This window comes from Eleutherodactylus coqui, chromosome 2 (genome assembly GCF_035609145.1).
Source record: "Eleutherodactylus coqui strain aEleCoq1 chromosome 2, aEleCoq1.hap1, whole genome shotgun sequence".
Lineage (NCBI taxonomy): Eukaryota > Metazoa > Chordata > Amphibia > Anura > Eleutherodactylidae > Eleutherodactylus > Eleutherodactylus coqui.
Window position 1 is genome coordinate 18,449,863 of NC_089838.1, and position 60,948 is coordinate 18,510,810.

The 60,948-nt window shown below is 46.9% G+C and overlaps 2 protein-coding genes across 5 annotated transcripts; one reads left to right on the forward strand and one right to left on the reverse strand.

Moving 5' to 3' along the window:
• Positions 1 to 7,680: 7,680 nt before the first annotated feature.
• ATOX1 (antioxidant 1 copper chaperone) lies at positions 7,681 to 31,700 on the reverse strand. Of its 3 annotated transcripts, none has more exons than XM_066590436.1 (5): positions 31,573 to 31,700; positions 20,862 to 21,434; positions 14,609 to 14,684; positions 9,645 to 9,790; positions 7,681 to 7,963 (listed from the first exon to the last, which is right to left on the reverse strand). In XM_066590436.1, exons 2-4 carry the CDS (start codon positions 21,252 to 21,254, stop codon positions 9,663 to 9,665), a joined length of 597 nt encoding a protein of 198 aa, XP_066446533.1. In that variant the 5' UTR covers positions 21,255 to 21,434; positions 31,573 to 31,700; the 3' UTR covers positions 7,681 to 7,963; positions 9,645 to 9,662. The 3 variants fall into 3 exon arrangements, with proteins under 3 accessions (XP_066446533.1, XP_066446532.1, XP_066446534.1); XM_066590435.1 differs by having other exon boundaries at positions 9,637 to 9,790; positions 31,573 to 31,699; XM_066590437.1 differs by lacking the exon at positions 20,862 to 21,434 and having other exon boundaries at positions 9,637 to 9,790; positions 31,573 to 31,674.
• On the forward strand, positions 31,654 to 60,502 carry G3BP1 (G3BP stress granule assembly factor 1). 2 transcript variants are annotated; one of them, XM_066590433.1, is made up of 12 exons: positions 31,654 to 31,800; positions 53,570 to 53,683; positions 53,788 to 53,869; positions 53,955 to 54,128; positions 54,326 to 54,416; positions 55,587 to 55,680; positions 55,766 to 55,976; positions 56,070 to 56,168; positions 58,108 to 58,222; positions 58,697 to 58,825; positions 58,935 to 59,044; positions 59,358 to 60,502. In XM_066590433.1, the coding sequence occupies exons 1-12, from the start codon at positions 31,721 to 31,723 to the stop codon at positions 59,565 to 59,567; spliced, it is 1,509 nt and encodes a 502-aa protein (XP_066446530.1). In that variant the 5' UTR covers positions 31,654 to 31,720; the 3' UTR covers positions 59,568 to 60,502. The 2 variants fall into 2 exon arrangements, with proteins under 2 accessions (XP_066446530.1, XP_066446531.1); XM_066590434.1 differs by lacking the exon at positions 31,654 to 31,800 and adding an exon at positions 37,933 to 38,088.
• The last annotated feature ends 446 nt before the right edge of the window (positions 60,503 to 60,948 follow it).

Consider the following 60,948-nt stretch of genomic DNA (forward strand, 5'->3'; position numbering starts at 1 on the left):
AGGCTAAATTCGCCACATAACATAATCGCATCGGGAAGAATATCACCTCTGCGACCGTTTTTGGTTGCCGGTTTTATATGCCATGTGAAAAGATACCATTTATACAATTAATGTCTGCTGGGGGGACAGTTGAGTTATCATTACCATTTATAACCACCTAAATAAGCTGCAGGCCATAAGTATACAGTCAGGAGGATGAGCTGTGATCTCCTCTATTATACCTGTGTGACAGGAGCTGTATAATCATCAGCAATAGCTGTGATAGAAGTGTCTGTGTCCCCCTCTAGGCAGTTTCTGTGGTAGATCCATGTAATAGCATTACACAGACTGAGAATCTGACTGGAAAATGAATCCATAACTTCAAGTAAATCTGAGCTGGTCAGAACTGAGATCACATGGCCATCTGAGAAAAAGAGGCTGGAAGGTTCAGACAAAAAGAAACAACTAACCAAGGTACCAGAAGCTGACATATATACTGCGGGATAGCTACATAATGAATGAATAAAAAAAAAATATCACCGTACTGGCCCTTTAATAGATTTGTCGCATCTGGCAGCACCTGAACACGTCAAACTGAGATCTGTTGTAGGGGTCAGCTATAACTTACATCAGTTTCTGGTGTCAATACCAGGCTCAAACGGGTGTAATTTGCGCTTTGCGGCATACGCGCATTTCATACCTGCATGCTGCCAACCGCCATGCACTATCTTGGTATGTATGTATGCATAATATGTGCCAGGATAGAATAATTTTTTTCGGTGTGTAGTTGTGCAATTAATGTGAGCAGCAACCTATCAGAGATTGGTACAGCATATTGCGCGGCAAAACCTGCGCATAATACGCTGTGACCATGTGAGCCTGGCCTTAATCCAAGGGGCATGCAAGGCCGCACTCTTTTTAGAAAAGTGCCAGAATCAGGCGTAAAAAAGGGCCAAAGTAGCAAATTATGGAATGTGTCATAATTTGCAAATTTTGTACTCCAGGAAGCATATATTGTATTTTAGCTGCACTTCAGTAGCGGTGAGCGATTCCAGCAACCTCGTTGGTTGTTGGGTATACACACCCCCTTTGGAGATCTGCACGAGTAATAGTTCATGGGGGGTTAGGGTTTAGGGTTAGGGTTTACGGTTGGGGTTGGGGTTTAGGGTTGGAGTTAGGGGTAAGGGTTAATTGCCGACCTTCCTATGGCCGTGCTGCTGTTTAATTAACGGGCCGACCACTCGTGCACATCTCCAAGGGGGGGGGGGGGGTTTGTGTGTACCCAACAACCAATCAGGTCGCTGGAACCGCTCACCGCTACTGAAGTGCGGCTGAAATACAATATATACCTCCAGGAACTTAGCATACAAGAGTTCACGAATATGCCCGTATCTCCATAAAGTACCATGATCCTCCAATCTCTATGGGAATACAGCAGCTATAGAGGTCTACGGCCCCTTCTGTACCTTCGTGTGGCTCAGATTTCAGACATGTTACATGACTGAGGTCGAAATCAATATTGGGTCTCATTTACTAAAACTGTCTAACAGTAAGACTGTCCTTGCTCCCCATAGCAGCCAATCACGGCGCAGCTTTCATTTCTTAAACTGCTCTAGAAAAATGAAATCTGCTCTGTGATTGGTTGTTATAAGGACACTCCTGTTAGATAAATGAGACCTATTATATAATTACTGGCGGATTTCAAAGTATATTCCATACATAGGAGGTGTTACTGGCCTTATTTGTTGGCCACATTAGATATTTATTCCATGTCTGCTCATATGTAGCATAAGATTTTCCAAGGAGCGGTGTACCGGAGATGTATCTAGACTGAGCTCAAGACAGCGTGTTGATTGACAACATGAGGACTATGGCAGGCTGCAAGGTTTACCTTTGGACATACGGTTATGGAACTTATATACCTTATATATGAGCGCCATCTGGTGGCCATTCGTGAAGATATAAGCATGAAGGAGTACTTGACTTTTCCAGTGTCGTAAAGGAGTTGTACTAGAATTACAAGTTATCTTCTATACACAGGAGACGGCATAACTTGTTGACCGGTGGTGGTCCCACCGATCTCGAGAATGGGGGTCCTTTGTCTCCCATCCTTGTCACTGCGGGTTTGCAGCACCCCCCGTAGTGATGAGACCACCGAATGGACCACTGGCCGTGACACTCCATCCACTTTCAATGGGACTGTGGAGACAGCCGAGCGGTTTGGGTATTTCAGCCCAACTGAATGGAGCGCTGGTTGAGGATGCGCGGCACCACTCCATTATTTTGACGTCACTGGGGAAAAAGCGACCTCCACAGAGACAGGAGAGCAGAACACAAGAAAGTCCCATTCTCAAGATTGGTGGGAGTCTTAGTGGTAAGACCCCCACCAATCCGCAAGATATCCCCTATCCTGTGGATAGAGGAAAACTTGTAATTCCACTACAACCCCTTTAAGAATAAGCTGCCATATGTGTAGATGAGGAACAACTCTACAGCATCGGGATTCCTGCTGGTCTCTACTTTCCGCTGCAGCGATGACATCACCAACACCAGGGGCATGTGACCGATGCAGCCAATCACCAACTCACTTTGACCAGCAATGAACTGCAGCAACTGCATGTCCTGTAGCTCGGGACATCATTGCTGTGCAACCACAAGTGGAGAGCAGAGGGGGACGCATATATCTATATTACACTTCGGCACTATGGGGGCAATTCCAGCAACCTCATTGGTTCTGATTCACAATTCCAGCAAGCTTATTGGTTGTTTGGGTTCCCCGATTCAACCTGATTGGTTGTTTGGGTTCCACGATTCAAGCTGATTAGTTGTTTGGGTTCCCCGATTCAACCTGATTGGTTGTTTGGGTTCCCCGATTCAACCTGATTGGTTGTTTGGGTTCCCCGATTCAACCTGATTGGTTGTTTGGGTTCCCCGATTCAACCTGATTGGTTGTTAGTGCCGAACTAGAGTGTAATATTGATATATGCGTGGGGCACTGTGCACTGGCGGTACAGGAGCTGTTGCATACCAGATGTGGAGAGTATGCCTTTTTTGTTTTGCCACCAGTATGAGATACTTTGCCATTTTTAACCCCTTTACAAGAATACTCGAGGTATTAAGGCGGTTGCCAGTTTGGGAACCCAATGCCATCTGATAATTACCCTGGCGATGAGCTAGCTAGTTTTCATGTACTGTTCAGCTATACCCATTGAATACAACCCTCTGCTCTGGCCCAGCCCAAACTGACCATCTTGCAACTATGGCAAGTGCGCCAATGTCCACAGTGATAGTAGAAGGTGGAGTAGCGCCACAGAGGGAAAATGTCAGATATAGGAAAAAAAAAGGAATTACCTGGCATGGACATCTGGAACCCCAACAAAATGGGGCCAGACCTCCGCACCTGCAGTCCTAGCTCGACAAGTAACCAGTCGTCCTATGCCATCAGAGGCATCCGCACCAAGAGAGCCGCAGAGGAATCCAATCAACTCGCAAAGAGTTTTCAGAACATAGGAAAAAAAGGTTTGCAAAATGTTAAAGAACTCCTAGGAACTCCGCGCTCATAGGAGTACTGACAAGTCCAAATAGCCGATCGGCAAAAAAAAGGATCTGAAGACACTTACTTTGAAGGAGTGGGGTGTGGTGTACAGAAGCCCCCTCCTAAAAGTAGCAACCAAGTCCATATACTTATTCTTGCAACAGACAGACAGAGATCACAGGCAACGCGTTTCGGCTCTGTTAAGAGTGTTGTGCCCCACTGAAAAGTAGCCTGGCACCACACTCTTATGAAGGCGGTCTAAAAGAAAATCTGTCTGTTGCCCATTGCAACCAATCACAGCGCAGCTTTCATTTCTTATACCGCTGACGTAAAATGAAACACCCAAATAGAAGGATAGTGGTTGGGCAGACAATGATCTGAGTTTGTATACAAGCTACAGGGAAAGAGGGAAACCTGTTGGGCCATGTCACCAACATGACGGCCATTATGAATGCCGCCACCTTCCATTCAACTCCAGTGGAAAGGTAGGTGTGATATACGAGGTTGGTGGAGAAGCCTTGGCGTGCTTCGTTTTAATATAACTTTGTTCTCATGGTAACAGTGATTTTTCTTCCTTACAGGCAATACGAATGATGGAGTTAGGTCATGCAGAAGGTGTTGTGCTTTATGTTGATATAAATGATAAAAATGGGCGTCTACCTGAATCTAAAGAAGACAAAACGATGACAACTGCAAAAAAAATGGCCAAATTCAATTGAAACTCGACAACGAGGTCGTAGAATGCGAGCGAGACTTCATCTTCATTGGCTCAAGAATGGAGAATCTATGTCAGAGATAAAACGTAGGATCGCATTGGGGCGAAGCGCGATGCTAAACATGGCCAAAATCTGGAAAAGTAGGGATATCGGTATAGCAACTAAAAGCAGGATAGTGCAAACCACCGGTTTCCCCTGAGCCATGTATGGATGTGAAAGCTGGACTGCGAGGGAAGCTGATAGAAGGAGGATTGATGTCTTTGAGCTGTGGTGCTGGCGAAAGCTGCTGCGTATACCCTGGACGGCGTGAGGAACAAAAAGAGAAGTCCTGAATCGTATAAGACCCGATAGATCACTGGAGGGCAAGATAGCCGGGCTCAGACTCGCAGAAGACAAGGCGACCGGGCTCAGGCTCACAGAAGACATGGCGACCGGGCTCAGGCTCACAGAAGACAAGGCGACCGGGCTCAGGCTCACAGAAGACAAGGCGACCGGGCTCAGGCTCACAGAAGACAAGGCGACCGGGCTCAGGCTCACAGAAGACAAGGCGACCGGGCTCAGGCTCACAGAAGACAAGGCGACCGGGCTCAGGCTCACAGAAGACAAGGCGACCGGACTCAGGCTCACGGATTTTGGCCATGTGATGTGAGCAGAGTTGCTAGAAAAATCTATAATGCTTGGGCACATCAGTGGCAAAAGAAGACCTGGAGCCAAAGGACACGATGGCTGATACTGTCATGGATATCACACACCTGAAAGAAGCAGTGCAAGACCGAAAAACATGGAGGGAGTTCGCCTTTAGGGTCCTGACCAGCTAACAACAACAGATGACCAAAACCAGATAGTTATGAAGCATCAGCATCCGCTGTTCGGGCCTCATACAGCACTCATTGGCCATCTCCAGACTGTGGGGTTCGCCGTGCCTCCATACAGTGGAACGTGTCTATGCATATACGGCATCCTTACTAATTGCAAATGCTGCAACACCTGATGGAGGACGACCCAGAATGTACAGAACGAGGCGGGTCTGACACAGGCCTATGTGCATTTACACACTTTTTTTTCTCACCAAATTGGGCGCATTTGCGCACACGCAGAGAACACAACCGCTCCCATTCACTGAAATGGGCAATTAGTGTAAATAGTTCAATGTGTTCTTTCCCAAAACGTGCGTACAGAATGCTCCTATGTGAATGAAGCCATTGAGATCAGTGGGTTCTATTCACCGCGTATTTTTGTCCATAATACGCTTGGCAAACACATCCATGTGCGCCCATGATAACGCCTCGTTTTCCCCATTAGGTGATGTCCAGTGATGAAGCCACTTTCATTGTAAATGGTGAAGTCCACAACCAGAATCCCCAATCCAGGGTCAGACACAAACCCTCACTGGGCTGGTCCACCTAGCATGGTGGCCTCACCCAAGTGATGGTATGGTGTGGTGTACCCAAATTGTGTGCCCTTTCTCCATTGAGGGCACATTAAGAGCAGATAGTTGCACAAGCTTGTTAGATGAAGACGTTTTTCCTTCAAAGGACTTGGCATTTCCAGAATTCTTCTAATAGGATGGCGCCCCACCTCATTATGGATGCGTCGTCAGACACTATCTTGATGCACCGTTTCTCCAAAAGTGGATTAGTCATAGGGGTCCAGTTGAGTGGCCACCACATTCTCCTGATTCGACGCCTTTGGGTTTCTGTGGGGTCACTTGTTTCTTCTGAGAAGCTATGGAATGTTGCTGAACAGAAACACAATTGTTGATGCTTGTGCCAGCAGTCGGCTGGTGAGAGCTCACCAGGAATGGGTTAGAAGGCTGAGTTAAAGGGGTTGTCCCGCGCCGAAACGTTTTTTTTTTTTTTTTTTCAACCCCCCCCTTCCGTTCGGCGCGAGACAACCCCGATGCAGGGGTTAAAAAAGAACACCAGACAGCGCTTACCTGAATCCCCGCGCTCCGGTGACTTCTTACTTACCCGGTGAAGATGGCCGCCGGCATCTTCTCCCTCCGTGGACCGCAGGGCTTCTGTGCGGTCCATTGCCGATTCCAGCCTCCTGATTGGCTGGAATCGGCACGTGACGGGGCGGAGCTACACGGAGCCCCATTGAGAAAAGCAGAAGACCCGGACTGCGCAAGCGCGTCTAATTTGGCCATTAGACGGCGAAAATTAGACGGCAACCATGGAGACGAGGACGCTAGCAACGGAGCAGGTAAGTGAAAAACTTTTTATAACTTCTGTATGGCTCATAATTAATGCACAATGTACATTACAAAGTGCATTAATATGGCCATACAGAAGTGTATAAACCCACTGGCTGCTGCGGGACAACCCCTTTAACACTTGAACATGGCAATCAGTAGATCACACACATTCTGTAGAGTTTATGGGCACTTTTTGGATTTCACGTGAAATCACTGCATTAACAGGAGGACAAAAAGTTGTGTTAAAATGAGGCATTTAGTGAAAGTCGTAAGATTTTCTCGCGCTGCTACAAATCGCATGTATGTGAAGCCCATGCTTTCCTATGGGTTCCTTCACACATGCAATGTTTTGTAGCATGCTAAAACCCGACACAAAAACCTCACGGGTCCCGCGATACACCCACGACTTGTGAGGTTTTGTAGCCCATGTTTCCCTATGAAGTCTCTCGCATGAAAACGTGATTTTCGTGCGGTGCAACTTTAACAGTAAGAAATCCTACTGTCAAAGCTATAATCTAACCCTGGCTGCAGAGGAAAAAGAAATAAGAAGGTATACATCACCTTAGAAGCGCTGTCATCTCCCGCCACTACTCTCCTTCATGTCTTCTGGCCAGGGATTGAAAAATCCCCGCCTCCTGGAAGCGCTGCCTCTGATTGGCTGACGCTTAGCCAATCACAGCCAGAGCTTCTAGGAGGCGGGGATTTTTCAATCCCCGTCCAGAAGAGATGAAAAACAGTGCCGGGACTTATTTTCGGGGTAGGGCTTTTATTTCAACGCCTCACCGCCCAAAAATCCTGGCATGCAGCACCACATGCGCCTTTGTAGCACTATAAAATCGCGGTATGACCGCGAGAAACCGCAACGATATGGCACGCACCAGCGATGAGATATGGCTGTGATGCCGTGTCGCTCGTGTGAAAGAGGCCTTAAGGTGTGTTAAGACATAATGATTATTAAAATGACTGATAATCTGTTTAAACCGCAAGCAAACAACGAACGAGAATCATTCGCTTCGTGTTTACCTTTAGTTACAGCCGGCATAAAAATGATCATTGGCTCCATCACTTATCATTGCGATTAGACACTCCCCGCTCGGTGTTGTACATAGGAATGTAAGGGATGACCGAGGAGTGAGCGATTCTCAGCGATGGTCTAAACATGCGGCACGAGCGCGAATGAGTTAGTCGTGACGTCACTCGCTCGTTCAAACGAGTCTCGGCTCGTCTAAAGGGGGAAATTAGACAGAAGTGAAGTCGTTCTGTATTGTTTTATTAGCACAAACTACATCAAGCTTCGTATGCATTTATACATTTTAGTCATCGGGAAACTAATATCAAAGACGGAAAACAGAGGCACTTAAGATAGCGAATCCATTCCCACTGCACGACCCGCTGCCTGTTATATAGCTGGGTTATCTAACATCTTGTAGTGTACAACTAATTCTGATACAGACAGGTGCCCCGACTCCACAGGCTCTTCTTTAGGGTTGGGATGCAACGGGCAAATCTCTACCAGAGCGCAGGTCATTCTCTCATCTGAAAGAAAAAAAAAAAAAAATCACCAAATTTAATTGGCCTGGAGGGAAAATATGGTGGAATGGCAAAAAATCTGAAATTATATATGCAGTTCTAACATGCAGTGTTAATAACATATAAAACAGAGCTGCTGGAGCACAAAACAGCAGTATCAGCGCCATCTGGTGGTTACTTGTAAACACTGCAAGCCAGAATATTAGCTGCACCGAATGGTAACCTTCTTAGAGACATCTACCCTGTTTCCCTGAAAATAAGACATACCCTGAAAATAAGACATAGCATGATTTTCCAGAAATTGTGAGGATGCAAAATGATTTTTCAGGCTTTTTGAGGATGTTTGAAATATAAGCCCTACTCCAAAATTAAGCCCTGCTAACAGTTAATTAAAAAAGTCAATTTAAATAGTGTCCAGGCAGCTATACATGTAAAAAAGGTAAACCTTTTTGAACAAAAATTAATATAAGACGCTGTCTTATTTTCTGGGAAACACGGTAGTAGCGTCATGCTGTAGATTCCAGTAGGTTCTGCAGAAATTATTAGAGTTGCCGCCGATCAAACAAAAGGTCCTGACATGGTCTAAACAAGAAGGGGTCACTGATTCATGCTGCTTGCACCAAACCTCCCATCAGCATGGTGCAACAGAAATCTGGATTCATTTGCCAGACGATGCTCGGTGATACAATGGTTACTCTCTATTGCCCCCTGGAGGGTTTTTTTCTGCTTCCCTTAGCAATGATTGGCAGTGAAATCCTGGCCCAGCTCGCCTAGCGCCGATGACCGGGTCTTATTGCAAGTCGCTCAGATCGCTCGATTCCCCCATAGAATGTGGATTTACCCTTAAATTGAACCATGGAAAACATGGAAGTTCCAATCATTAAAGCCCCGATGTCTCTAAAAAAAAGTGGCCATTCAGTATAATATATCTCAGAATGGCACGACTGCTTTGTCAGGTCCATTAGTGGTAGGAGTTGGGTAGGGGAGCACACAGAACTATCTGAAACTGCCCGAAAAAGTGCTATGTGTGGAATTTTGTGCCCATAGTATGGACAAGTGTTCCGTAGGATCCCTATGATGGATCCCTATGATGCTGGGAGTTTGGGTCAGTAGACCTGCAGGCAGGCAGGGACATGTAATACACTCATCTGATGCTGAATCACATTAGATACATAGTTGCTCAGACACTGCCATGTGCCTTCTTTGACCTTGGAGGGATCCTGAACATGTCTTTAGAGGTCACAGCACATTTGTATTACATTTTATCAGAGATCGCAATGTTCTCATTCTATTAACGGGGTTGTACCATCATTACAAGTTATCTGGTATCCATAGGATAAGGTATAACCTGCTAATCACTGGGGGTCTCACTGTGAGATTACTGCACCCCAGAGTGAGGAGGAGACTGAATGAAGAGCCGCTCCTGCAAGCAGCGGGTATGGCAGAGAAATGAATGGAGCATCGACCGCGCATGTTTGGCCAGCGCTCCATTCACAGTGATGTCACTGCGGATGGTACAGTTAGTCTATAGTGAGGATGATGAGGGACACGGGACCCCAATTCTCCGAATCAGTGAGGTCTCAGCTGTGAGACCCCCACTGATTAGCAAGTTATTCCCTGTCCTATGGGTAGGAGATAAGTTGAAGTACCACCGCCGCGAGTTCTTGTAAAGGACTTACCATCTTACCGTTCCTCCTATGCCTTGCTATTTGGTACATAAGTGTCTGGCTTCTTTTCCGGTCTTCTTCAGGGTCTCCAGTAATTGGTCCGCAGTATGATTCTCAGACTGGATCACCACTTTTTTGTTCGGCAAATCAATTTCATACTGAACACCTGAAGGAGAAACAACTAGATCAATCTAAAATGGACTACAATAGCCGTACAATGACTAGTAGTAGGGGTGTATATAGTATATGGTCATTTATAGGAGGCCTTACAGGCTAGGGGTGTATATAGTATATGGTCATTTATAGGATGCCTTACAGGCTAGGGGTGTACATAGTATATGGTCATTTATAGGATGCCTTACAGGCTAGGGGTGTATATAGTATATGGTCATTTATAAGATGCCTTACAGGCTAGGGGTGTATATAGTATATGGTCATTTATAGGATGCCTTACAGGCTAGGGGTGTACATAGTATATGGTCATTTATAGGATGCCTTACAGGCTAGGGGTGTATATAGTATATGGTCATTTATAGGAGGCCTTACAGTCTAGGGGTGTATATAGTATATGGTCATTTATAGGATGCCTTACAGTCTCTACATAGATATACAATCTACAAATTCTCTGCAGATTAGTTTTTTTCACGCATTTTTGTAACTTTTTTTTTTATACAGAGCTCCAAACCCCCTGATAAGATAGAAATTTAAAGGGGTTGTCCGAGTTAATTTTTTTATATAGTTTTGAGCTTCCTGTGCCCAAAACTATATAAAAGCAATATACTTACCATTGCGCCAGATTAGTGTATCAGCGCCCCAGGTCTTCAGGCCTGGTGATATCCCGTGAATCTGTCACATGGGCTTCTAACATAAGGATGTCCCATATTGGGGCTCCTATTGGCTGCAGTTGTTATATGGATAAATAAGCTGCGGCCGAAGTAAACAGAAGGCCGGAGGTGTTGGGGGGAAAGCAGCGCAGCAGCAAGGATTGGTGTTTTTTTAAATGATATTCATCGCTCCACAGTGTTAAGTACTCGGAAAAAGCCATTAAAACATAACATCCTAGATGCCTGCAGTCACCACTAGGGGAAGCCCTCTGCATACTGGTTGTACATTGGACTCAGTTACAACACAGTATGCAGTGGGCTCCCTCTAGTGGTGGTTGCAAGCAGACAGAATTTACAACCCAATGCCGATGATTTGCACGATAGCTTAAGTAAAGACTGAACGGGAGTGAAAAAGGTAACAAAGGGATTAAGCAGCACAAGTCTCTTCATACACTTGCCGCATCTTCTAGGCATCCGTGCAGCACAATATGAAATATATGCCGGCTACAAGCTGGGTTAGATTTGCGCTAAAATGTACATCACTCTCTGGACACGAGATCCCTCAATGGCCAGCCACACAGGATAGTCACTGGCTATGGGAAAGGTTTTATCTGACCTTACACAATCATGCGTTATAGGGCTTTTCAAGCAATGGCTGATTAGTCAGAACGCTATTGACGGTCATCTTCCCAAGCTGCAATGGGGTTATCATCCCAAGATACTATGGCTTATCAATAGGATACGGGTAAGTGTCTGCTCGGTGGGGCTTCTGTGAATGGAGTAATGGTCAAGCATGCATACACGGAATTGTCGGAGATAAGCCATCATATAGTTATGTTGAAAGTTATGACCTTTGAAAAAAGTGGAGACGAAAACCCCCCCAAATCATCATGTCCTTAACTCCCAAACTAGGCCGAGTCCTTAAGAGTTAAAGTGGTCAAACACACGAAGTAACGGTTGGCAATCAGCTACCAACTACTACTTTCAGTCGAACTTGTGTTGATATCAATAGGGAGAGAGGAATAAGCCCCACTTTCCCATGGGAACAAAGGATCAGGCATGTTGAAGTCCAACATGCTCAATCCTCCATCTGCCATCAAGAGGCGTCCATCCAGTCCGAACCTGCCACCAAACTCAAAAGATTTGTCCAAGTTTTGTCTAATCCGTATGGGCACCTTTACTACATCCCACCATACAAATGCTGGGCTTCATTTATCAAAATTGCCATTAAGACTGTTCTTGTTGTCCGTAACAACCAATCAGAGACCAGCTTTCATTTCTCAAACTTCCTTGGAAAAATGGAAGCAGCACTAGGATGGGTTGCTATGGGCAACAAGAATAGGCTTCCTGTTTAGGCAGGTTTGGTAAATGAGGGCCATTGAGTCCCAAGTGGCGTGTTCGGCTCCGGACACCTTTGCCATTTGTGTGAATTAGTTAGAACAGAACCTTCTTGTTTCCCGGAAATAGTCTTCACAGTCCAAATGCTTCAAAGCAAAAAAACAAAGATGCAAAGACAAAGTGAGCTTCACATCAGGAGTTCAGAGTGACTATGAGGGCAGGAGGGAGCTTCCTCTCAAGTTCCTTAACAGTTTCTAAACTAAATGTTCTTTAACCCTTCAGGGCCAGGCATGTGTCATTTTTTATTTTCATTTTCTCATACTCGCCTTCCAAGAGCCATAGCTTTTTTATTTTCCCATTATCATAGCTGTAGGAGGACGTCGGAGTGGGGGGGGGGGGGGGGGGGGGGGGGGGAAGAGGGCAGAAAATGGTATTTTTTTCCCCAACAAAATGGTTAATTGTCAGAAAGTAGTAAAACACAAATAAAAATATATCTGCACATTGTATTGTTGCAATTGCACTAACCTGCGGTAAACATGAGCGCCGTGAAAGCAACTCCCCCCCCCTTAAATGGTGCAATTGTGTTAGTCTTCTATTTCACCCAAAAAAAAAACCCTTTAAAAAGTTTTCCAATACATTGTAAGGCACCATCTATAAATACAACTCGTCTTGCAAAAAACAAGTCCTAGAGTGGGTAGAATTGCCAATTTAAAAAAAAACAAAAAACAAAAAAAAACAAACCAACTTACGGCTCTTGAAAAGAGATGAAAAAAAAGTGAAAATCCAGATAAATGGGTGGTAGTTAACCCTTTCCAATCCAATTTGTATCCTGGTTTTCCTAGGGGGGCTTACTCTTTTTCTGCCGTTATACAACAGCGCTATATGCTGGCTAAAGCCAGTACTGCATGAGGTGACACGTAGGATAGGCTCCGACAGCAGAGAGGCTGGCAATGTACAGTAAGAGAACCCCGACGGACGTCTTCCAACATCGGAGCTGTACAGCCTTAAATCATAATGTCTTCAGACGTCAGACAGTGGATTGGAAAGGGTCAAAGGAATAATCCAATCTTCTGTGTAATGAAATGTTATGCAGCTTTCTAAGAAGTGTTTCAATTCTCAACCAGCCAATCACATCAGCCTGTTGTGTGCTCAGGGTTTTTCCATAGTGAAGTCTATAGGGAAAAAACATATGAAAAAACTCCATAGAAGCCGTAGTGGAAACACTAAAACTGCGACCGTGGCGAAGCTGCAATGTGAAGTGCGAACCTGATCTTTGGCTCCCGGAGGGCTGCGTCTACTCATGTCCGATACAGAAGAGATGAAGGAGGGTGACAAATATAACTATAGTAGCAATAAATAGGAGGTGAACTCATTGGAATTCATTGGATTTCTGTTGTACACTTCATGCAGGGAGAAAGTGAACCTTTGTGTTAAAAGGGGTCGTGCCCAGAGCACTATTAGAGTATATGATCATCATAGGGAGGGGTTCTCCTCGAGACCTCCCTCTACGACCCAGGATGGAGTGCGGCTCACGTTCTGGGGGCCTTCTGCTGTCCTGGTATGGGCCATTAATGTGAGTGGCTGTACTGTATTACTACATTTTCCCGGTAGTGGTTGGTATAGGACAAATGCTTCCCAACCATGGCTTTCCCTGCCAAAAATCAGGTGACTGACTGGGGTGCCAAGAGCAAAACTTGGGGTGATCAGCTGCTTGCTTGGACAACCCCCTTTAATGACTTCTTCAAGAGCTAACTGGCAAAAGGTGTTTCAGTTAAAGGGAACCTATCACATCACATAAACTATGTTCGCTGCTTATAGGACAGGAGCTGAATAGTCTAGGGGTGTATGTATTATACTTACCAGGCTCCCAATTCTCACGCTATCACCCCTTGTCAGTGTGACTCTTAAGTCAATGCATGCACATTCCCACAGAGAACAGTGGGAGTGCACACACACTAACTGAAGAAAGCAGTCATGTTGACAGATCAGGGGCCAAATAGTGCAGGAATGGGGGGCCCAGGAAGTATAAAAAGGTACAAGCCTAGACTCCTCGGCCCCTGTTCAATAAGTACTATAAGTTAGATTATGGTATTTATATGACCAGTTTCATTTAAGGAGATGAGATTAGAAGTGTGGGTTTCACAGGTGTACTGCCCATTAAATAAAGACACACAAAGCCTGGTTACTGACAAGCCTATTCTTAAAGTGACCTTCCAGTTACTTCTGTCCCAGGACAAAAGTGGAGAGAGTCTATTACCTGCTGGTGTTCTTTTCTGCTAATGTCCCGCAGATCCACCAGTGATAGAAGTCCAATTGGTGGGGTTCTTACACGGAGATCCTCACCGATCCAGAAAACGGAGGACCCGTTCCCACCTCTTCTTGCCTCTGTGGGCTTATTGTACCCCCCAGCTGTGACATCAGAATGGATAGAGCAATAGCTGAGAATGTGTGGCCGCAGTACTATTCATTCTGATGGGGCTGACGGAAGTAGCTAAGTACAAAGGCTTGGGTATCTCTGGCAGTCCCATTGAAGCGGCATGGCGCATGCGCAGCTGCCATTCCATTCACTCTCTTCTTCACTGTGGAGGGGTGCAGTGACCCTGCAGTGAGGATGACTTAGGACCCCTGTTCTCGAGATCGGTAGGGGTCCCAGCAACGAGACTCCCATCGATCAGACTTATCACCTATAGATAGGTGATAAGATTCAGTTCTGGTAAACCCCTTTAGTGCGGTTCTGTAATAGGATGCTACATGATACAATGGTGGACAGCTTTCCATGCAGCAAAATCAAGCCTGTACATGTAAGCGATAAGCATCCTCACCTTCCAGCCGAGAGAGCACGCGGTTCACAGCCCCGGAACAACCCTCACAGGTCATGTCCACGAAAAACTCTTCTTTCTGAAAGAAAAATGAGAAATAATCAGTTACGACAAATCATACGACTGCCGTGACCAGTAGTGCACATACTACATCTTATACAAGACACTTCTGTACATGAACAACGGACGTCATGTCTCTGAGCCCGAGCAACGGCCCGCCATGGAAGCTGGTAAATGTATAATACACTGCAATACTCAAGCAAACTGTATAGGCAATTGTTTGCTCAAATCCCCTAGTGGGACTAAAGAAAAAAAAAGGAATAAACAAGATTAATAAAGATTTACTGTGAGTAAACGTAAAAAATTATTAAATATAAATAAGTCTACAGAAAAAAAAAAAACCCTTTCCCAGTCATCGCATAAGAAAAAACCCAAACCCCTCTATTGGTATTGCGGTGCCTGTAAAAGTCCGATTTACAGAGGTAGCGAAGTTTAATTAGAGTGTGATCATTTTCTATGACAAAGTTATCTTAAAGGAGTTGTACCAAAATTGACTTATCAGAAAGGTGATAGTGGGGGGTCTCATCGACCAACAGAAAGGGGGACCCATGTCCCCATTTCCTACTCGCTACAGGCTCTATGCACCCCCACAGCAAGGTGGAGATTGAATGGAGTGACGGTCGAGCGTGTGTGGTGCCATGACGCTCATCTTCAATGGGATTGCTGGAGACTAGTGACGAGCGAGCATTGCCCTTAGTGAGTACCTGCCTGCTCAAGAAAAAAGGTTCGGGTGCCGGCGGCGGGCAGGAAGCTGCGGGGCAGAGCGGGGAGATCTCTCTCTACCTCTCTCCCCCCCGCTGACTGCCGCAACTCACCGCTCACCCACGCTGGCACCCGAACCTTTTCTCTCGAGCGGGCAGGTACTCGCTAAGGGCAATGCTCGCTTGAGCAATTGCCCTTTCGAGTATGCTCGCTCATCTCTACTGGAGACAGCCAAATGCTTGTACTTGTCAATGTCTACAATGAGGCATCACATTTATGTACGGGATGTCACAGGCTGCTGCGGCGAGGAAACAATAGGTCACGACGGAGACTTAGAGCTGCGGGCATGGAGCTTGTGGGGAGCTGGGAGGACCCGTTTTTACAAAAAAAAAAAAAAACAGCCAAACTGTAATAACTTTATTATTGCCTTTCATTGAATGGCTGTGATTGGCTCATCAAGCGCCAGCGGTGATTGGCTGAGGCAACGATCCTGAGCCAATCACAGCATTCTCTTGCTGGAGGCGGAGTATTCAACCGACGTTACCAGGAAGAGAATACTCTTTCAGAGCTAAGGACGACTGCCGAAGCGCCTCGAGAGCAGCAGGAGGGACAGGGGCGGCGCCTGCGAGGAGAGTATTAAGATAATCCCCAAAAATAAGACTCTGTGCCTTTTTTTAGGACAAAAAAATAATATAAGACAGGGTCTTATTTTGGGGGGAAATAACAATAGAGAACTACAATGCACACGATGAAAAAATGTGACTTGAAATTTCTGGGTACACAAGTGCGGTAGAGGCAATAGTACCCGGCTCCTGAGAAGGCCTAATGTCAACTCTGATACTTAGAGAGGTTGTACCAGAATAGACTTTTACTCACCTATGCACAGGATAGGTGATAAAAGACTGACTGGTGGGGGTCTCGCTGCTGAAACTCTATTAATCCCGAGAATGGGGGTCCCGTGTCCCTCCTTCTCAACACTGCAAGCTCGCTGCACCCACCCCCAATGATGTCAGCTTGAATGGAGTGGCGGTTGCACATACCATGCGAGCTCCATTCATTTCAATGGCGCTGACAGAAACAACCGTGTACTAGTGCTCGGCTATCTCCGGCAGACCCCATCTGCAGGGGCCTCTACAGTGACATCCAAGAACCAGACTTTTCACCTATCCTATGGGTAAGATGATAAAGGTTTATTTTGGTACAACCCTTTGAAGACAACAGCAGTACTTTAAATGGTCAACGATTGGTGGGGGAACCAATATGCATTTTGCCGAGTGGCCCAGGAGCCTCAAGTTACACGTTGGGCGAAGGCAAAAAATACAAAATCTAAAAAAACAAGTCCCCCCATATTGTAACATATAATACAGGGTTTTTCAAAAAGGAGCAGATTTGGGGATTTAAATCACTGAAAAGAGGAAGATTCAAAAAGTCTATGACATATCAGCAAGTTTCATTTTCTGCCACAACGCTTGCTTGTGACGAGGCGGCCGTTCTTAGGATCAATGCCAGAATTCATGTTGCACTTGAACAATGGGCGTATATGTAGCCAACTCAAGCACACAAAAATGATTTCTCCTGGTGGGGGGGAGGGAGGTCGCCATTTTCCTATAAACTGTAAACAAGAAACAGCTTTTCAGTGGGGTCGAAAATAGAATTAGTTCTGATCAATAACTTGGTTTCTAGATAGTCCCATGACAGCACCATAGGGGTTAACTCCATTGGCCCTATAGGTACAGAAAACAAAGTTTAAATAGCTCCTCCCCAACCCCTCAGTATTTTATAAAGGACCACACCATCAAAAATGCTTTAATACTTTATTTACACCAAGACAGGGTTGGAAATAAGTGTGCCGTCATGGAAGGCCTTCCTAGAACCCGAATTACTAGTAAGAACATTCTATTTTCTCCATCGCTTTCTATGATAGCACCATAGAAGACATGCCGAATGAACATAAAGCCGGGGGGGTAAAGGGAGACGGATCACTACTGCCTGGAGAACTTTTCTCCCAAACGAAAAGTCTATTAGACGGTAGGTCAAATTTATGATGTTTCGAAAAAGGTATGTGTAGAAAACCAGGCTGCCGCCTTACAAATTTGCTCCATCGATGTGCTAGCCCTTTCCACCCAAGTGACAGATACCAATGGGGTAGGATGGGCTCTCAACTTTTGTTAAATCTTGTAGGCTTTACACATACATCGTTTTATCCAATTGAATAATGTTCTTTTTGAAATATTTTTCCCCTTATTGGGTCCACAGTATGGTAAAAACAGAGAGTGATCAATCCGCTGATCAAAGCCTCAAATGGATGTTTGGATAAGCCATTGTACTAAATTTAAGTCCAAAAGGAGGAATGACATTAGATACCTTTGGCCCAATTCTGGAAGCAGCCTTTAAGACTCCTTTAAACCAGTGATGTTCTGCCGAGTCCTGATAAGGGACAAAAACCATGAACCTTCAAATGTACTGGGTTTCAGACCTTCCTCTAATCTGATCAAGGACTTTGCCGATACCGGGTAGTAATGGGTCTGGAGCACTTTCTGCAGCCCAAATTCCAAAAGGTTTTCCATATTTTGTTATAAATGGCGTTAGTAACCTCTTCTCAGCTATGCTGCTGTCTTGATCACAGATTCATAAAGTCCTCTAGCTTTCAAGATTGACCCCTCAAAAGTCAGGCCTTCAGACAAAGCCTCCGAGGGTTTGGGTGTAAAATAGGCCTTTGAAATAATAAATTCAGCATCTTTAGTAACATTAGAGGTTCCGATATTTGCAGGTTAACAGGCCCAACCAGCTCCTCTTTGGCTACCGAGTCGCTATCATAAATCAACTCATTTTTCTGAATTTACCTTTTGTCGAATCTTCAGAAGTAGAGGCAGAGGTGGAAACGCATAGGCCAGCTAGATAGTCCATCTGTGAGACAAGGCATCTACTCCCAGAGAGTTTTCTTTTGGATGTAAGATCAAAAATTGAGGAGTTTTTGCATTCCTCTCTGTTGCAAACAGGTCTACCTCCGGGAGACACAACTTTTGTTTGATTTGATGAAATACCGCATCGTTTAGACACCATTCCCGGGATGTACTTTTTCCTTGCTGAGACAGTCTGCATATACACTACTCTTGTATCTGTGAGATGTAATGCTGTTAGTGAAAGCAGAGGAGATTCGACCTAGCAAGATATTTTTCTGGATAGAATTAGATTTCGTTTCCTGGTTTCTCCTTGATGTCTTAGATGGGTAACTGTAGTTATGTTGTCCGAATACATGTTTACACAGGAGAGCTCTACTGCTTTTAGGGATTCCAGGACCGCCTTCAATTCTCGGACATTTGAGATATAGTTTTGAACTTTCTTTTTCCAAGTGACCTGAAAATACTGATGAGCCACCAGTGCACCCCAACATCTTTGGTTTGCATCGGGGAGGGGTGATGGTTAGCACAGGATGTGGGTTCCAAAAAACTCAATTTTCCTAAAATTTCTTGGAACCAACGACTAATTTAGGAAAGCTCTCACTTTGCTAGTTAAGGTTATCTTGTTGTCTAGAGAAAGAATTGTTGACAACCTAAGGGTCTGTTAAGGATTTTTTCTTACAACCTGCCTTCTCCAGTGTGCGACCAAATACATCTTCACCTTGGAATTCACTGTATCTCTTGATCAAATCTTCAGCCATAAAGAACATCTGGCAGTGTTACATAAAACCGCCAATCTTGCCCCAATTCTTACTGACTCAGCTGTTTTCTGTAACAGAGGAATCAACTCCAAAATATCTTCTCTAGATGTACTAGCCTTCAGATGAACTTCTAAGTGACAGCCAACGGAACATGGATCTTGCTACACAAGTTGAATCTACATTCGTTTTAGGAGTGAGCTTGAGGTCTACCAAGATTTCATTAAGTTTTTCGAACTGTCCATCGGGTCTTTGAGTTGTGACCCATCCTCAAATGGCAAGGTCGTCTTTTGGGTTACTTTCGCTACCTAGATGTCAATCTTTGGAATACCCGTCTATGATCTGGTTTTCACATCATCAAATGGAAATAATTCCTTGATTTCTAAATAAACAGGAATTACTACTTTCACATTTTGGAAATGCAAATTTTTCTTTATTTGATCGCCGGCCACTAAACATTTCATCTTGAACGGTTCGTGTCAGCAACCTCTTCTACATCCCTTCGTGCTTCGTACCGCCCCTAACAAATTCCTCCATGTCGTCTGATGAAAAATATTTTCTTTCCTCCAAAGTACCTGTCTGATCTCAATTCACCTTCTTCTAGGAACTCGTCAGACCTCTTCTGAATCAGATGACGGTATTTCGCCAGATCCCATTTTCCTTCTTTTCGCGGCGGGGCACATGTCTTTGGTACAGCAGGTAAAGACACTGAGGATAGGGAAGCCTGTAGTTCTTGCCAGACTAGCGTTTTTATTTCATCCATAAGTGAAGGATGTTTTTATGTAACTATTTTCTTAGTGTAGGACCAATTTTTGGGGGGAACTTATTATTTTATTACATATGGCACAATTTGTAGATTGAGGTTTTTCTTTTGTTTTTGTAGCAGCATCCTCACCACCCTAAGTGGAGAAGGATAAGGACTGACTCGAGTATCTAGAACTCAAACAATAGGATTTTACTTCCTCTATATCAAGTAACTCAGGGGGCGTTCCTGACTACACAACTATAGGGAGAGAACACACCATGCAACACAGTCAGCAATAGAAGAACAGACTCCTACCTCACCATTCAACGCAGGTCTTATGTGGGAGATGCCTAAAGGATTGAACCAAATTGCAGCCTATCAAAGGCATCCAGGCTTCTACTCACAGGACATCCTACCTTACAGCGCCAGTATACCATGGACATCACCATCTTGGAAGAGCCTCGGAGTGCTTCCGCTTCGCGCATGCACTGACTTGGCAACGTCGCTGCCCATACCAAATATGGTTCCCGGTTCAGGACGGCTAGACGGTGAGTTGTGGGAGCACCAAAGCCGCCTGATAACACACTACTCCCACTTTACAAGAGAATGCGGTAAATCTTGCATTCAGAGAAGACAAGAGAAGCTTAAGGTGCTAAGGAAAGCTAACTGTCATTTCCACAGCCAATTACTCAACCCCCATTGCCAGCCACGGATAATCGCGCACTTCCTATAGGGATTGGGAAAACACTAAGGGGTGGCGGGGCTATTATACCCCTTTGTGTTTCCTGTCTCTATAGGGCCAATGGAGTTAACTCCTACGGTGCTGCCAGGGAAGGCAATAGTGAAATCGAATTTACTGGTGTGTCATAAAAAAAATAAATTTAAATATCCCTTCCTCTTTTCAGGAATGTGTGGATTGTGTACTTCTCTTTTGTAGTTTGTAATTAAATCCCCAATTCTGCGCCTTCTTTTTGAATAACCCTGTATAATGGAGTCCGCTCAGGACTCTTTTTAGTTTGTGCATGCATTTAGGTTTAGTGACCTTTTAAATACATAAACCCAATGTATATTTTTCCCCACTGGAGTCTTGCCTTTCTGTTTATCTCAGAAAACAATTGCATTCGGACGGGTCGTCTGCAGTAATAGCCCATCCGTGCTAAGCAGCGCCGTGTTGTGCGTTCGGATACAAGGATTGAAGCGCCAGCATTGTATTCGGCTGTAATTTGCTCGACGGTGCACCGGCTGTTGGACTCAACGATTTGTGACATCCTCTTCTGACCGCTTTCATCAACCAGTTGTTTCCGTCCGCAGGCTCCCCTTTCGCTGGATGTCTTTCCTCGCTTATACCATTCTCGGTATACTCTTGACACCGTCGCACGAGAAAACCCCACAAGGTTGGCAGTTTCTGAAATACTGGCTCCGGCTAGTCTGGCACCGATGATCTTGCCTCGCTCGAATTCCGTCAGATCGCTGGATTTTCCCATTCTAATGTGGATTCCCACCGAAACTGTTCCACTTAAAACGTGTCAAGTTTTGCTGCACTCCGGGGAGAATGTCCATACAGGGAAGCTCCAATCATGAAAGGGTCGGGGTTTGTAATAAAGGGGTCAGTCGGTGCAGTTGATTGAAGATTACTTGAACTTTGTAAAGTTCCACTTTGACATCTACGGGAGAGAAAAAAAGATAATGGGGCTCCCCTTTTACCTATCATAGAAGGAAGTTACACAAGTATGAAAATCTTAAAAGTGGTGCAGTTGTCCCTTTAGCCACAATATTGGCAGGCATTTGCATCCACTGGTTCATTCAGAGGGGTAGTTTTGCAATAGGCCTTCAACCCCCGTCTACAAGATAGCCATAAAATTGTTCGCTAAGGGTCTGACCACTAGAGCTCTCACCAACTGCTAGGTCTCTGTGGTGGACGTGTGTGGAGCAATGGCCTAGCATTTGAGCAGACTGCTCCATAAATATCTATTTGAAGGTGCAGAAGTGGCCGAATTAATGGTCGGAACCTCACCGACATATAATGGACTATTATCAGAACTCCATTCTTTAAAACAGAGGAATCAACCATCCTCTTTCGAAGCCCAGCAAATACCAACAGAAAAAACGGTCAAACATTTACAGCAGCGTGAGCTTCACCCTTGTATATGCGTTGCACCCGCCCGTGTGCGGTCCAACATACACCCCGCTGCGTATCCCATTCTTCACTTTGAAAATGGTCCACGTGAAATAACGGCCATGTGAATAGCCTCATAGGCTATTATGGGGCCATGTGCATCCTTGGAATATACGGCCAAAACCTACGCCAATCGGAATGCCCAATAAAGCCCCTTTTACACGGCATGATTGTACAAATCGCTTGTTAGATCACACGGCGCGTACGATAATTGTGCTGTGTGAATGCATGCAGCGAGAGACTGATCGATGATCGCTGAGACTGAAGTTCCTGACGGTTGTGCCGTGTAAAAGGAGCTCAAAGGGGTTTTCCGGTTCCTTACAAGTTATCTCCAATCCCCAGGACGGGGAATAACTAGCTGATCGGTGGAGGTCCAACCAGTGAGACCTCCACTGATCATGAGAAATGGGTCCGAGTTGGACCCCGAACAAAGTGCAAGTCGGGCTGTGTGGGAAGCACAGGTGGGGCAGGCGCACTGCGCTCCATTCATATCAATGAGAGCACCGAAGATTTCCGAGTTAAGCACTCAAGAATCTTCTCGCACTGTTCAGTCATCCAGTTTTTGTGCCGTTTTTCCCACTGGAGTCTCATCTTTCTGTTTCCAGCAATGGAGCTGGAACTGGCCGTCTGCTTGAATTCCCCTATCTGTCCAACGGAACGATGACTTGTGCACTAGTTAAAACACCAGCGTTGTATTTGGCTGCGATTGTGCCCCACCTGTTCTTCAGAACAATTCTTGACCCAAGTGGTCAGAGGAGAATGCCGACGGGTTGTCTCTGTCCACAGGAGATCCTCTTTCGCTGGATGTTTTCCCTCGATCATACTTTCTCGCTATACCCTCTACACCGCTACATGAGAAAACCGAAATAGCGGTTGGCAGTGATATCATGCCCCCGGCTATTGTAGCCCTGATGACCAGGCCTCGATGGAAGTCACACAGATCACTGGATTTTTCCATCCAGTGTCCATATGGGGACGCTTCAATCTAATACATATATACATGTTTTCCCAAACTTTTTATATACAAACTTCCAAACAATTCTTATATCCAATACCCACGTAATAGGAGGAGGGGAGCCCCTAGGACCTACCCAGTTGGCTGCCTTGTAGACCTAATACATGCGAGTATTTTTAAGGGGTTTTTCCAGCCATATAACATTTTTTATAAACCGCTCACAATACTATAAAACAAAAGTAGTAATACTCGCCTTACCAATGCTCAGCCGCTCCCGGAGGGGGCGACGCTTCCTGGGTTCCCTGTTGGTTTGTGTTCACCTGGATGATGTCTTGACATAATTTGATGTCATCGAAGGAGCCGGATGAACAAAAAGCAATAGGGAACCCCGGAAGCGTCAGCACAGGAGCGGCGGAGGATTGGAGGTTCATGAAAGAATACGGTATCTGGTCATAGACGATACATCTGCGTAAGAGAACATGTTTCAGCCTCATTCAGACGTGCTGTACGAGAATTAGATTACAAAAACATCGGACCACATTTGGGACTTGCGTGCCCTATACAGAATGCCCTACTATTGCCTGTGCAAGTCATCTTTTCTTACAGGCTGTTGGTCCATGTGAAAAGTTGGCTGCTTATACTATGTTTCTGTGGATTCCATGGCCCAAAAACATGGCAGTCTGGAGGGGCTCTTATAGCGGTATGGGGGAGTAAGACCAACGGCTATACAACTGCACTGAATGGCCACTTTATTACAGACTCCGGAGCTTCCCTGTATGGAGATTACACTCATGACTTCGGAGTTTAGAATAAAATGGGGTGACAGGTTATCTGTGGATCAGCTTTAGGGTGGATGCACATTAGATGGGAAAAACCAGTGATCTGAGCGACTTCCAACAAGGCCCGGTCATCAGTGCTAGACTTGCCAGGGCCAGGATTTCACTGCCGACCGCTGAATTGGGGGGGGGGGGGGGGGGTCATGCAGTGAAGTGGAGAGTATACTGAGAATGCTGTGATCGAGAAAAAGCATCCATCGAAATGTGGATGTAAACAACTTGTTGATGAAAGGGGTCAAAGCAGGATGTCAAGAATCAGTCTGACAAATAGGTTCCGCGCAGTTGAAAAGAATTGCAGCCAAATACAATGCTGGTGCTCCAACTAATGTGGTCAGATGAATCCAGATCTCTGTTGCACCGTGATGATGGAAGGTCAGGATTTGACACAAGCAGCATGAAGAGATGACCCCTTCCTGTCAGGCGGTCAGAACATCTAGAAGGAGCTACAAGATGGGCAAATAGAATGAATTCATCAGCTAGTGGAATCTACGCCAGGATAAACTGCTGCGATTTTGAAGGCCCAAAGAAGGTCCAACACGCTACTAGATGGGGGCTCTAATAAAGTGGCCGTTCAGTGGATGTACATGAAAAACAAAAAGGACTAAAAATGACAAGCCAACAGATTCTTTTATAAAACCAGCAGGAGACTCTGCTCTTCACTGCAGAGCCCACAAGGAGGAGGAGATGGGGCTCTCGTTCTCTGGATCGGTGGGGGCGTCTCAGCGGTGAGACCACTATCAATCAGACTTATCACCTCAATGGGTGATAAAAGTCAGTTTTGGCACAACCCGTTTAAAGCGACCGCCAAGTCCCCAACAAACCAACATGGCCACTTCTGACTACTTGACGCGCACTGTGCATTGGTAGTACACCGGTAGTCGGCATTGGCTGACAAGTGCGGGTCATGTGAGCAGTTCCAGCCAATGACGGCAGTGTGAAGACTACTACTGCACAGACTTCATCAGGTTCGTGTAGGGGTAGCATAAGGCCTCATGTCCACGGGCGGATTTGATTTGTGGAAATTCACGATCAGCACCTGTGTAGAAGATCCACAGTAAAAGCCGCCCATAGAAAGGCATGGAGCGTTCGCACCTCTATCCACCGGGCGGAAAAGAATTCACAGCGCGCTCCATTCTTCCGTGGATTCCATGCGGACGGGCTCCATTGATCTCTATGGAAGTGAACGATTCTATTGCGGATTTGTAGACAGATACCTCTCTCGTTGTTTGGAGACCAAGCAAGGAGGTGGGCTTGTAATTTTTCTTCCACATGGATGATCCGCGGTGCATTGGCAAGTCGACCGCCGGCAGGCATTTAAAAATCATTTCTGCACTGACTCACAGGTCTTCCGTGTGCGGAATCCCCGAACCCCATGGACATGAGGCCCTAAGGCCAGGCTCCACTGAAAATCTGATAAAATGGATGTTAGCCTTGGGTTACCGCAGTATCATTTTTTTCTCACCAAGTTGGGCCAGCTACACACGACCGGATTGGATTCCGGATGCAGGATCTGACCCTGTGCCAGGCCGGTAACCCCTGCGTACCCTGTCATTATTCTGTGCTGCGGATATGCTGTTGCAGTACAGTTTTACCCGCCCCATTGCTAGGCAATGACGCGGGTCCTGCAACCTTTCTGCCATGGTCCGCAGGTTGGACGGAAGGGCCGCAGGACGGACGGCTTCTATTGAGTTCAATCGAAGCCGTCAGTATGTAGCTCACACAAAAATAGAGCATGCTGTTATTTACCCCCCGCCAGCGGAAAATCGCAATTGATTTCCACTCGTGGGCAGGAAAAAGCGCTTTTCCATAGCATCCTATGGAAGGTATTTGCTGCGCAACCTAGGGTGGACACCGGACCCGGATTCCGCAATGAAAATTCGGAGGTGTGCAGGTGGCCTAAGGGTACGGCCACACACAACTGTCATCGGGCGGCTAAAAGTGGCAAAAAAAAAAAATACTGGAAGTCAGCGCTGTTTACGAGTTGATTCTTAACGGGATATTACGATCTGAGGCTTTTATGGCATAGTCACTCGTGGAAAATAGAATGTTGTCTTTTACGGCGGATGTCTGCGACATAGAGCCCATTCTGCTCTATGGTTGTAGATATACCCTCTGCCCATACGCAGTTATGTTGGATACGAGCTGCAGGGATCCGCATCATTGCTAAGCGACGGCGCGGTAAATATACTGCACATGACCGCCTAGGGTTTCCTAGGAGGCTTTCTCTTTCTGCCATTATACAATGGCGCCATCTGCTGGCTAGAGCCAGTGCTGCAGTATGTGACATGCTGGAGAGGCCCCGACAACAGAGTGGCCAGTAATCTACAGTAAGAATACCCTGCTGGACGTCTTCCGACATCGGAGCTGTACAGCCTTCAATCAGAATGTCTTTAGACGTCAGACAGTGGATTCAAAAGGGTTAACTTTTTTACATGTATAGCTGCCTGGACGCTATTTAAATTGACTTTTTTAATTAACTGTTAGCAGGGCTTAATTTTGGAGTAGGGCTTATATTTCAAGCATCCTCAAAAAGCCTGAAAAATCATTTTGCATCCTCAAAAATTCTAGAAAATCATGCTATGTCTTATTTTCAGGGTATGTCTTATTTCCAGGGAAACAGGGTAGAGAAGTTGCAGCTTGTTCTATTTTTGCTCCCATGGATTCTTAAAAGAACGGCCTACGGAGGCAAAAAAGTGCGCCCTGCGTGTCGTATCGTGTCGTTAGGCTTTATTCACACAGGCGAAGGCGATATCAGTCGAAGAAACTCCCACCAATATCCCATTCTGGAACCTGCGCTTTTTTCAGTGAGTGCGATACGTTTTTCATGAGCGTGGGGGAACACTTAAATTACAGGAGCGTACAAATTTTTTCTATTTTAACTAAAAAAATAAATAAATACAATTTATCGCATCACACTTAATGGGCGATTCTCTGTGCGGAATTGCGCTAAAATAGGATATGCGGCGATTTTTTTTTTTTATCTCAGACTATTGCTTCAAGAAAAAAAAAAACGCTCATAAATAAACTCACTGAAAATAGTGGCTCCCTTTAATCCAGGAGTCCTGCCCATAGCAGAACGCGATAATCATCCGAGCGAAATCTGCGTTTACACGGGGGCGAAGGCGAGATCAGTCTAAGAAACCCCATCGCTATCAGTCCTGCAAAGCCACGATTTTTACACGTGTGCGATGCGTTCTGCGACGCCATTTTCTTTAAGGTCTGCATGGATTAATGGGTGATGTCGCCTAAAAACAGGACGGGCCCAATGAAAAGAAAGGTTTCTGTTTATGTGGTTTTTGCGCATCACGCAACGCGCGGAAATCGGAGGGGGGAAATAAGTAAAAAGAAGAAAAAAAAATTAAAAAAATAAATAAAAAAAAAAAATCGCCTGCGTAACTACACCCTAAAGGTGTCTGTCCTATGTCTGAAACGTGTGATGCGTATTACGGCGGATACGGCAGGCGTATATCACCAGTATTTGCCTTCGGATATTTTATATTTCTGCCGCTCCGTATTTGCCCAAAAGATAAGATAAAAAATACGGAGACAAGTGAGCGAATAAGAGGTCATGCTGCGTTATTAAAAACGGTCATATTAGATGCGGCCATGTTATATTAGCTTATTATACGGACCAAATATGAAAACCACTTGTGTGAAAGCGGCCCAAGGCTACCTGCACACGGGTGAGGGCGGAACTGGGCTGAGAAACCCCGCCCCATACCACGCTTGTCAACGTGCGCTTTACCCGCGGCTGCGAGACACTTTTAAGGCATCACTTTGGTGAACTTCCGATCCCCCACACCTGTTTCACCTGGATCAGCAAGGGTCTCCTATTGATGTCAACATCACATCGCACGCACATCACACGGCACGCACATCACACGGCACGCACATCACACGGCACGCACATCACACAGCACGCACATCACACGGCACGCGACACGTCTGACGCGATGCGTTCGGGGGGACGCAAAAAAAATAAAAATAGGACATGCAGCGATGTTTTACCTCACAGCATCGCTCGTGTGTAAGACTCCATTCAAAAGAATGGAGTTCATATTTGGGCATGTTTTAGGCGTCTCGCAACGCGCAAAACCCGGGATTCCCTCTAGTGTGACTGTGTTTACACGGGTTAGTGTACCGTATAGGCGTTGTGCGTGCTGCGAGAAGCATAGAGCGCCCACCGAAGTAGACCCCATTCTTCTCCATGGGTCTGTTTACATGGGCGCTTCTACACGCCGCGATGCTGTGAGGTAAAGAAATTGCAGCGTGTCAGAAAACAGGCCCGTTCTTTCCTGTGGGCGAGGTAAAGATGGCCCCCGCGGGAACACGAGAGTTTTGTGCGCGTGCAATGAGATTTGTAACGTTTTCCTATTGACAAAAGATGCGACTTTCACATGGGAATTCCTGGTCCGGGCTCCTTCACACGAGAGAATGTGCGCAGCTAAGCTCGCCGAGTAACAAAATGTGACTATTAGGCTGGGTTCACACAGGGCGGATTCCCGTCGGAAATCTCGCGGTTTGGCCGCAGCAAAAATCGTGAGATTTTCGCCGGGAGAACCGCCGCGGTCTAAGCCGCGGCGGCTTTGAAGCGGCTTGGCCGCATGCTTTTCCGTTGCGGCCGGCACTCCATAGAGGAGAGCGCGGCCACGACAAAAATAAACAAAAAAAAAAGTGAATAGACATGCTGCTTCTTTTGAAACCGCGGCTGCGGCGGCCGCGGTTTCAACCGGATTTACCGCAGCGGATTAGCCGTCCCGTGTGGACGAGATTTCTGAGAAATCTCATCCACATGGCTGGCTAATCCCGAGATTAGCGGCCGCGGGCGGATCTGCTGCGGCAAAACCGCGGTAAATCCGCCCTGTGTGAACCCCCCCTTAGGCTGGGGTCACACAGGGCGGATTTGCCACGGATTGCCATTGCATATCCGCACTGCGGCGAAACAGCTGCATTTGCAGTGCAATGCAGCACAAATGAGGTTTGCCAAAAAGCTGTTCTCACAGGGTGGATCTTTTCCGCACAGCCGCAGAGCGGAAATGCAACTGCGGCGCGGTTTTACAAGACGCAGGATGTCCATTCTTCTGTCTTTTCCGCAGCGCTTTTTTGTCCATAGACCTCTATGGACGCAGCCAAAACCGCACCAGATACGCGGCAGAAAGTAAAGAAGCGCTGCAGAAAAAAACGCTTGCGGATTTTTCCGCACGAAAATCCGCAAGCCAAAATTAACCTTTAGGCTAGGGTCACACAGGGCGGATTTGTTGCGGTTTTGACGCAGAAGAACTGCTTCTACGGCAAAACCGCTTCAAAGGTTAATTTGGGCTTGCGGATTTTCGTGTGGAAAAATCCGCAAGCGGTTTTTTCCGCAGCGCTTTTTTACTTTTGTCGCGTATTTGGTGCGGTTTTGGCTGCGTCCATAGAGGTCTATGGACAAAAAAGCGCTGCGGAAAAGATCAAAGAATGGACACGCTGCATCTTTTAAAACCGTGACGCAGTTGCATTTCCGCACTGCGGCTGTGCGGAAAAAATCCGTCCTGTGAGAACAGCTTTTTGGCAAATCTCATTTGTGCTGCATTGCACTGCAAGCGCAACGGTTTTGCCGCAGTGCAGATATGCAACGGCAATCCGCGGCAAATCCGCCCTGTGTGACCCCAGCCTTAGGCCTCATGTCCACGGGCAAAAGAAGAATTAAAATCTGCAGCGGATTTTAACTCTTCTCCTGCCCGCGGATCCGCATCCTATAGGGATGCATTGACCACCCGCGGGTAGATAAATACCCGCGGATGGTCAATAAAAGTGATTTTAAAAAAAATGGAGCATGAAAAAATCCGGACCATGCTCCATTTTCGTGCGGGGCTCCCGCGGGCTTCTATTAAAGCCTATGGAAGCCGTCCGGTTCCGCGGGAGACCTAAAATAGGAATTTACTCACCTGCTCCGGATCTTCCCTTCGCCGCGGCTTCATCTTCTCTCCGTCGCGGCCGGATCTTTTTTCTTCGGGATGGCGCATGCGCGGGGCACGTAACCGACATGCCCTGCGCATCCGCCGAGCCGAAGAAAGAAGATCCGGCCGCGACGGGGAGAAGATGAAGCTGCAGCGAAGGGAAGGTCCAGAGCGTGCGAGAGGTGAGTTAATTCTTATTTTCATCCCTCATGTCCGCGGGGCAGGAGGGACCCGCTGCGGATTCTCCATGGAGAATCCGTAGCGGGCCTGATTTTCCCCGTGGACATGAGGCCTTAAAGCGGTTTTGCCGCAGAAGCAGTTCTTCTGCGGCAAAACCGCAACGGAAAAACCGCAGCAAATCCGCCCTGTGTGAACCTAGCCTTAGGCTGGGATTATACGGGATGGTATTCCAGCGGAATTCTTACAGAAGGGCCGCACCAAAACCTGTCCATTTCCGTGTGGCTCGGCCGCAGCATGTGGACGAGATTTGTGCAAAATCTCGTCCACTTTGCCGGCTAATCCTGGGATTAGGAGCCGCGGACGGAATTGCTGTGTGGACATTCCGTACGGACATTCCGCTCCGTGTGAACCCGGCCTCAGAACCGGATGATTCCTATGGGAGTCATGCCACGCCGCTAAACCCGCAGGGATGAAGGGAAGCCCCAGGGGATCCCTTCATCCCTCTCTTCAGCAGCGCATATTTTCAGTCCCTCCCATTCAGCGCGCGAAGATCGCGGCTGAAGCTCATAATTTCAGCACAGAACAGTCGTCCGTTTTTATGATTTTCAGCAGCTAGAGTTGCGTTTTTTTGTGCCGCTAACAGCGGCATAAATTCCGCGCCCGTGTGAGCGAGTCCTCCGTAATACGATTTTCTTGCAAATTGCATCGCACTAGCGTAGAAAAAAAAATTAAAAATGATATATATGTATGGCCGCCTGCAGACGGGCGGGTCGGATCCGACGGCAAGGATTCTCGCCGCGGGACCCGAGCACCTGCAGGGACCAGCGCGTATTCACCTGCGCCCGCGGCTGTTTGATGTGCCGGCTTGCCGGGCAGACGGCGCATGCACAGACCGGAGCCGGCGGCGGGTGAGTGACGTTTCTATGTACAGAAATAGAACATGTCGCGGTTTGCCGCGCGAAGTTTGTTAACGCAATCCTATGCGGGCTTCCAGCGGCAGAAATCCCGCCGCGAAAGATTGAGTTTCCCGACTGACGGGACGCTCGCCCGTATAGCTACAGCCTGCGTGATCGCCCCTAACGGCGCGCTCGCTGTGGGGTATCCGCTTCATTTGGTGGGATCCGCCCCTCATTGAGAAGCGTTGGGTCCGGCAGTGTAAACAGCCATAGCATTGGCACATATTTACGTTCCGCACCACACGTCAGTTTCCGCCTGGCTTTTGCGCAATTTTTTTCTGCATCACACGGATGAGATTTTTCAACCTTTCCTCCACTTTGCCGCTCCTGTACAGCCTCGCTCACCGCGTGTTACATGTGGACTACGCCGTGAGTCCATTGGGTTCATTTACCTGCGCCTATACTGTCACGCGATCACGTGAAAAAAAATATGCAACCTATCTTTGAAACCAGCGGGCTTACGTAAATTTGCGCGACCTGCATATACGCTCCGCTTACACACGCACAAAATCAAGGTTTACGCAAAAACACGGTGCATCTGCGCACACGAATACGGATGAGCGTGATCTGCAGGCGCATCGCGGTCACGTAAACGCAGGGCGTACTTGTGAGACCCCAGCCCGGATGCTCCATGCGCCCCCCAGAGGCTGACCTGCAGGATCTCAGCTCGGGCTACAAGTATAGTCACCGCTGTGCCATGGGTGTAGCAGAGAGGGGTTTGTCATCGCGGATAGCACAGAGCCAGCTCTGCTCCACTTACCGACATGGTTGGTGGCGGCTGATGCAAGATGTCTGCTGGTCGGTGCTGGAGGGGAAGCGTCGGCTGCCAGGCCCGGCCCTGCTTCCTGTCTCCCCAGCCCTCCTCCTCCTCCCTCCTTCTCTCTCCAGCTCCGGGGACACTCTAGGACATGATGCTGCTGCCATCTTCTGGTGTGCATGGTCACAGTGAGGACAGTACACTGCTCATCATGGGGGAGCCCGGCACAAAGTATGTACGACACCCCGCTGCAGCTGCTGGGCGGCGGCAGCGCACGGGTTAACGGAGGGCTGGGGGGTCCCAGGTGCCAGAAGTGTTAGCACAGGTGGGGCGCAAGGCTCAACTTGTCATTAACCCCTTCCTGGCCGGCCTGTAACTCCCTGAAAGGGAGGGGGGAAGTTGTATATAGTCATGGCACCGCTTAGGGGGGCGTAGAATGTGCTGTAGAACTTTTAGGACTTTTTTTTTTTTTTTGCGTGTGAGCGGTCGCAAAAACCTCCAGAAAGTCCGCCATTCGCATAACGCTCGCCATTCGGTAACAATACCGTAACTTTCTTATCCAATTAGCATCAAGTTTAGGAAGTTCTGTGTTCGAGGGACAGGAAAACGGCGCCCCCTGACCGAACAGGCCAGTCTGTAAATTGCGCTGGTATTTACAGGACGAAGGAGCGCCGCTTGCTGCGCCATTTTTGTTCCCGTTTTTAACGGAAATAGTCTCCAACACGGTTGTTTTACGCTCGTTTCTGCGCACAGTACTATACGTTTTTGTGCCCGCAGGGCGTGTTCATAGGAGCGTGCAGCACCCTCCCCCATCCCGATTTAAAAGGCTCTTTAGGCGAATGAGGCCCAGATGTGATCTTTTCCCCGCAGTTTGCCCGCAATGTTTCCCGCATCCCCTTGCGTATTGTGCAGGCATTTGCGCACCTCCCATAAATTTCTGTTGGGCTCTTTGGTCCTACTTGATTTACACGCAACCAAAATGCGTGCAAAAAAAAGTTTACGTGAAAGAACTTTAAATGGTGTTAAATGACCTTTGCGCAATAAAATCACGTGTTTAGAGAAGAGCCACCGAATCTGCATCGCCGCATCCTGCGGCCGCCTTCACACGGGCGAGATCTGTGCGTTGCGAGACACGCGAATACGAACCTCCATTCCTTTGGATGATGTCACACACGGATCGCGGCACGTCCCATCTTTGGGCGCATACGCAGTCCATGCACCTCACTTCATGACTCGAGGGGTATACAGGAGATATTGGCGTACCAACGCTGATGTTACGACCTGAGCGGAGGCGGGGTTTAGGCAGTGACGCTCTGATTCGGAGGGCTCATGGCACCTCCTCTTTGACTCAGGGCGGCAGCTCAGCATAATCGGCGCGCAGCCTTTAAAGTAATATTTCCTACGATTGTAAAAACTTTTTTTGTATACTATCATGTCTGCCCTGCTGTGTTACATCACGGAACGCTATGGGGGCGGATTGACGGAACGCTATGGAGGCGGATTGACGGAACGATATGGAGGCGGATTGACGGAACGCTATGGGGGCGGATTGACGGAACGCTATGGAGGCGGATTGACGGAACGATATGGAGGCAGATTGACGGAACGCTATGGGGGCGGATTGACGGAACGCTATGGAGGCGGATTGACGGAACGATATGGAGGCGGATTGACGGAACGCTATGGGGGCGGATTGACGGAACGCAATGGGGGCGGATTGACGGAACGCTACGGGGGCGGATTGACGGAACGCTACGGGGGCGGATTGACGGAACGCTACGGGGGCGGATTGACGGAACGCTACGGGGGCGGATTGACGGAACGCTACGGGGGCGGATTGACGGAACGCTACGGGGGCGGATTGACGGAACGCTACGGGGGCGGATTGACGGAACGCTACGGGGGCGGATTGACGGAACGCTACGGGGGCGGATTGACGGAACGCTACGGGGGCGGATTGACGGAACGCTACGGGGGCGGATTGACGGAACGCTACGGGGGCGGATTGCAAGCCGTTTCCCAGGTGGCAGGTTCCCTTTAACGTCTCTGTATTCCGGATTTTGCCCCAGCCATCGGGCTGATGTGATACAAAGGATGTAAATGGACACATTGGTTACATCTAATCCCCCACATGTTTACTAACATCTCCAGCAGAGTACATCATGGTCTTATTGTATCCATGTCATATGTATATATGTTGTGCCTTGCACGGTCTGTGAGTCTGGGGTTCCATGGAGTGGTGGTAGACCTTGTCCTCTCATGGTAGGAGGGAGGTGGTAGATACAGGGGAATGGTATGGAGACTACACAGAGAGAGTGCAGTGGGACCACATGTGGTGCCTGCAGGACCTGTTACTGGCCTATGCGACAGCATTGTGGGAGTGTTGGTGGGCTGGACCTGATGAAATGCAGTGAGTCGGTCACCTGTGGGGGCCAAAAGGGCTGGAAGTGATATTGCAGGAGTGGAGTTTGTAATGGAGGCGCCGATGGACAGACCAATATCTGCTTTAGAGTATTGGGCTAAGGGGAGCATTGGGAGGTCTGTGTGGGTTGGGGGTGATGTCAGCCCTTGGGAGAACCAGCAGTTGTTTGGGTTGTGTGAGACTTCAACCCTGGGGGAAGCTATAGCTGGATCAGGAGACATCCGCCTTGAGAGGTTTGTCACCAGCCTATAGTAGGAGGTTGGCCTATATTGTTTGGGCCTGAACATTTGTGGACTGAAGGGTAATTGACGGAGGAGGGCGGATCATGGAGTAGAGTAACCCTCCTGTACTGGTTTAGACAAGAGTTGAAGTGCTCTGTGTGAAGTTCGAACTAAGTTCTAGAATGTTCAAGGATTCCGTACCACCCAGTGTGGCCAGCAACCACTAAGCTTCCTTGCACCGCCTAGAATCTACTGTAACCACCAAGCATATTCTGCTTTCCATTGTGAACTATAACTATCAAGAATTTGTGCCTCTGTTATGTGATAAGTCATTTCTACTACCAACATGTTAAGGGGAACCTTGGGCCGTGTCATACAAACACTACAAAAATGCCTCCATATGAAGGCACAAGGGTAGGTAGATACATTGTGGCACGTTGTTGCGATTCATATTGGAGTTTCTCTTTTACATGGCCGAATTCTCGACCTTGATGTAACGAGCGCTGATTGACTTGTGTGTTAATCGGCGCTCATTTCATTTTCTGGTAAACGGGCCAAGGATTGTCTGATGGGGACAAACGATCACTATTATGATTTCTCCCGATGAACCGCTATTTGATTGTTTGTTGGCTGATGACTCATCCCTTTACACGGCCCGATTGTCCAGCCAGTAAGGCTTGAGGAACGCTCTGGTCTGAGTGAGAGAACCGTTAGGCTTTGGGTTGTGTCAGATAGAGTCTGACCCCCATGACTATAGGCTAGAGGAATTGGGTAGTATTGATCCCACCACGATCTGGTGCCATGTATAGAATGCTGGTGTCGGTTTATGTGGCAGAAGGGTCTTTGGCCCCACCTGAGGCCCAGGCCCGGGTGCAACTGCTACCTCCGCACCCATGCCTAGGGTGGAATCTGCCTCAGATTTGGCCGTATGGATTTGCACTTGTCAATGGGGTAAATCCGTATTCTAATTTGGCCTCTAGAAGTGACCTATAAATGGAGGCGCAGCGGACCTGATCGCTCCTGCCCACCCGCCTTCACTCACAGTGAAAAGAAGTCGCTCAGCCATTGAGCAGCTGCTGTTTACACGGCCTGATCGTTGGTGTTTAGTTTTGCTAAAAACCAAGCAATTCCGACAAGTGTGTGACTTATCAGCGGCCGCGTGCACACCGCGCAATTACCACCCCGAATCTCTGCTTACAGCGAGAATTCTGGCGATGATTACCCCGAGTAAAGTACCTATAAGACACTGCGCCTGCCGTGATTGACCAGCGCTGTCTACATGAGCGGTGCCAGCCAGTCACATCGGCATGTAGTGTCTTATGGCCCTTTTACACAGGATGATCTGTCGGGTGCAGATGTCTGACAGGTCGTCCCAGCGATAGTCGTTCCCGTGCTTCTACACAGGATGATCTGTCGGGTGCAGATATCTGACAGGTCGTCCCAGCGATAGTCGTTCCTGTGCTTCTACACAGGATGATGATGCAGATGCCTGACAGGTCCTCCCAGCGATAGTCGTTCCTGTGCTTTTACACAGGATGATCTGTCGGGTGCAGATGTCTGGCAGGTCGTCCCAGCGATAGTCATTCCTGTGCTTTTACACGGGATGATCAGTCGGCTGCAGATGCCTGACAGGTCGTCCCAGCGATAGTCGTTCCTATGCTTCTACACAGGATGATCTGTCAGGTGCAGATATCTGACAGGTCGTCCCAGCGATAGTTGTTCCTGTGCTTCTACACAGGATGATCTGTCGGGTGCAGATGCCTGACATGTTGTCCCAGCGATAGTCGTTCCTGTGCTTTTACACAGGATGTTCTGTCGGGTGCAGATGCCTGACAGGTTCGCCCAGAGATAGTCGTTCTCGTGTTTCTACACATGATGATGATGCAGATGCCTGACAGGTCGTCCCAGCGATAGTCATTTCTATGATTTTACACAGGATGATCTGTTGGGTGCAGATGTCTGACAGGTCGTCTCAGCGATAGTCGTTCCTGTGCTTCTACACAGGATGTTCTGTCGGGTGCAGATATCTGACAGGTCGTCCCAGCGATAGTCGTTCCTATGCTTCTACACAGGATGATCTGTTGGGTGCAGATGCCTGACAGGTCGTCCCAGCGATAGTCGTTCCTGTGCTTCTACACATTATGATCTGCTGGGTGCAGATGCCTGACAGGTCCTCCCAGCGATAGTCGTTCCTGTGCTTCTACACATTATGATCTGCCGGGTGCAGATGCCTGACGGGTCGTCCCAGCGATAGTCGTTCCCGTGCTTCTACACATTATGATCTGTCGGGTGCAGATGCCTGACGGGTCGTCCCAGCGATAGTCGTTCCTGTGCTTCTACACAGGATGATCTGCCGGGTGCAGATGTCTGGCAGATCGTCCCAGCGATAGTCGTTCCTATGCTTCTACACAGGATGATCTGTTGGGTGCAGATGCCTGACGGGTCATCCCAGCGATAGTCATTCCTGTGCTTCTACACAGGATGATCTGTTGGGTGCAGATGTCTGACAGGTCGTCCCGGCGATAGTCGTTCCCGTGCTTCTACACATTATGATCTGTAGGGTGCAGATGTCTGACGGGTCGTCCCAGCGATAGTCGTTCCTGTGCTTTTACACAGGATGTTCTGTCGGGTGCAGATGCCTGACAGGTTCGCCCAGAGATAGTCGTTCCCGTGCTTCTACACAGGATGATCTGCCGGGTGCAGATGCCTGACGGGTCGTCCCAGCGATAGTCGTTCCTATGCTTCTACACATTATGATCTGCCGGGTGCAGATGCCTGATGGGTCGTCCCAGCAATAGTCGTTCCCGTGCTTTTACACAGGATGATCTGAGCGCAGCGTTTGACAGTGCTTTTTAACGCACTCCATCATTGTGATGAGGTGATTTTAAAGCGCTTAAACGTGCGAAAATAGGGCAGACGGCACTCGAAAATCGTGGCGCTAGAAACGCCACGTTCAAGTGCGTGTCTGTGAGGTCCCATTGAAATCAATGGCAGCGTTGTACCGCGGCGCTCGGGGCACTGCGCTAATTGCGTTAAGAAGCGGTATGTGTGAGAGCGGCCTGTTCCGTATTTTTTAATAAAGTTTTTCTCGCCGTGACTGTTATCATTGTTACCATTATGTTTATTGCTTTTCTATTTTACCACTTTTTTCACCTTTTTACCTCATAACATTATCAGTGAGGTAATTATTGTAGGCAGCAGCAGCCATTGGTTTATGGCCCAAGTCTATCCTTTCCTAATGCTAAATGCTTGACCTTTGGGTCCCTTTCTCTCCTTCCAGCAGATGGTAATACTGAGGAAACCTTATAAGGGGCAGTTTATCTTTAAGAGCCATTTTCCCCCCTCTGCTGTCAATCATCCCATTTCCCTCTTTTTATTGGTCCGCGGATCTCTTTTCCCGCCTCTCTTTATGATCGCGCAGGGTTTCCCGCCCAATATCACAGGGGCTTCTATTTCCTCCTCAACCACACTAGCTTTAGCGTAAGAAAAAAAAAAACCACTTACGCCAACCACGACTAAGCTCTTTCCTTTGTTATAGGCCTCGCTCTATGTCCCGCCCCATCGTGATGTATTCCGAGTTCCTATAGGCTGTCTGCTATAGACTGTTGTAGTTCACGGAAATCACTCTGGAACATTATTCGCTAACGATGCTGTCGGTCATATGCTTGTCCCGCCCACTACAGATCAAATGGCCAATAGGCTTTTAAAATGCTAGAATCGCCCTCAGCCATTGGCTAATCGGGATTAGCGAGTTAGGGTGCATGCTTAGTATATGTAGCCGGCAGCTGAGCACGCCGCCGCTTGTGCCGACGCTGTGTGAGGTAAACCAAGGCTGCTCCGGAGCGCAGAGCCCGCCCCAAGCCGGACCTTCAGCAGGTATGGAAACGCTCAAATCCCCCCCAGGTTGTCGGTAGCGATAAGCGCGGTCAGTGGCCTCCGTCGCTGCAGGAAAGTGGCGGCCGCATCCTCTTTCTCCTACTACTCGCGGCCTACGCCATTATCCCGGCAGTTACGCACGCCATTATCGGTGAGGCAGCGCCGCTCTCCTGCAAGGCGCGGGCCTGTGTGTGGCGGGTGAGGCACCGCGCTGCGTTCTAGAACCTCCCGGCTTTGTCTCCTCGCCACAGACACTTCAGCTATGCCCGAAATGGCTGATAACAGCGAGCAATAACCGTAATGGGAATTTAAAGATGATTGATTTTCATTTATTTTCTTCCCATTGTAGCCCTTTTGGCGTCAGCTGCAGGCTTGTAACAATGTATCAGTCACCTGCCCTAGGCTGATACTTGGTTTCTTCCACTTTTATAAAAGCACCCCTCCTATTTTCTAGATGGTTTAATCCAGGTTAGGGATAGAGGCCTCAGTGGTGTCAGATCGGCCACGGAATCTCCATTCCAAGGTTCCGTCGCAGGTAAAGCGCTGAGCATGAACCGAATGGACCCCATCGTAGTCAATGGGGCCCGTCTGGTGCGGTTTTGTCCGATCAGGCGATTTCCCCTGTGTACACATGCTTTGCGATATGTATTCTATTTGTTTTCGCGGTCCACCTTTCCGCGATACAGACTAGGCTACGCGTTTCGATACAGGATCACGTGCGGAGCGCTCCGTTTGCGACCGCTGGGTGATGGTTTACCGTTTTCTACCGCTGGGATGTCGGAGTAATGATGAAGACGTGTGATTGGTTCGGCGTTGGGTTGATTTAAAGGGATCGTCTGGTTGGTATTCACTTTTTAAAAATTGGCGCTAGAAGGTTTAAAACAAAGCGTACTTCCCTGGCGCTCCTGTGCTGCGTCCCTGACGGCAGAAGTCAGGTGGGTGCTGCCTGCCCATCAGAGGTCGTAGTGTTGGCACCTGTTCTCCTGGCATTCGTTCTCACATCTTGGGCGCCAGGAATGTGGCGCAGTGATGCCGCGGTCACCTGAGACCAAAGAAATGGTGAGGTTGGATCGCTAGCGGGTAAGTACCTATTTTGTTTTATCATTTTGGGGTACGTTCACACATTGTGGTGTGGGTCCGCGCCATAAACTGCTTGAAAATCGACACTTTTTTGCCCGTGGCAGATTTCACTGTGTTTTTACAGCACCCTGGCGGGTGGATTCCTATTGCGGAATCCGTGATCGGCGTCTGCTCGGAGGATCTGCAGCAGAACGCAGGCATTGGAAGGCATGTAAAATCGTTTCATCGCTTATACTCACGGGCTGAGGAAAATCGCCATGGGTACCGGCGTCATCGCTTAGCGACAGCGCAGGACACGCAAACATACAAAAACTGTATTGCACATGACTGATGGAGATCCTCCATGGTTATGCGCGGTACAGGAAAATTCAGGTACGTGGGGTCGTTGGCTGCGCTCACAGTCAGAATCCACTGCGGGCCTCCCGCATGCGGAATTCAAGCCCAGCCTTAAAGGGGTTTTCCCGGCAAAAATTGATGGGCTATCCCTGGGGTGGTCGGCGATAGTTGCCAGGGACTCACCACTTGAATCACCAGCGTTAAGCCGCCCGCACATGGCCAGGTCGGATCCCGCTGCAAGAGTTCTCCCAGCGGGACGCGACCCACACCCCGCTATTGGCCTTATACTCACCTGTCCGGCGTCTTCTCTCTCTGCACTGTGATGTGCCGGCTGGTACACGTGCGCAGAGCGGAGCCGGCGCGTCAGAGGTGACGTTTCTCTGCAAGGCTCACACAAAAATAGGTCATGCCGCGATTTGTTTAATGCGTGAGTTTTCACGCGGTCAAATCACGCCTGCCTGCATAGGATTGTATTCTCTAAGGCAATCCTATGGCAGCGGGCATGGGTGAAAATTCTGCCGGAATTTCCGTCCGTGTGAAGGAGGCCATAAGCTGATCACACAGGCTAGGAGGCGTGGAAGGGGATGGCAGTGGAAGTGCCACAGCAGGCTTCACTACTGATATCAGGGGGAGGTAAGCCGCTACTATACTTCAAGTAGACGCAAAACAATCCAATTGCAGGAATACAGCTTTTTGTGGAAAAACTTGCTTTTTATTTTCTTGTGGTGCTTGAATAATACATGTATCATTCAAGCACCACAAGAAAATAAAAAGCAAGTTTTTCCACAAAAAGCTGTATTCCTGCAATTGGATTGTTTTGCGTCTGTCAGAGCCAGAAGTAGCTGGATGGCAATCAGCTTGTGAGTATACTTGCTAGCGGAACTGAGGTGTGCAGCACATGAAGACAAGGTGGGACTTTTTATTGTATACTTCAAGTACTTCTGCCTTCAACACTAAGATCAGGTGCAGAAGTATAGTTTCCCCCCCCTGTGATGACATCCAGCCTCAGATAGGTTGGATTAACAAGTTGCACCGTTTCTCTTCTGCCGCTTCTACATATCGCTGTACATAGACGCTGCAGTCTGAGTCTCTGTAGGAGATCTGTCAGTTAGGCTGGACTGACGGCTTAAGGTATTTCTATACAGGCTAACTGTTCCCCGAGGAATCGCGATTACAGGCGACTGTCGTTCCTTGTAAACTTGGGAGCTGACGGCGAGTGAGCAAGAATCGCTCACTTGTTGGAGTCGCGCGCTGTTATGCTCCCCTAAAAAAAAGTCGGTCCAACAGGTAGTCGTTCATCTATGGGTCACTACCCGGTTACTCCAAGGCCAGGCTCGCACAAACAGGTTTGAATTGCGGATTCTGTCATCGCCGTCTGTGTGGAAGATCCGTGGTAAAATCCGGACATTGAAAGGCATGTATTCTTGCATTTTCGTTCACACTCGCAGGTACGGATTTCGTGAGCAGAAGAAAAATCGCAGTATGCTTTATTTTTGCTCGGATTCCGCACGGACGGTTCCCATTTGAAGCAGAATCGCTCAGAACTAGCAATGAGACTATATAGAAAAGCCTGCATGGACAAAACGGATCTCCTACTGAGACTGCAGTGTCCGTGTACAGTGATATGTAGAAGCTGCAGAAGGCAAATGGTGTAAGAGTTTTAATAAAAACCCTATCGCAAAAAGGATTGTCAGCCCAAAATACCTGCATTTACATGGAATAAATTGCCCCAACCCCCTAGAGGTGGCCTATAAGGGTCCAATATGAATGAGTCTTGTCATGATGGATTTCTTTAAAGGGGTGTTCCAGTTGATCTCGTCACTCCTCCATGAGATAGGTTAAGGCCCTCGTACACATTTGGGTTTAGGTATCCGATATAGTGACAGTGACCGTCTAATGTGTATAGGGGCTGCTCAACTTCTCCCCCACAGATGGAAGTGGGAATTGGTGGTAGATGTCAAGACCTGATCCTTTGTTTCCTGGGAGATAAGTTAGTGCCGTGGCTGCAGCTTACCTCCCTAGTTGAGCCGAATATTCATCTATATGGGGGAAGCTGCAGTCAGATGAACAACCGCACACCTGAGACTTCCAGCAGGCACTAAATTGGGTAGCCCTGCCTACCTAAACCAATGACTCGCTGCTGGAGAGGCAGTTGCTGTACAATTATATGGAGATATTGATATGGCGGGGTTAGCTTGTGTCCACGTCTCTATTGTTCATCTGCTTCCTAGCAACCGAAGAACTAAGATAATGGAAGTGCCGAATCTGGTACATGATTAATATAAACTGCTTTATCAACTATAATGTGGTCTGTCAAGCTTCCATCAGTCATCTAGCATTGCGGCAGACAAAATTAGTGCCTCATTCTGTGCTACTTCTGGGATTTTGGACTGAGCCTCTGATAGAACCTTACTGGTTTGGGTGCCCAAATCAAGCAGAGACTGTGTGTGGTCTTGCTGAGTGGCCCCCAAAGTGAGCCACTGCGCAAGTTCATGCAAGCTATACACAGATTGTACAGTAAGGTTTATGATCACAACTCCTTTATAGTCTGATGCGTTCCCTCGCACACTCCTTACTTGAACCCAGATTGCTCCCGTCCATTTGGGAAGGGGGGGATTCTGCTCCGTCTGGTCGAACGGAGCAGGAAAAATGGACCTCCCAACCGCTGATGTGACGGAGTCCTAAGGCTATGTGCAATTTGCTGATCAGGGGTTAAGTCGGTAGTGCAAAGTAAGAATTAGAGATGATCGAACGTGTCCGTTACGGACACTTACGCACCCGGACACCGGCTTTCCCGAACACTTCAGTGTTCGGGCGTAAATGTTCGGGGGCCGCCGGGGGGCGGGGGTCGCCGTGGCAGCGCGGGCGGCAGCAGCGGGGAACAGGGGGGAGCCCTCTCCCTCTCCCCCCCACTCCCCGCCGCACCCCCCCGCGCTGCCACGGCGACCGCCGAACATTTTTCGCCCGAACACGGAAGTACTCGCAAAGTTCGGTGTTCGGGCGAAAAGGGGCGGGGCCGAACATGTTTGATCATCTCTAGTAAGAATGCTTTCAGGGTAGAAGTGTTTTTTTTTGTTTTTTAAAGGAACGTTTATTTAGCCAAAAGACAAATCTACAGTAACAGCAGACATCATGAAGAATGCACACCTTGCTGATACATTACAGTACATGAGAACTGAAAAAAAAGACAAAAGTGAAAACACTGAGTGTCTCGCATATTCGTGTGCATTTCTCATAAAACTTAATACTTGGCTGTTCATTTTCACATTTATCAACTACTCCTAATGGAACAAACCCAAACCAGGGAGGGCTCCTAGTCCGGAGCCCCAAGACACCAGGAGAAAAAGGAAGAAGGAAAAAACAAGACAAAACAACCAAAAAAGGGGCAAAAAAATAGATAGAACAACCCCCCCCCCCTTAAACAACAACCCTGCGCGACTCTAGGTAGAAGTGTTTAATAGTTTTTCTGCCAACTACCAAAATGCAAAGTGAATGAACAAAAGATAAATCTTAAGGCCCATTTAGACACAACGATTATCGCTCAAAAGGCGTCTTTTGAGCGATTACCGTTTAATCTAAATGCGCAGCCATCGTGCACTGTTCATTCATCGCTGACTTCTAGTTTTCTAGAAATGAGCGTTGACTCTTATCGGCGGTGCAGGCTGACATCTGAGCCAGCAGTGCTGATGAGATTCACTCAGCTGGTATCCCGCTGGCAGTTCTCAGCGGAACACCAGCTGAAAGCGTGGAGAGGAAAGGAGCTGTATACAGAAGATGTATCCAGCTGTCTTCTGCATTCACTGCTCTGAGTGCTCAGCTGTATACCAACTGAGTGCTCCGAGAAGACTGCTACTGTATACAGAAGACAACGCTCCAGCTGTCTTCTGCATACCCTGCTTGGAGTGTTCAGCTGGATACCAGCTAAGCGCTCTGAGAGCACAGCAGCTGTATACAGAATACAGCAGGAGCCTTGATTTACACACTAATAAGCTCTTAAGAAGCTAATTAGCTACTTAAGAGTTTAGGCAAAATGAACGCTCAAAGCTGTCATTCAAACTGCCTTTTGAGCGATCATCTTGCCGTCTAAATGCACACAACGATTATCACTCAAAAGATAGCGATAACCATTGTCTAAATGGGCCTTAAATCGCATCAATACTTGGTGTGACCGCCCTTTGACCCAATGCACATGGGTGAATTTTTGCTACAGAACCCAGAGCGGGCGTCCGCCTTTGGATTCTGCAGCAATAAGCCTCTATAGCATACTATGGAAAAAGGTTATTCCTGCACACGAGCGGAAACCAATTGCAGTTTCTGCTTGTGGATTAAAAGTAGCAACATGCTCCATTTAACTGCGGTTCCCGCACGGATGGCTTACATTGAAGTCAATGGAAGCGATCCGACCTGCGGCCCATCTGCAATTGACATTGCGAACGGGCCGCAGATTGTGCGGGAAAAGCAGGAGTGTAAAATAAATAAATAAAAATCTGTTCTGCTCATGTCCGACGGCGAGCCGTGCAGACCGTCCACAGTACACAGAAGCCGGAAGAAGAAATGTCCACGCTGCTGCCTGCGCACATGTACATAGGGTCAGGGTGGGGATTCCGCAGGTGGAATCCGGATCTGCTGTGTTCGTGAGGCCTTTGCCTTCAAAACAGGATCACTTCTTCTAAGTACATTTTCACACAGTTTTTGAAGAAACTCGTCAGGGAGGTCGTTCCAAACATCTTAGAGAACTAAGCACAGATCTTCTGCGGATGTCGGCTCAAATCCTTCTGTCTTGTCATGTAATCCCAGACAGACTGGATGATGAGATCAGGGCTCTGTGTAATCATATCATCACTTCCAGGACTCCTTGTTCTTTCCTTAGGCCCCCTGCACACGGGCAGAAATTAGGCGATGGGATTTCCTGCAGAATTTCCCCCTGTGGCCGCTGCCATAGGATTTCATTAGAAAACACAATCCTAGGCAGACGGACGCGATTTGTCCGCGTGAAATCACACACGGAAAGCAAATCGCGGCATGTTCTATTTCTGTGCAGGTCTCGCGATTTTTGCTCGTGGAGGAAAAAAAATCGCAGCATGCTCTATTTTCATATGGGCTCTGCACGGACAGCTTCTATTAAAGTCAATAGAAGCTGCCCAACCTGTGGCCCATTTGCAATAAACTCTTAGGGCAGATCATGGATTCCGCGTCATCGCCTATCAATGGCACGGGGGGAAAATTTCGAAGAGAAAAAATCTGTACTGCGTATGTGCGAAAAAGATGGTGACAGAGCAGGTAAGCGCGGACGCCGCTGCTGCCAGAGCCGGATTCTGCTGCGGAAGCAGGGGGCTGAAGGCAGTCTCCCTGAGCTTGCAACCTTCCTCCCCCCTTTCCCGGCGCGGCGAAAAAAAATCACATCCGCGAACGCCAGCAAGTGTTTAAAAATCATTTCCGCACTTACAGGTCTTCCGGTGCAGAAATCTGCACGTGCCACGTGCATGAGACCTTACAGATGACATGCTGATGAGATGCGGTTATAATGGCATCACTATTTAATTATTTGCCTCAAGTCTGTTTCATTTTATACTGGGCAAATACTCATCTTTATTTGCCTAACAGAAAATAACAATACAGAAGCAAATACTTAAAGAATGGGTCATGCTGCGTTTTTAAAATACGGTCGTGTAAATAGTGATGTAGACGTACGTTGGCCCAGTAGAACGGTCCTGAAAACGGGGGCCAAATCTGGAGCGAAAATACATTTGTCCCTTAAGGGTCTTCAGTTTTCGCCTTAGGCCGGGCTCACACAAGCAGGTCTGGTTCCAGCGGTGAGCCCGGCCGGTGACCCTGCGTAATGTACTGCGTAATCACGCAGGCGGTCGTAGTAGAGATTTTGTTTATTTCCCACGCTGTCACTTGGCGATGACGAGGGTACCCGCAGCCTATACACACTCTAGTTGTCTATGGGCTGCTAGTATATCTGCGCCAATATCTGGGCTAATCGTGTCCATACAACACGGCTCGGGGGACACGCAGTATTCCAGATTATCAGTTCCCGCGATCTATCCCCCCTCCTGGTTGTAGCAGCGGAGTAGGAGGACATCCATGCAGGTTTTGTCTTTTACACATGGTACATTTACAGCACGGATTCATCCGCCGCACAATACTGGGCGCCCGTGCCGCGGTGACCACTTCCGCCTTGCTGTCTCAGCTAGATATACTGGGGCTCTTATATTTGAGGTTCTCATGTTATGCAGCATCCGGTCGTCGTACTTTCCCCTGCTGGCTTGCCATGAATAGCGGAGCAGCTTCTAGTAATGTGAGTACAAGTTATTTCCAGGTGCCATAAATAGCTGCGACTGAAAGTGAAGCTACGGCCGGAGCCGCTCGCCGGTCCCTGTAGACGCTCACTCGCACTTCTGAAGTGATTTAATAATTTTACTTCCCTGTTTTCCTTTATTAAAGGGGTTGTCCCGCGAAACAAAGTTGGGGTATACACTTCTGTATGGCCATATTAATGCACTTTGTAATGTACATTGTGCATTAATTATGAGCCATACAGAAGTTATTCACTTACCTGTTCCGTTGCTAGCGTCCTCGTCTCCATGGTGCCGTCTAATTTCAGCATCTAATCGCCCGATTAGACGCGCTTGCGCAGTCCGGTCTTCTCCCTTCTGAATGGGGCCGCTCGTGCCAGAGAGCTGCTCCTCGTAGCTCCGCCCCATCACGTGTGCCGATTCCAGCCAATCAGGAGGCTGGAATCGGCAATGGACCGCACAGAAGACCTGCGGTCCACCGAGGGTGAAGATCCCGGCGGCCATCTTCGCAAGGTAAGTAAGAAGTCGCCGGAGCGCGGGGATTCGGGTAAGTACTATCCGTTTTTTTTTTTAACCCCTGCATCAGGTTTGCCTCGCGCCGAACGGGGGGGGGGGCTATTGAAAAAAAAAAAAAACCCGTTTCGGCGCGGGACAACCCCTTTAATGGCTGACGTTAAGATTCCTGATCAACTTGTATCACTTAATAACGCGGGTGTTTTGAGGTGGCTAATAAAAGTGCGCATTTCAGGCCTGCCGATTACCTTTTTTATCACTCTGACGTTACACCCAGCTGTAGAGGAGAAATGTAATGTGCCGGCCGCTCAAATGCAGGGGTAACCCTAAAATATATACAACTAGGGGTACCAGTGTAGGCGAAAGCAGGGGACCCCCATTCCTCCTGAACATGATTTGCTAGAGCTGTATTGGTAGATAGTGAGGAATATTTAAAGGGGTCGTCCAGTTAAAGAAAATTGACATTTTAAAATTGGGTCCAGATGAGCTAAAACAAACTGCAGTTACCCGTCCGCAGCCCCGCAAAGGTCAGTGCAAGTCAGGTAACCGCTGCCTGCAAGTCAGAGACTGCAGCGTCTCTGTTCTGGACTCCTGGCATGATGATGCCAGGATGTGAAGGCTGATGCCAGGAGAACAGGTGGTGATGCTGCGGCGCCTCATAGGCAGGCCACGGTCACCTGACTTCCGCTATCACAGACCTGGAGAATCGCAGGACTGCAGCGCTGGGGTTCAGGACGGATAAGTGTAGTTTTATTGTTTTACCTTATTTGGCCTTAACTTTTTTTTATGTAGCTTTGTAACCAGACAGCCCCTTATCTTACTTGTCACCCAGATTTCTGGTATATAATGGCCCTTTTACACAGCCCAATTATCGGTAAAAACGGGCTTCCAAATGTTTGCTTGCCTGATTGTGTCACAAGAAGGACCAACAATCGGTGAACGAACGCTCGGTTGCCAGCTGATCTTTGATTGACACAAACTGCTCTCTGACTGTACAATGTGACCCGTGACCCAGGAGATTCACAACTGGTATATTGGGGCTAACGATCGTTAGTTCCCATAGCAGTGATCCTGTGTAAGGGTGCCGTCACACCGGCTGCTTGCAAGTGCAGCCTTGAAATTTTTGGGAAAATGTAGCCGCAGGTGCGTGTATGATGGCTCCCAAGTGCTTGTCAATGACCGCTTGTTTACATCGGCCTGAGAATGGTCTAATCTAAAAAGACCTTTAATATGAGGTGGCTAAGGGGGGCTGAAGGGACCCTAAAGGACCTTTGGTGATTGACTTTAGTTTGGTGCAGTTTTTTTGGTGGGAGGCGTCCTCATGAAGACATTCCCTTAAAATTAAAGCGACCCTCTGGTTTAATAGACCAGATGGGGAAGGGGGTATATTGCCTGCAGTTCTTCTCTGCCAGTCCTCTAATCTACCAGTTTAGGGTTCTGTTTTCACTCATCCAAGATGGCCGACGTAATCTTCACACTAATCCCATCTGTGCATTGATAATAGTGTTAGGACTACCAATGCACTATACTTGCTCTCTGATTGGCCAGAGCTGCTTATGTGATCAGCACTGGCCAATCAGAGAGCAGTATGCATTAGCTGGTCAGAACATAGCTGCAGCCATCTTGGATAGCTGAGTGCGGAGCCAAGACCCGGCGGATTGGAGGGGCAGCAGGTAGTATTTCCTCCCTGTCGCTCCTGTCCCAGAAAAGAATTTTGTCCCAAAAAGGCGGCCTTGTGATTACCGCTGCATTGGACTAGATCCCTGGGAAAGCTGGCTGCAGCCTCCTGATGCTCATGGGTCTATCTATATAGCAGGACATGTTTCATGTGCTCTATAGGAAAAAAGTCTTTAAAATGACACATTTGCAAAAATATGAAATTTTACTTTTTCGCCTCTAAATTGAATTAATTCCTGAGGAAAAACTGTGGGGTCAAAATACTCCTGACCTCAGTGAGTACATTAAGGGCTCATGTCCACGGGCAAAATATGATTTAAGATCCGCAGCGGATCTCCCGCATGCGGATCCGCATCCCATAGGGATGCATTGACCACCCGCGGGTAGATAAATACCCGCGGATCGTCAATAAAAGGGATTTAAAAAAAAATGGAGCATGGAAAAATCCGGACCATGCTCCATTTTCGTGCGGGTCTCCCGCGGGGACGGCTCCCGCGGGCTTCTATTGAAGCCTATGGAAGCCGTCCGGATCCGCGGGAGACCTAAAATAGGAATTTAAAGTATTTACCATCCGGCGCGGGCGGGGAAGGTCAGCTGTTCCTCACGGCCGCATCTTCCTTGCTTCGGCTCGGCGGATGTGCCCGGCGCATGCGCGCGGCACGTCGGCGACGTGCCGGCGACGTGCCGCCGGCGTCAGGAATTCATCCGCCGGCCGAAAATGAAGATCCGGCCGTGAGGAACAGCTGATCTTCTCCGCCCGCGCCGGATGGTAAATACTTTTAAATTCTTATTTTCGGCGCTCATGTCCGCGGGGCAGGAGGGACCCGCTGCAGATTCTACATGTAGAATCTGCAGCGGATCTGATTTTCCCCGTGGACATGAGGCCTAAGGGGTATAGTTTTTAAACTAGGGTCATTTGTGGGGGTATCTATTATTCTGACACTCATGAGCCTTTGCAATCTTGGCTTGGTGCAGGAAAACAAAGTGTTCTTCAAAATGCTGAAAAGTAATGTTAAATTTGTACGTCTCGTAAATCGTTAAAAAAAAGTTTTTCAAACGTGCTTCCAGAATAAAGTAAACAGATGGAAATATAGATCTTAGCAAAAGTTTGTACAGCATGTTTGCACATATTTGATATTACAATTGAAAAAAAAAACGATAATATTTTCAAAATTTTCCCAATTCTGGCACTTTTAATAAATATAAACAAATTCTATCCGACTAGTTTTTACCACCTAAATGAAGTACAACATGTGGCGAAAAACAGTCAGAATCACTTGGATATAAACAACCTTTACGGAGATATTCTATGTTAAAGTGACACATGTCAGATTTCCAAAATTTTGCCTGGTCATTAAGGTGCAAACAGGCTTGGTCACTAAGGGGTTAAGTAAAAAGCAAAAACTGCAGCATGTCCCATTCTAGTCTGATTTTGGGAGAAGGGAAGCGCACACAAATGCGGTGTCCCGTTCATCGGATGGGATGTCCGTGTGCCTGTGTTACCTGCGGCCGGATTAGAGCTGCGGAGAACCCAGTGAAAATTCGTCTGTGCACAGACGCGCTGGTTATGTTTGGCTGAGTCACAGTGCCAGCGCGTAATGAACCAATCAAACCAATCATAGCCATTCAATGCAATGTCTGTGATTGGCTCATCGAGCACTGCAGTGATTGGTTGGGCCGCGGCGCTGGAGAACTAATCAGCCAGAGCTTCCTGCAAGCAGGGATTTTAAACCCTGACCAGAAACCGCTGGGTGAAAACTATAAACAAGTCAGACAGCGCCTCCTTTTTTTTTTGTGTGTGTGTGTAGCTAGGGGTTATTTTCAGGTTAGGACTTGTATTTCAATCTGCATGACATGTGCGCACCAGTCATATCCGTGTGCGTACCTGGGTGATGTAAATGCAAATGGGACCCTTCGTTTTGTTTAGGCAACTTTTTCCAGCCACTGCTATGGCTTTAGGGATTAGTTGCTGGTTGGATCCTGTTCTCTTTGCAGCGCCGCCATAAGTCATTCTGGTTGTTCACCGTTCCCGCGGTGTGCGACTATTCATCTTCTCTGGCTTTGTTTCCCACGTCCTTACACTGTAAGTGTTGCTTAGCAGCTGCTCTCTGCGGCCGCTGGGTGTGTAAGGAGTGCGCTTAGTAAGGTTACAACTAGAGGAATGTCACCTTTTGAGTCCAGCGTTCCGTTTACCAGAAGTCTTGTCCTACGCGGGGTTAAAAGGTGCCAGCTCTCCAGAGGAAGAACAGATGGTAAGTGCTATAGTAGCAGCAGGTGCAGCCCGAGAGCAGATTGGCATCCATGCCCAGACATAGACTTCTGTGAGAAATGAATACATAGTCATTAAATATATTAACCCCTTCACGCAAGCAGGCAAACATCTACGCCATCCGTTTTCGGGATGTATAAGCCGCGCCTGGGAGCTGTTTAACCCTTTAGATGCCGCAGTCATTCGATCATACAATTCAGGGGAAGCGGGAGGCCTTAGGTTTATTGCCTTTACCCCAGGCTGCCATGGAATTAGACCTATTAAGGACTGGAATATTTTGTTATACTGCCTTTCAGGGGGTTTATTTTCTCAGTTGTAGCGGATGGTAAAAAGGTATGGAGACGCCTAAATGAATGCAAACCAGTGGCTGGGAATGCTACCCTTATGGGCTTTTACTAAGGCCCCACTCGCATGACCGTATGTAAAAAAACAAAAAACCTAGAGGTGGTACAACAGGGTACTAGAGCCTCCATGCCTCCTGTATCACATCTTGTATCCAAGCTAGAGGTGGTACAACAGGGTACTAGAGCCTCCATGCTCGCCCGCATCGCATTTTGTATCCAAGCTAGAGGTGGTACAACAGGGTACTAGAGCCTCCATGCCCACCCGTATCGCATCTTGTATCCGAGCTGGAGGCAGTACAACTGGGTACTAGAGCCTCCATGCTCGCCCGTATCGCATCTTGTATCCGAGCTGGAGGCAGTACAACAGGGTACTAGAGCCTCCATGCTCGCCCGTATCGCATCTTGTATCCAAGCTAGAGGTGGTACAACAGGGTACTAGAGCCTCCATGCCCACCTGTATCACATCTTGTATCCAAGCTAGAGGTGGTACAACAGGGTACTAGAGCCTCCCTTCAAGGGGTCAGATTTCCCTTGTAAATGATCATTTTGCTCTGATACTGTAATCACTTACCTATATTAACATTACAATCACACAAAGTTTCATTAATTTCTGACAAGTTCTTGGGGAGGCATTGTTTTATTCCATGAAAGTATACAATGGCAGAATTACATTTTTTTTTGGGAAGGGGGGGGGGGGGGGGTATGCAACTAAATAGTATTCTGCATGTAAACCCCCATCCTCTTAATAGGTCATCAGTTCCCTTGAGAACCCTGGCAGATCAGCAGATTGGGGGTCCGCCATCAGCACTGCTACATATGGGTGGCCTAGCAGAAGCTACTGCTCCGACTCCTGTGTATCTCAGCGCTGACAGCGGGCCACTGATTTGTTTGGGGTCCTCAGTGGCAGACCCCAGCCGATCAACTATTGGTCCTCTTATCCTGAGGGTACGTCATCAATACTATGTTTTAGTTTTCATTTATTTTTAATTAGTTCCGTTACAAAATACAAAACCCCTCCAATACGGCTGTTAATGGTAAAGGAAAAAAAGCTGGCTCGTAGAAGGTGGGGACAGAAAACAAAGTGAGAAATGACTCCGGAATGAAGGGTTGAAGGGGGTTTCTGAGCACCCCTAACAAGCCTCAGGGTTCCAATTTTAGAAACCCATGTGACCGGTTGATGGGATGTCACCTGTCAGGTGAGTATATTGACTATATATAGTTGTGGGCACAACCCCTATCGGGGAAAAAAAGGCTCAGAAAACCCCTTTAGTTTTCTGAGCAATCGCTTGCATCTTCTGTATGTATAAGAGCTTTGGGTGGAGGATCCAAGTCAACAAGAACCCTGGCAAAGTTCTGCATTGGGTCTTTCAATCTGCTTGTGGTCACGGGTGGCCGGCGATGCGTTAGACATTTATTGCTGGAGGGGTGATCAGACTCTGTACATAGATGGCACAGGGGGAACCCTTTATTTATATCGAGCTCCACTAGTAGGAAGTCTGGTGGTTGACCCAACAACAACTTTGTGAGTTCTCTATTGGTGTGTAAATGTTTATGGGTCTTGCAAAGTTATAAAGCTACCCACTAGCTACAAAGTAGGGGGATAACTTCATCAACGCGGGCCCAACTCCTGTGGTACCTGCATGAATAGAGATGAGAGATAGAGACTTGAGAGTACGGCAGATCCACGCGTGCTGCAGCTACGTTTATTTCAATGGCAGTGTCAAAAGTCGCTTCTCAGAAGTGTCGGAGTGACAGCATTCACGCATAACCTCCACTCCTTTCATTTGGGCACCCCCATTCGCAGATCGAAGGGAGTCTAAACAGTTGGACTGCCATTGATCATAATTATACCCCATTCTGTGTGGCTAGGGGGCAACTTTAATCACTGGGCACAATCCCTTTAAATTTCCATACTGAGCTGGCTTCTAATGATGTCGGGGAAAACCATGATCTTTGCTATTTTGTTCTCTTGCTGTAAAGGACTTTTCATCCAGATCTCTTATGATCCGTTCAGTATTTGTGGTCTTCTACATTAGCACCAGGAGTGCCATCATGATGACGCTAGCCGTACAAATTACAGCTGGCAGAGGGTTCTTTTTACATGGAACGGACCTGTTGCGCGCACCCGGTAGAACGATCGTTGCAGCCCATTCGGCTTCACTCACAGTAAACAGGCAGTCATTCATAAACCAATAACTGCCTGTTTACACGGACCGTCGTTCAGATTTTAGGCATGCAGAAACTGAACGATATACGAAAAATGTATCGTTCGTGGTTCAGCTGTGCATGCGTTTAGACCTAATGACAATTGTTCCCAAAAGGGCCCTTAGCATCCTTTTACACGGAGCAAGAACTTGTTGTAGCGAACGATGACACGTCTCTTTACACGTGCAGATCATTTACATTTTTTTTAACATCTGATCTTTCACTTGATCGTTAGCCTTTCAAGGGACTGTGCCAGGGAATGCGAATCCTTGAATGTCGTTAAGTGTAAAAAGTGATCGTTCTAACCACTGAAGGATGAATTTTATGTCTGTATAAAATGAATGAAAGTGACCAAATTATTGCTGGTCGTGTAAAAGGGCCCATTCATCGTACGCACGTGTTCATCTTTTAGCTGAATCTGCCAATTATTTACAGATCAACGGCTTGTTTATCGTCCGCTTTATTCCACCATCTTTGTTGACATGAGCATGCACGCTGAGCAGAATAAATTGTGCATATTTACACCGCAGTGAGGAGACGTGGCTGCTCAGTGCCAGCTTATGGCCTAAAACAATATAATGCGGAGATGGCTGTAGGGCTGTCCAGGGAGTCATTTTATAGTAGTATGTCCTTGGCCAAAGCCACAGACGCTGCCATAAAGAAATCTATCTACATTGTTGCCCAGCATCACTTACCATCTGAATGCACGTGACTCGTATGCATCGTCTAATCTGGTTTTAAATATTTCTCCTCAGATTTCAGTTGACCAAAGAAATGGTGATGGAGAAGCCAAGTCCCCTGCTTGTCGGGCGGGAGTTTGTGAGGCAGTATTACACCCTGCTTAACCAGGCACCAGACTTTCTGCACAGGTAGGACATCATACATGTGAATGGAACCTCAGTTGATAAATGCCAGAATGTTATGTAAATTGTGCATTGTATTTCATGAACTTCGTTTTTTACTTTTCCCCTAGGTTCTATGGCAAAAGTTCATCCTACGTTCATGGTGGTTTGGACAGCAATGGAAAACCTGCTGATGCTGTATATGGACAAACTGTAAGTCAGCGTATTGCACTTTTATTTTGGTTTTTCTTGTCTTTTTATAAGCCAGTTGTAAGCTAATGCTTGTCTCCTTCTGCAGGACATCCATAAGAAAGTTATGTCCTTGAATTTTAAGGATTGCCGAACAAAAATCCGGCACGTTGATGCCCATGCCACTCTGAATGATGGGGTTGTGGTTCAAGTTATGGGTGAACTTTCCAACAACAGGCAACCCATGCGGCGCTTCATGCAGACCTTTGTGTTGGCACCCGAGGTAGGATTTCACTTTTTGTTAATGTAATTGTAGAATATCTGCGTGTTTTATCTGACCTGTCACTACTTACGGGAGTGTTGCTAAATCTCCCTACCTGAAAGTTGGGGGTGAGGGTATTTTCAAGGATGATTGTACAAACAGTTATTTACTGTAAGGATGATGGGAGTTTTAACGGGCAATATTTATTTACATTTTAGGGCTCTGTTGCAAACAAATTTTATGTCCATAATGACATATTCCGTTACCAAGATGAAGTCTTTGGTGACTCTGACACAGAACCCCCTGAAGGTAGGTATACATTTTCCAGCAAATATTTTTGTTTTTCCTCCCCAATCTTTAAAAAAAAAAAGCTTTTTTTTTCACTCACCAACATAGATGTATAAGGGGTTGTTTTATGTGGGGCAAATTGTATTTTTTTTAGTAGTAATATGTAATATACCATATAATGCGCTGAATTTTTAAAAAAAAGTGGAGTGAAAATCGGAAAAACATTAGAGATGAGCGAGCGTACTCGTTCGAGTATTAGCGTGTTCGAGATGCTCGTTACTCGTAACGAGTACCACGCGATGTTCGAGTTACTTTCACTTTCATCTCTGAGACGTTAGCGCGCTTTTCTGGCCAATAGAAAGACAGGGAAGGCATTACAACTTCCCCCTGTGACGTTCAAGCCCTATACCACCCCCCCTGCAGTGAGTGGCTGGCGAGATTAGGTGTCACCCAAGTATTAAAATCTGCCCCTCCCGCGGCTCGCCACAGATGCGTTCTGACATAGTTTAGGGAAAGTGCTGTTGATGCCGGAGCTGCTATAGGGAGAGCGTTAGGAGTGATTTTAGGCTTCAAGAACACCAACGGTCCTTCTTAGGCCATAGAGATTCCTGTTCTCTTCTCTATATGCGCTCAATGGGGCCGGCGGCAGCAGCACCGACCCCATTGAGAACATATAGAAGACAAATCATTCTTCTCTGCCACAGCTGTAACAGCTGTGACAGAGAAGAACGATGTTTGCCCAATGAATTCAATGGAGCCAGCAATACAGCAAGTTCCACTGAAAGCAATGGGCTGCCGGCGTGCGCGGGATGAATTGTCGGGAAGGGCTTAAATATATAAGCCCTTCCCTGCAATTCATCCATAAATGTGTAAAAAGAAAAAAAATATACCGTATATACCGGCGTATAAGGCGAAAATTTTGTCCCGAGTAACGAGCACCCGAGCATTTTGGTGCTCGCTCATCTCTAAAAAACATGAAATTCTGCAGCCTGTAAACACACTCACAAGGGAGTCCTAGAGATGACTTCAAGCTTGTGTGTTTTTTGGGTTTTTTTGTTTGTCATCTGAAACTGCGGGTATGCTTTTAGGCTGCTTTGCACACAACCGTTGTGTCTGGCCATACATTCTCCCTGCAGCAGTCACTACAGAGTCATGGGATATTTTTTAATTTGGCGTTTTACTTTATTTAAGAGTCAGATGAGGAAGTAGATGAGCCCGAAGAAAGGCAGCAAACTCCCGAAGTAGTTCCCACGGATGACGGCGCATACTATGACCAATCTGGCAAGTGAGTGACATTCCTCTTTTGCTTTAGTCATCTGACTTAAGTCGAAACGTATTCACAATTATGAATTTTTTTTTTTAAATTTTAGTAATGACTTGGATGAACCACTGGAAGAGCAGATTGTAGAGCCTGAACCCGAGCCAGAGCCCGAACCAGAGCAGGATCCCGAGCCAGAGGTGACTGATGAAAAATGTGAACCTGTGTCTGAGGAGCCTGCCCTAGAAGAGGAAGAGGTGGTGGAAAAGAGCCCATCCCCTCTTCCTGCTGATCCAGCACCAGCAGTACAAGAAGACTCCAGGGTAAGTAGGCCTGAAATAAACTTCAGATGACCAAGCTGGTGTCATAATTTGCAAATAGCATTTCTAATGTTACAATTTTTTTTTTTATTAAAGGCGTTCTCATGGGCATCTGTAACCAGCAAAAATCTTCCACCTAGTGGCGCTGTTCCAGTATCAGGAATACCACCACATGTTGTCAAAGTTCAGCCGCAGGTAAACATTATCTACAGTAGCTTTATATCAGATGTAGACCGTCTTAACAGCCCTTCTGCCCACCCTCTAGTATGATCAGAACCATATAGGAGCCTAATCAGCTGGAAACTAAATGAAAGTACCACTGAGTTCACTTGGAGTGCTCAGCAATTTTAAAGGGCCCCTCAGGTGTTTTTGTTTTTGTTTTTTAAATCCATGCAGTATTCAGCTCTGCCCCCAGTATATATAAGTGAGCCAGTGTTACCTTGGTTAGTGATTTCTTTCTTTCTGAAACACCTGGATGCTCCCCCCCCCCCCCCCCCCCCCCCCCTCCGATCATGTAATCTCAATCCTAACCACCTCAGATCTACTTGGGGTTATGCCGTCTGAAAATAGTCAGTTTCTGTCTGTGTAAGGCCTCAGTCATATGGGCGTTTGTACGCGCGTCTGACAGCTTCGTTTGCGATCTGCATCTATATAGACGCAATGCTTTGCAATGGGAGTGATGGAAAAACATGTTTTTGCAGAAGTAGTCCTTTTTTAACCTCTTAATGATGCGGCCCTTTTTCTTTTTCCATTTGTTTCCCCCCCCCCCCTTTTTAAAAAAAATCGTAAGTACTTTATTTATCCATCGACGTCGCTGTATGAGGGCTTGTGTTTTGCGGGACGAATTGTATTTTTCAATGGTACTATTTAAAGTACCATATAATGTACTGAAAAAATTTTTTTTAATTCTTAGTGGAGAAAAATAAAAAAAATTAAAAACATTTTGCGATCTTAGCGCGTCTTGTTTTTACGGTGCACAAACGGCAACAAAAACAACATAACTTTATTCTACAGGTTGGTGCGATTACTACAACACCAAATAAAAAAAATTTTTTTTTTTTTTTTTTTTTTTAAGACATTTAATTTTTTTTAATTTTCTGCCGTCATTTTGTGCGCGCAATAACTTTATTTTTCCGTCGACATAGTTGAGCGAGGGCTCATTTTTTGCTGGATGTCCTGTAGTTTCTGATAGTACCAATTTGGAATACATACGACTTTTTCATCCCTTTAAATTGCGTTTTTTCTGGGAGACGGGGTAACTAAAAAAGTGCATTTCTGGCGTTCCTTATTTTTTTTTTCGGAGGACGTTCACCGCTACTTTTGATCGGACTTTTACGGACGTGGCGATATCAAATACATATTTTTAATTTATTACTTAGATTTTTTAATAATAGATATGGCAAAAAGGGGTGATTTTAAACTTTTACAACTTTTTTTTTTCTTTCAATTAAAAAAACTTATTATTTATTTTTTCTTTTTTTTTACTCATTACTTTGAAGTCCCCCTGGGGGACTTTAACATGCGATGGTTTGATCCCTCCTGCAGTATGACGTACTGCTTTTTGACAGGCAGTCTATCAAGCCACCCCACGGGGATGGCTTGATAGGCAGTCTGGTAAGGCAGCCCTGGGGCCTTTCATTAGGCCCCCGGCTGCCATGACACCTGCATGGCTCCCCCGATCTCGCCGCGGAGGGGACATGCAGGACCCCCGAACATCGTTCGGGAGATTTAAATGCCTCTGTCAGAATTGACAGCGGCATTTAAATGGTTAATAGCCGCGATCAGCTATTGCCCACGGGTGTCAGTTGTTATAAACAGCTGACGCCTGCACTGTATGAAGAGAGGTTGCCACACAACCTCTCTTCATACATACCCTGACGCTCCATGACGTATCGGTACGTCATTGGTCGGGAAGGGGTTAAAATGCTTTTTTTTGTGTTTTCGTTTTATTTTCTTCACTGCTATAGTAGTGTCACACTTAATAGTGTTATTTACCCCTTAATGACTAAATTGCATTACAGGATGCTGATAGGGTGGTAGGAGGAGCCACTTACAAACTTGGTATTTCTCTTTTCAAAGTTGGAAACCCTGACTTCATTTTTTATTTTTTTTTTTATTTTTATTTTTTTTATAGCCCCGACCAGAAGTTAAATCTGAAAACCAGACTTCACAGAGACCACCACAGAGAGATCAAAGAGTCAGAGAACAGAGGACTACAACTATTCCTCCACGGGGAGGACCAAGACCTGGTGAGGATGCATTAATGTAGCCCATAGATAGCAAGTGGTGTTTTTTGAAAGTGACTTAATTGGTTTGTGTGACATGGCAATACTGTCATAAGAGAAAGCATTTTACAAGCGGCTAGCGAGTGACTTTTAATTTGGTTCAGGTCACAGCATGCTACTTATCACTGTGGTATACTAATATTCCCTGTCTTGGCTTATCATGGGAGCTATGGGAATGATTGTACAAGGCTGGGAGCACAGAAACAGCCGAGCGGAGCTGTGCTACAGTTTCCGTTACTCCCATTCACTTCTACAGGATATGCAGCCTGCTCAGCTATTTGTATAACTCCCAGCTGCTGAATGCAGGAGTGATGGAGCTCTGTTCTGGAGATGAGTGGGACCCACCTCTATCAGACAGGTTATGCCACGAGTCCCATATAGGAATACCCTGTTTAACGTTCACAGTATGCGCTTATTTTTCTGTCTTTGCTCTTGTAGTGAGAGAAGGTGAACAAGGAGGAGAGTTGGAAACGAGGCGCATCAACCGGTATCCTGATAGCCATCAGTTGTTTGTAGGCAATCTGCCTCATGACGTAGACAAGAACGAGCTCAAGGAGTTCTTCCAGAGTAAGTTAATGTAACACCTTCTATATACCTCTTCAATATTTCTAGAAGCAATGTCCTTTATAAGTTATGATACTGTATATAAATATTTTACGTGTCTTTTGTCTTCCAGCTTATGGCAATGTTGTTGAGCTACGTATAAACAGTGGCGGAAAGCTTCCCAACTTTGGCTTTGTAGTATTTGATGATGCAGAACCAGTGCAAAAAATCCTTGGCAACAGAGTAAGTGGTTTTTCACCCCTCCCCACCACCTTTTAATCTATATTAACGGGGGTTATCCGATTTAAACTTATCACCAGGATAGGTGCTAAATTATGAGTCGGGGGTATCACAGTGATCAAAAAACAGCTGTTTGAGCCCACCAGGCAAATGATGTGGTTTCACTTCTATGGGACTGATGGGTAGCTGAGCAGCACAGCATTTGGCTCTCTCGGACACACACGCACGCGCGCACACACACACAATGTTCTTTGTGAGATAACCCATTTAATTAGAGTAATTGCAACTTCTTTCTTTTTTTTTTTTCTTCACACAGCCAATCATGTTCCGTGGTGACGTCCGCCTAAATGTGGAAGAGAAGAAAACCCGTGCAGCCAGGGAGGGTGATCGGCGTGGAGAGAGGACCCGTGGCCCTGGAGGACCACGTGGAGGTCTCGGAGGAGGTCTGAGGGGACCGCCACGTGGTGCAATGTCACAGAAGCCTGGTTTTGGGGCTGGAAGGGGTGTTCAAGGTCCACGCCAGTGATTTTTGTTTGCAAATTATTATTTTTTTTGAGTGGCTTCTAACATCAAATTTGGGTACAGCCCTCTTCTGTCCTGCAGCCTTCTGAAACTTGGGTCTCGGATGTCTTGGCACATTGTCCCAACGTGACGGACTGCTACACTTCACCTTTCCCATCCCAAATGTGTTGCAATTTTACAGATTTTTTTTAAATTTTTTATTTTATTTTTTTTTTCCCGACTTGATCTTCTTCCCAGAATCCAGCATTTGTTGGACGATCTCTTTTAGGGGATTAAAGGAAAATTTTAAGCATAATCCTGTTTTCAGGAGTGAAATACAATGGAACATTTTACCAGAATTTTTGGCAAATCTACCAGTATGATTGTGAACGCTGGTGTAGCTTCTGGGTTTCTGACTGATGGAAAATTCGACACTTTACTTGGTGCCCTTTGTAGCAAAGGCTAACCCTTGGCACAGTATTCGGGTGTTAAAGAGTAGTAGATATCCTTTGAAGCTGTGAGTAATGATGAGGACACAAGTGGCTTAGTGCAGCTGCTTACAATCTCCATCCATGCTGTTTTACTTCATGAGAATAAAGGGTGGTCATTGGAATTTCTATACTAACATATTTTTTTTTATATATATATATATGACACCATCATGGAAATGAAAGCAAAACAAAAAAATTATGAAAACTACTGTTTTACCACTCAAATTTTGGATTTTTGGGATGGGTTTTAAATGTCTAGCTACTTGACTTAAAAAAACATATTTGAATTTGTGAAAAAAAAAAAAATATTTTTTTTGATAGGGACTTTTTTTTTTTTTTTTCCCTCATGGTTTTTAGTTTGTATTTGTAAAAAACAAAAATTTCAAAAAGAGCAAAATTGTTGTGCCTTCTATTTATCTCTCATTCCAGTCTCAGCAAGTTATTAAAAATAAAATGCATAAAAAATGAAGTTTGTGTTCAGAATCCCCAAACTTTCCATCTGACTTTTTTTAAAATTGGGCTAAGAAAAATGTGCTTTTTTTTTTTTTTTGTTCACTTTTATCATTTTGACCTTCCTGGTGTTTAAAGAACTTCATTTGGATGAAAACTTCTTGTAAATGGAAGTCTACTTTGTGGGCATTACAAGCTATGGTGCCTACAGCTTTTTCCTTGTAGCTAGGTGATGTTTACCGTATATACCGGCGTATAAGGCGACGGGGCGTATAAGACGACCCCCCAACTGTCACCTTATACGCCGGTATACAGTGGAGAAAAAAAAAAAAATTCATTACTCACCTCCCACGGCGTTCTGTCGCGCTCCGGCGGGATGTCGCTCGCTCCGGCAGGCTGTCGCTCGCTCCTCGTCCCCGGCGCAGCATAGCTTTCTGAATGCGGGGCTTGAAATCCCCGCTTCCA

Excerpts from the sequence above, each read along its gene's own strand:
- ATOX1 (XM_066590436.1), bottom strand. The coding sequence starts at position 21,254 with ATGGGAAAATCCAGCGATCTGACGGAATTCGAGCGAGGCAAGATCATC. Across the intron at positions 14,685-20,861 it reads TTTCTGAGATAAACAGAAAG|AAAGAAGAGTTTTTCGTGGA; the intron begins GCAAGACTCCAG and ends TTTTTCTTTCAG. Across the intron at positions 9,791-14,608 it reads CGTGCTCTCTCGGCTGGAAG|GTGTTCAGTATGAAATTGAT; the intron begins GTGAGGATGCTT and ends TTTCTCCTTCAG.
- G3BP1 (XM_066590433.1), top strand. The coding sequence starts at position 31,721 with ATGATGCTGCTGCCATCTTCTGGTGTGCATGGTCACAGTGAGGACAGT. Across the intron at positions 55,681-55,765 it reads TACTATGACCAATCTGGCAA|TAATGACTTGGATGAACCAC; the intron begins GTGAGTGACATT and ends TTTAAATTTTAG. Across the intron at positions 58,826-58,934 it reads GCTCAAGGAGTTCTTCCAGA|CTTATGGCAATGTTGTTGAG; the intron begins GTAAGTTAATGT and ends TTTGTCTTCCAG.